Below are 72,089 nucleotides of genomic sequence, written 5' to 3' on the forward strand. Positions count from 1 at the left end.
GCATATTTACATATTAAAGATCTTCATCATAAAGTGGGGGTGAAGCTTCATTTTTAATAATGTTGTTCTTTTACATGTACGTATGTTTAACTTATATATTGGTTCATTTTAATAATAATAATAATAATAAATTTTTTATATATCAATGAATAGTTTTCTTTCCTATCGACATTTAGTATCCATTTGATTTATATCTTGCAATAGTATATACTAGCAATTCACCAAATATTGCAAAGGAAACGGTCGTAAGGCATAAATTCGAAAAACATTGTGACATATAAAGAATTATTGAAGATGAAAATTAGTAAACAAAATGTCTTTCAAAAGTAGAAGAGAAAGAGAAAGCACTTACATAATGCCAATTTGACAGATTTTCCGACATAGATTGCCTCTTAATCTTCAAAGATGGTCTTTCAAGTTCCAATAGAAAATATTTGATAGATTTTGAAAAAATACAGGTAGTAGATGACATCAGATAAGCTAAATAAAATAATATTAATTCATGAAGAACATGATGGCTATATTTCCAAATCTAAATTTGCATCACAACCTCACAAATTTCATACATCATCACACAATAAATGAAAATGAGCTAGACATCAGTGCCCAAATATTCATAAGTTTTGGTGTAGAATCAGCAACTTTGAAAATATTAGAATTCATCATTTTAATGAAGTGCTAACCTATCACACTTCATTGACCAGGAAGTCGTAATCAATCAAAATGTAAAACCCATCTACCCAAGGCTGAAAGAACCAAACGAGTATTGTAGAATAAATAGCAAGACATTTATCCTCAATGTTTATTTAATTAGGTGTTTCTCATGTATCTCAATAGCAATCAGATAAAATTGGATTCCAAGATGGACATTTCTTTTCTCATGGATAAGGAATAAAGAAGAATGGATAGACCAGAATGCACACTTTCACAGTGGAAGCACATATGGATCAGAACCTTTCAAAATTTCATTACTTACATGCACTTGGCAATCTTAAATAGAGCAACCACATTGGAATTTCTTTAGAGAATTAATGGATCAAGTCCAGGCAAATGTGTCTATGTGTAAAAGAGGTGAAAAGAACATATGCCACTTACTAATATTCTATCCTTACTAAAAGGAAATATGGACTTGAAATGGATTCTTTGACAAGGATAAAGGACTGTGGACAAGGAGTTTATGCTAAAGAGTGCTTTAAAAAGTGGTAGCAAAACTTTATCCAAGACCTCAAAGACCTTCCTCTAATAATATCATGGGGAATCTGTAAAGATAGAAATGTCAAAATATTTTTCAATGTTCCTTCCAAGGAAAATCATTCTTCTCAAACTTCAAATCTTTTTCATCAACCACTACACAAAAAAGTTGATTTGTGCTCCTATGGAAAAATCTGGAGCATGGGGATTACATTGATGGATCTAGTTAAAGTACCCCAAAAAACCGAGAGCCAAAGGTGTTCCCTATCTCAAATTATCAATAAATCTAATTGTATCATATTTAAAATAGATTTAGGTGAGGATCAAATATCTACACTGAGCTTATTTCCCTAAAAACACTCTTAAAACTAGCATCCCACATTGGCATTTAAAAAATATGAGTGTTTGGCAACATTGTTGTTAGATAGTACACGCTAGATCATATTATACTAGGTTGGAGCACACATGGAAAATTTGGGCACCTTTTATTACAATTGCACTACACAAATCCATGCAACGTTAAATTCCAAACAACATAATGATATGTAGGTGACAATGGAACAATAAATAAACAGTAAGGGCACATCACAAATTTTTGTATTCCAGCTGTAAGGGCACATGCCTGCATGTATGAAAAAGCTATAAATAGAATAGGATAAGTTCATCATTAGACTTCATGTTAAAAATAAAGTGCTAAAGCTATATGAGGCAGTTATGTTTTATTTTTCAGTCTTTCCAAATTCATTTTTTATCATTTAGATAAAGTGCAGATCGAGATACCTAAGAAATATATCTATTTTTATGAACCCTAGGTGTCACTTATAAGAGAGAGTGAGAGTATGGATCTATAATAGGGTTAGTTTCAGTTCTTATAGAAAGTCCCTTTTAGAAAAATTTCTAGCAGATTTTTATTTAGTAGTATTGGAATAGCAGTAACAAGGGCTTTTGACATTTATCTATGTGTTCCAATGTATGTGTTTCAACTGTGTTTATGGGTTATAGTGAGATTTAGATTGCAATTTTGATTAGCCTTCAAATATAGACAATGTTGGTTTCCATTAGAAGAAGAATGTGTTTACAATGCGTTAGCCAAATCATAATGGTATGAGAGAGGTTTGTTGAAACCTTCTAAAAATCATTGAATAGATAGTAGGACTCCTACCTATGAAATGGAGTTATCACGAGGCTCCAAGGGTCAACTTTTGTGATCCATGCTTGAGAAAAGCACATTGAGTTTGTGATCAGGTACTTGTGAGGTTCTTTGCTAGGCTATTTATCTGTTTTAAATTTTGTTTAGGCGATATTCCAATGCAGCAGTATGGGTACAGTCAATCTCAAATACAATGACACATTGGAAGGTCCCTCTTGAATTCATCCCAAGGAAGTCTCGGGTAACCAACCGAGATCCATATTAACTCCAGATCTACCAAGCACTTGGAGGGATCAAAAAGAGGTTTTCACTTTAAAAGAGGTTTTCACCTCAAGATATTCAATCCCTCTCGACACTTGATAGATCTGGAGTTAAGATGGATCGTGACCGTGGAGGCAGAAGAGCTTGGTATCCCAAAAATAGATATGTTGAAATAAAAAAGATCATGAAAAGAATATTTAGATTAGGAAGATTTTGGAGGTGCAAGGGGTGCCTCTTTACCTTGATGTTCAACTAGAAAGCCTAGATGGATAATCTAGACATTACTAGAGGGAACAGAGTAAGTTGGTGCTCCAAGTATTTTCTTTCAGGTAAGCCACCCTCCTAAAATGTTCCCTAGTTATGTTGCACTGATGTCTTCCATTATTGAAACAAAATATTCTAGTAGTAAAGACGCAGTAGGGAAGCAAGTACTTCAAAATGGCATGATGGAGGAATACATCTCCTCTTAAAGAATGATGGGTAGGAGATAGTGCTCGGAATAGTGGGGAAGTTAGTATATGACCCTATGTTGTTTTACAAGGATAACCATGCAACAGATAGCAGCATAGAAAAATTTGAAGCTCAGTTTGTGGCTAGAATGTTCTCCCATTAAAAAGGAGTTTTGAGGCGACTTTTTCTCTTGTTACTAAATATACCTCTATCATATTTACTATGTCTTTCACAACAACCTTCTATTGGATTTTATATCAAATTTATGTAAAGACAAAATTTCTTAATATGTTGGTTAAGGAGGTATATGAATAAGCCAACCAAGAAGCTTTTAGGTGAATAGACTTGAGACCCATATTTGCAAGCTAAAGAAGGCCTTTTGTGGGTTGAAACAAACACCATTTGCATGGCACTCGAAGATCAATGAGTAACTTTCATATTTGGGTTTCACTAAGATAGATGCAGATTTTAATTTTTACTATTTGGTTGATCATTGAAATCTTCTTGTTTTAGTCCTATATATAGACAATCTTAAACTCACAGGAAGTTCTAAGAGATTCAAAAAATGGTGAAGGGAAAAATTGGCAAGACAATTTGCCATGAAAGACATTGGCATGATGCATTACTTGGTGGCTCTAGGGTGTAGCAAAGTGCAGATGAAGTGTTCCTTGGACAGAATAAGTATGTAATTGAAATTCTTAGAATATTTCAAATGATGGACTACAAAAACCATCGCTACTCCCCTAGTATGCAATTGAAACTTTGAAGAGATATCAAATGATGTACTACAAAGCCACGTCTGCTCCTATTTGGTAGTAAATATGTTGTACTTTGTTGATTCTAATTTAGATTTGATGAACATCTGTGTATAGGGAATTGATAGGTTCCCTCTTGTACTTAGTTAACACAAGGCCTAAAATTTGTTTTGTATTCAACAATTTCAGTACATGGTGCAGCCTAGGTAAGTTCATCGGGTTGCTGCAAAATACAATATTTAATACTTGAAAGTGGTTAGCGCATTTTGCACTGAGATATGTTAGTGATCGAGAGATGGCATCACAAGGTTTTCAAATTTCAGATTCGGCATATAGTACTCGTGACACAAATAACACTTCAAGGTGCTCTTTTAGTTGAAGTTCAACTACAGTTTCCTCGTTCAGTAGTTAACAAAGTACAAAATTATGCATTAATCAATTGAGAATAAGCATAATATATGGTTGCGAGTTCTTCTAGTTGTGAAGCCAACTCGTTTTGCAAAGTTACTAAAATATCTGACAAATAAAACTTTGGATACTTTTGTAACAATCAAAATTGTATAAAACTCTCTAAAAATCCATCTTTTCATGATCAATCGAGACACACTGAGATCAGATAGTATTTTATCAGAGAAAAGAGTTCGTAAAGGAGTTGTGGTTCTACAACACATTCCAACATATCAGAAAGTACCTGGTATTTTGGCTAAACCTTTGGCCAAAGGGAAGTTAAAGATGACTTGGATTTGTGGAGAACACTTTTCTTGATAAGAGGGACTGTTAAATAGTCTTCCTCTAATCATCTTCTACTGGGTTGAAGCACAAATGGAAAATATGGGCACCTTTTGTTACAACAACATTACATAAAGCCATACAATGGTAAATTTCATACAACATAATGATCATATATGATCAATATACTAGGATGCAACATACAAATGCATTGTGGGCATATTACTAATCTTATTATTCTAGTGGTGAGTGTGCATGCATGAATCAACTATAGATATAATAGCATGACTTTATCCTTACTCTTCATTTTAGAGATAAGGTGCTAAATTTATATGAGGAAATTTTGCTATATTTTTAACAGTTTTTGTAAATTTGTTTTTTTATCCGGTATATAGAGTGCAGATCCTGCTTGCAGCACAATATTTTTCATGGAGATCCGAAGATCTAAGAAATATATGTATTTTTGTAAACCTGGACACACACTAATATCTATAAGAGAAAAGGTTAGGGTACAGATCTATATCAATATTAGAGAGGTTTACTTTTATTTATGCTACAAAAAATTCATGATATTAAATTTTCTATTAATTTTTTATTCAAGGATAATGGAGTAGCATTAATAGGGGTTCTCGATAGTGATCTACATGTTTTGTGTGCATGCATGAATCAGCTATAGATAGAATAGCATGACTTTATCCTTACTCTTCATTTTAGAGATAAGGTGCTAAATTTCTATGAGTAAATTTTGTTATATTTTTAACAGTCTTTGTAAATTCATTTTTGTATCCGGTAAATAGAGTGCAGATCCTGCTTACAGCACAATATATTTCATGGAGATCCCAAGATCTAAGAAATAGATGTATTTTTGTAAACCTAGACACACACTAATATCTATAAGAGAAAAGGTTAGGGTATTATGGGCACCTTCTGTTACAACCATTACATAAAGCCATACAATGGTAAATTTCATACAACATAATCATCATATATGATCAATATACTAGGATGCAACATAAAAATGAAAAAATACTAGGATGTTAAATTTTCTATTAGGTTTTTATTCAAGGATAATGGAATAGCATTAATAGGGGTTCTCGATAGTGATCTACATGTTTTGTGTATTTTTTCTAACTATGTCTATTTATAGGCTCAAATGAGATTCATATTACAGTTATGATTAGCCTTTAAATTCAGATTATGCTAGTTTCATGTGGGAGAAGAATCTGTTTACCAAGTGTTATTAAATTTCATCAATTGTTAGTAATTAATAGGATGAATGGAAGTAGCATAATTTGAATTCAAACTTTCTGTCCGTTCTTTATTTCAGAGTGATTTCCATGTCTACAAAGAATTAAATGGTGAATCAGACACCTTGAAGAAGGAAGGACTACAATTGTCTAAGGGTTCAAGGTTATGGAGGGAATTCAAGGATTTCCATCTCTTATAGGAACATATTTCTCCATCCTCAAATTGGTACTCTTATGAAAATCAGTTTTCTGAAGATGATTTGAGTGCCTCGAAAAAATATTTCTGAACTTTAGATAAGATACATGACCCTTCTATCCATATCAATGTTTTTTGCAAGCTTAGAAAAGAATGTATATTTGCGTTTTGATATTTCTGGAATCTTCAAGAATGTACAAAATGTATTCTCTATACTCAAATGACATAAAAAGTTACAAAAAATGAAGACAAATATATCAATATCAATCAATATGTAAGCCAATAAATGCACCAAAATAACATTGATTGAAAAGATATGGCAGAAGCAGAAGATGAAATCAAACATTCCATTTGTTTCCAACTCTTCCTATGTAGGGAAGAATATGAATCCTCGAGGGAAATGTAAGTCCGCTTCTTCATTTGTACTGCCCATGCTTCTCACAAGTCTTGATCCTTTGACCCGCTACTACCTTTTTTAATGTTTATCCCCTGTCGTGTGTTTGATAAAGATATTTCTCTTTGTCTTGTGGTGTAAGCCATTCTAACCAAAATAACTTACTATTAAGCTTCCTTTCTTCCTTGCAGGCCTATTTAGATTAGCAAGATGGTATCCGTGCATGAGACAATTGGCCTTTGAGCCTTTGGGTGCCTCCCCAACATGGAAGACTAGAGACTTCTTGATGCCTATTCTTTTCTTTCCTCTCCTTTAGCAGTGATGGGCTTATCAACAATATTATCTTTCTAGTATACATAACTAGCTGCCCAATTAGGCCTTCACCCATTTGGGGACTTTCTATCCTTAGGAGTGAAGAAGTACCATTCCTTCTCTCCAAAAAGGGCTTTCTCTATAAACAAATAAAAGAATATAATAGGCTCTTAAGTAACCCCTGAATTGTTTCTATTTACACATTCCAGGAATTGGGCTACAAAGATTACAGAGGAAAAATGAAAAATTACCTAGAAGCTACCATGGATCATATTTTTAGAGGTCCACATCAGCTATTACTTGAGCAGGGAGTTAATGCGAGGTTTCTTTCTTTCAAAAGTCATACACTACCAACTCCTCCTCTATAGGGCGAGTTTGAATCCGAAAGGCATTATGTAAGTCTTCTTCTGCATTTCTACTTCCCATGATTCTGAGGAGTCTTGATACTTTGACCTGCTACTACCTTTTTTAATTTTTATCCCCTTTCCTATGTCTGATAAATATATTTCACTCAGTTTTTTGGTGCAAGCCATTCTATATCTAGCTATAAGATTATAAAATATCATGAAATTTACAGTGAAAATAAATATAAGTGTAATTCAAACTCAATATCTTTATTGCCCATGGCCATATTACCAAACATGGAAGAAACGAGGAGAGTGAATATTAGTATGGAACAAAATCCGAACACATGTCTCCAAAAAAGGAGCCATGTATAACCATAATAAATCACTCTTAAGTTACCTTTCTTCCTTGTAGGACTATTAAGATTAGCAAGACGATATTCTTGCATGAGGAAATTGGTCTTTGAGCCTTTGGGAGCCTTCCCAGCATAGAAGACCAAATCCTTCTTGATGCCTACTCTTTTCTTTCCTCCTTTAGCAGTGATGGGCTTATCAACACCGGTAGCTTTCCAGTATCTAGAACCAGCTGCCCTATTGGGCCTTTACCCATTTGGGTACTTTCTATCCAGGGTAGAGAAGAAGTACCATTCATTCCCTCCAAATAGGGCTTTCTCTGCAACATAATAAACTGTTCAGTAAGCCTTAAATTCTTTCTATTTACACATTCCAGGAATTTGGCTACAAAGCTTATGGAGGAAAAATGAAAAATTACCTAGAAGTTGTCATTGATCATATTTGTAAAGCTCTACATCTGCTATTATTTGAAAAAGTACCTGGAAACTGTAATGGATCATATTTGTAGAGGTCCACATCCGCAATTATTTGAACAGGGAGTGACTGCGAGGTCGCTTTCTTGCACAAGTAATGCACCAACAACTCTTCCTCTCTAGTGAAGAATCCAAATCCCAGAGGCAACTGTAAGCCTTCTTTTGCATTTCTACTAGCCATGCTTCTTAGGAGTCTTGATCGCTTCACATGTTATTGCCTTTTTTAAAGTTTATCCCTTTTCTTGTGACTGCTAAAGATATTTCACTTTGTCTTATGGTGAAATCCATTACCAAGCTTGCGAGTTTCTGAAAGGATGGTTGAGGCCATTAGGTAACAAATTTCAACTAAAAAATAACAATTTTCAATCAATATGATGGCTGTAACTATTTCTATCGTCTGACATCAGAACAAATGACTCACAACTTTATAGGTGGCATAGGAGGGAGGTGTGGAGAAAAAAAAATAGCTTATTCACTTTGGTCAATTACTTTTTATGTAAATTAAATAATCAAATAAGTAGATTGCATATACAAATGTCAATTAAAATCATAATTTATCAATGTGGTTTTTTCATTGTTTTGTTGAAATCCAAGCATACATATTATTAGATAGATCCCCCTCTAGATTAAGGGTGACAAGAGTTGGGACCATGGATGTAGACAAGGTTGAACTTTTATATCAGGTCCTCTAGACTCAACATGGTTGTTATATAATTGATCATGCCACCCTAAACAATTGAAATCTAGCTACAATAATATCTCCTTGGTAGAATCTTCAATATACACATGGATAAGATTCATGTATTTCTTCTTTCGAAGATCATCATGACTACGGAGATCTTCCATTGTATATGGAACCATTAAGGAAGCTAACTTCAACAAATGGGGTCTACCCCACACATTGATTTTAGCTTATTTGACTCGAGATTTGATATCTAGTTTATTTGACCCTAGGTATCATGGAGGAAACTTGGATGAACAACTTAATGAAGATTAATTATTCATATGCAAGTATTTCACAGGTTAAATCATGAGTAGTATCTCCATCACTAACTCTAGGGCTGCATAATATAAGGTATGGGACAGACAAGACTAGGGAACCACTAAAATTATGGGAAATGTATCAAGCGCAAGATAAAATAATTTAGTATACCACTTTGATACATTATAAAGCTTAATGAGATGATGGAATTTGAAGATTCTTAATTACTTGGTAGATTTTTGAGTAGACAAATAGGAAGAGGCTCCCTACAATCTATTTGGGTGTGATGAGAACTGAATAATAGATAATATAATCTAAAAAAAATGACATAAGATAAATAATACTCTAATATAATGGGTTGTGTCAAAAGGCATCCTTACAATAATTGAGCATAGTTGAAACCTTAACTGATTGTTTGCCAGTCAAACCCTCAATTGATTGTCTTATTTTTTGTTACATGATCAACTTGTTGACATTTAATGGAATGCATACTAGGATACTCCTCTAGTCGACCAATTGACTAACTGTGGTTAATAAATGCTTTGGATCATTGTCTCCAGAGGATCCATAGGTATTATTAACCAACATAAACTTAGGTTCCGACCCCCCATGTGTCCTTCCCCACCCCCCACCCCAAATTATCACAAAATTATGGAGATTCAGGAGGTGAAATTGTGTCTAGAGGACACGCCCCCCCATTATTACATCTTCTTCAACCCCAAGAATACCATGTAGCTTAAGAAACATAGCTTTGGCCAGTGGCTCCATAAATATATCAATTATTTGATCATCAATTATATAATAGAGAATATTGATAATGTTATGTTAAACCAATTGTAGTAAGTAGTGGGTATGAAGTTCAAAATGCATCATATTACTATGTGAAATAGGATTGTATACCATTTGAATTACATTGTTATTATCACAATTGATGATATTCAAGGACTGAATAGGAAACTTGAGCTCTCCCAAGAGTTGGAAAATCAAATATTCATCCATCCCTACATTAGTAACCCCATGATAATCTTCTTTTGTAGTCGATAGAGAGACTACATATTTATTCTTGCATGACCAAATCAAGGGTCTAGTACCAAATGGAAACACATAGAAAGATGTTGATTTTCTATCATCATTTTCATTTTTCCAATCAGAGTCGGTGTAGAAAGCTAATGATTTATATATTTTTAACTTATATATTGACTCTTTTAATAATAATAATAATAAAACTTTTAATCTTAATGAGATTTTCTTTCGAGTTAATCACATAATTAAGATTTAGTCGACGGTTTGAACCATCTAATTTGGTCCATCGTCATGACAAAGGTGAAAAAGTCGATCTATCCAAATGATTAAATAGTAGAGATACACTTGGTTCTAGAATTAATCGTTGGGGATTTTCTATTATCAATTAGTTGTTAGCAATTGGCCATTAAGAATTAGATGTTGAAACAATAAAATTTATTATCATTTTAATATTAAATAAGTTAATATTTAATTATAGAATAAAATTGTTCTCCTTCCCAAAACAGATATTCTTCAGCAACCTCAGTTGCATCTTTGTCCTCAATTTTGAGAATGCTATCTGAAAATTACAAAACTGAAAATTCCATGCAAAAAATTGCTTATTGTAGATCAATACCATAGGGTATATATAGTAATATTTTGAGTGTGAAGGGTCACAAATATTGAGTGGACTAACACGAGGCCTTGAATTCGACCTTCAATAATTTGGTGGGAGACTTTATAATTTAAAGTCAAATAATCACTTATTTTTTAAATTATTCTTCTTTGACCATAGGGCTTGCAATTTAGGGCTTATGGGTTCTGTGGGGAATTTGTCACGTAGTTGCCCAATTTTCAACAAAATAATAGAGCTAAATAGAGTATGGATAGACATCATTCTAACGATGAAAGAAGGAAATAATGCAGAGAAAGATTCAAATATTATTATAATAAAAAATCCAACTCAACAGAGAGACAAAGAGAACAAGCTCAAAGTCAACCTGAAGAAAAAAAGAATTGTTTGGTAAAACATGGCCAAGAAGGAAAATTTAGCAAGATAGATAATCAATAGAAAGGATTTGACCATGTGTCAGAAGGCTAGCAAAAAAGAAGTTACAAATAAATTTCATTCACGTGAGTTTTGTAACACAACTTATAAAAGTCAAAAATTAAAGTTTAAAAATCAAAATACTCAAATGCATCAATATACTCATGACACACAACATTCTCCTTAAGTCCCATAACCATCAGATGTATGTCAACCTTCAACTCAAATAATCACAAATTCATTTCACATTCTACAAAGGAGATGACAATCAGGTGGCATGCATGTGCTATGTGACATTGTAAATCAAAAGAAAATTTGATGAGACAATTCATGGAAGAGGAAGAAAGCAGAAATGATGGCACATTTAATTTGAATTCCATAAAAGTGGATGAGGTGTTGGGTGTGCCTAACATTTTTCCATAAATATTGTTAACTCTCAATTGCGACCTTGACAATATACCAGACCTTCCAAGCCTTGTAATTTTTTATTTTGAATTGTTAAATTGTTTGATAAATTCCAAATTTCAGGGTTATTTTGCAATGGTGAAGACGAAATTCCATTTTGAGGATGATGGAATTGCAGTCGAGCCAAGAACCAAGGTGAGATTTTATCTTTTAGGAAAAGGAGTGCTCGATATCCAAATGCTTCATATCAAATAAGTGAAGATAGATGAGTCATCATGGGAAAATAATTATGAGTCATTCCTTCGATGGCCATATCCAAATAATGAATGGACTTCAGATTCAAAGTTACTTGAGGAAGTAGGAACTCGCAACATTCTCGTTGCCCCATTGGTTGCAGACATGTAGGGAAATAAAGAGGAAGTTGTGAAGTATCTGATAATTCGATATCATGATGGGAAGCTATGGCTTTCCTATCCCCAATCAATTTCTGGGATTACCATCCATTTGATTACCATATATCCATATAAATGAGATAAGGTACCCAACATGGCCGACTATAACCAATGGGTTACAAAATTCACTAGCAGGTTGTGAGGAAAGAACTCAAGAGGTTTAGTGATTAGTTAGGTTCAAGATCCTCTAGTTAGATCGACTAGTATGATTGTATCCCTTTGACATACACTTGTTGGTTAAGCCTTATATGTTAAATTAAACAAGCTAGAATGAAATGGTGAGATAACAAGCTCTAGAATATGTTGTGCAACTCATGAAGATAAATTTCCAAGAGTGCCAAAATGCGGGTAAGTATATTAACTTTCCTTCATTTATTATTTGGATAGTTATGAAGCTTAGTCTATTATTTGGAGAGACATACTTCACTAGGAAGGTTATGTCATTGATGAATAATTTTAAAATTTTCTCACATGGTTGGTCGGGCAAACCTTGTCTATGGGCCCCCATGAGTTATTTAGAAATTGGTTGTTACACATTATCTCATCCTCCAACGAATAGAGATTTATGCAACATGTACGTTAAGAATTGTCATATACACTCCATATTGATTTTTTTTTAGATTTTACAATAGTTTGGTAAAATAATACCGTAGAGGTAGACATTCAATAGCTACCCTACCCAACTTTTGTTGAGAAAATTTTTGATGGGCGACATTGATAGTCGAATGCAATGTTACATATTCCCCCTAAAGTCTCAGAGAAATCTGAAGATATCATTACCCTACTCTCTAATGCAGAGTTGGAGAAGGAAAAATAAGTTGCATTTTACTTACAATATTTCAAGGTTGACCTATCAGTTCCTCTAGCTGAATTGTCACAAAATTCTAGTATAAAGGAGTCACAAACTCCCAAGACCACGCCAACTTCCTATGAAGGAATTCAGTGAGAAGAGGTATTATCAGAAATTCATTTACAAAACCCATAGTAGCAACAACAAATTGATGGAGTTGTCCAAGAAGTCTTAGAATCTATTAAAGCAAAGGATAAAGTGGTCAAAAAGCATAAAAAGACAAAAACTCAATAATCAAGAGTTTAAGCCAACATCTTGCAAGAAGTTGGAAATTCTAAGGAAGTATTTATGAAAAATATCAAACAAAAGATGCAAGAAATTTATCAAGCTTCAGTGGGACATAGTTTTTTGCAAAATGGTACTTCTACTCAGGCTAAAACCAACACTTCTAAACAAGAACGAAATGATATTTCTTCCTATGAGCAAAGCTAGATGGATCAGGCTACAGGTACATAGAAAAATACTTAAATTACTGAGATTTATCTAACTAAGGATACACCTCCTAGTTATCCAACACGTATTATACTTGAGCAGCCTCAACCAGGTCAAATTCTATGAGATCAGGATAGTTCATATGAAAATTCATTAGAGTGTACTATGTCAGATGACATAGTTAGAACACATAATGAGAAGACGCAAGATATGTCGGTTGTGCCAACATATCAAAAAAATATATGATGATTGATCTTCCATCAACTGATCCACTAGTCACTATGCCTACCTCGACTTGTACATGATCATCTGACCCTTATTCAACAAGCATATGAGGAACCCAAGTGAAAAGGGAACTTATTAACATTCACAGTAAGTAATTAGACCTAAACTTTGCTAGTGATTCGAATATCTTTGAATTTCTAGAATGGTCTGTAAAAGGAGAAAAATTGTGACTAAAAAGGAGGAAAACAGACACCAATAAACTTTAAAAAAGACAATAATGAGAAAGGGGGATTTGGTTGGATTTTCAACACCGAGAAGTAGAAAAATCTAACGTTTATGTCAAAACCAAAGTTAATGATCATGACATTACCATTCAACAATTGGTGCATCGGTTGATTAATAGGAATGAGAAACTAAGTGCAGAAGCAACTGAGTTATAGTTAAATACCATAGTAGCAAGAAGCAAAGAGTTCACAAAAATAATTTAAAAGACTCATCATGAATTCCTAATAACCATGAAAAAATTAGAGCACACACTCGACATAGGAGCTACCTTAACTACCATGTTAAACAAATGGCCCACCTATCTAGCATGAACATATGGTCGCATGAAAACATAAGAAATTCTTATTCGTGACTTTTCCATGACAGATGTTGCGGAACCAAGTGAAAAGCAAGCATTGGAAAATAACCTAGAGCAGGAAAGTGAAATTTGTGCCCACTTGATGGAGAGTGAGAACGAGTGGCTTAGAGAATGGAAAAAAAACACAGATGGAATCAAATAATGCTTCAAAGTTTTACAAGGAATACTTAATCACTTGTAGCAGCTCATACAGGAAAATCATTTTAACCAAATATTACTAGAAGATAATCCATTAGAAGAAAGTGTTCAGCTTCTAGTATATCTTAAAGAATCAAGTTCTGAAGCAAGGCTAGCAATCTAGGAGTGGTTAATCATTAATGAACATCTCTTAATATTAGCACTAGTTATTTGTCAAATTTCCTTCCTGAACATGTCACCACCATTAATAGTTCATTCCTTGCCTTCACAACCATCACCTGCTACCCATCAGTTCTTTGAACCCAATTTTTGAACATGTTTTGCAGCTTTAGAACAACAATCTCATTAAGTTGAAGTGGATCAAGAGTGCATCGATTAACAAGACCATTTCATGAAGCTTGGATAGAGACCCTAGAAGTATATGTCGAAGAAGAACCAAACGTTTTTCATTATTTCATGTTTTACTTTCTATCTTACATCATAATGTATTTTGTATCAAAATTTTGTAAATTAATTAGCTCTCAAAGAGCCAACAAATGAATATAGAATTCTATGTCATAATAATTTTGGTGTAACAAATTCTATACATTTTTTATCACTCCAATCTCCCATTCTTCAAGCCAAATAATGGTTTGAGGGTCATGGAGATGTTGGAGGGGCTAGTTAGCTTAGTCGAATAACCCAATCAAGTCAGAATAAGCACAATGTGAGTCAGTCAAAAAGCTTGTTAATTTGATGAGTAAGATGGATTAAGCTAAGTACAATCAACAATTAAACTATTTAACTCTCTCAACATGGTATTGAAACACGTGAATGCATCAATTTTATCAATTTTGATAGGACTTTAAGAGATATAAGAAAAGGTGTGCTTCCGCTATTTCTCCACTACTTGTTTCTCTTCTTCCTCTCTTTAATTATGTGCTTTGCTATGTGAATTCCTAATGTCTTTACTACTGGTAAGCATGTATACTTTTCCCTAAAATACAAAACTCTTCCATACCCATTTTATTTTATCTTATCATTACCCATGTTAACATAATACCTTTGACATCTTCTTCATGACTCTCGGTATTTTGGGCATCTGCCATAATTTTGGTCCTCATGTTAACTCTGCTCCTGTGGGCCACTAAAAAAATTATTTATATTTCTTGACAACTATTTTATTCCAAATCCAAAGTATGGGTTAACTAATGTATTCTAATCCTTGATATATTTCTATTAACTACTTGTTTTACCAAATTTTTGGCCAATTTTACTCAAATTTTCATATTTTTCTACAAGACATTTTTGCTAATTTCCTAGAATTTTATAGAAACAAATTTCAAATATGACTCCATCAGCATGTTATTATGTGTAACATCTTTCTACTTACTACTCCTTTGTCTTACTTATAATATATTTTTACAAATTTGCATGTCCTAGAAGTAAATTAATACCTAATTTTACCCTTGTATTGTTTCAATCATAAATCCATCACAATAACTTCATTTTTTGATACTAATATGTTAGTGGAAACCTCTCTCGAAGGTATTTCATTCATGTTGTGAAAACTCTACCTATCAATAATACACATAGTCATCATGTGTTTTTTCTACTTAGAAATATTACTAGGTCCTAAGAAATGCCCTATAGGTTAATAACCCAAAATATTAGCAAAATATTAGAAAAATTATAGACTTTTCCATTGACTTACAAATCTAATTAGCTCAAAATGACATGTAAATTTATTTTTTAACTGTCATTAGTTATACCAAATTCCACCATGTCCTCTCTCCTTTTGGTGAATATCGATATGCATATATATACTCCTCACTCCTTATAGGACATGAACTGCGTTCCATATATTTACTCACACACTTGGAACACATGCAAATAATACCACTACCTCTCAATCCCCACATAATCCCCACTTCATCTTCCATCTCATTGATGATGTCACCTTCTATGTCACCTAGCCATGTCATTGGCATACCATGATCCTATTAGTTATCACACTACCTGATGTAGCCATGTGTCTACTCTATCATCATTCTTACTAATATCCAATTCATATATCAGATCACCCTATTAGTTTAACACCATAGTTCTTCCTAAAATCACCATATGCATTGAAAACTATGTTTTATGGGGTTTCCCTAATTCTTTTAGAATAGTGGAGAGGGGGGTTGGCGTGGTTCTAATATGCAGGCCATATACTTCTAATTTCTTAACCTCCTCCCCTCCTCCCCACCCCCATATTATCCAACGAATAATTGGATGGAGGGAATGGAGGTCCAAACATTATGTATATGATTTTTGGGCCAATCCATGGTATGATTAGGAAGAAACCAAAAGGTTGCTACTACCTTGAAAATTCGAACCTATGAACTATGTTAATGAGAATGTGGCTTTGAAACCTCATTATGACTAACCCACAAGATAAAATCACATTTATGAACTTGGTTAAAAAATTGATGTGAAAAATCTAAATTACCAATTTTCTTTGAGAATTTTCTATCAAGAAATACACAAAACTACTAATAATTTCCCTATTGGACTCTTTCTTTGGCCCCTACAAGTCTAGAATTCAAACCTAAATCCCTTTCCTATTTTGGGTATATCCTACAATTGTATTGTTCTAGTAACCATATCTCTTTTTGGATATTTGTTCAAATAGTTTACAATTTGTTCAATCATTTCACCCGTATGCTCTATCTTTGCCCTTTATAAGTCCCAATGTAGCAACCTGTGCATTGATATCACTTTGTCCTATATTTTTCTAACTTGGTGTCTACTAGAATGGAAGGGTATTTGGAAACCCCTAAGTTTCCTCTAACTCACCAAAAATACATTGCAATTATGTTCATCCTGTAATATCACATTGATTCTACTAGGAATTTTCATTCAAATATTTTATGCACAGGATAGACATAATGCCAAAATCAATAATATTATATATATACATAATCTACATTGTTTTTGTATAATGCCTCTTTTCAAATATGTAATTTTAATATGCATTTAAATGGTCTCTATCGTGACCATTTGCTTACACATATAAGAAAATGGTCACAACAAAGACCATTTAAATACATATTAAAATTACATATTTGAAAAGAGGCATAAAATAAATATATAACTCATTCATTCCACCTAATCATACACCATGTTTCTTATATTCTCTCAGTAGAATGACAAGCCTAAGTCATGGCTTTAAATCCACAAGTTCAATGGCTTACCTAAATCTAAGTCCATAACTAGTATTAGATATAACCAAGCCAAAGTACCAATACAAAAAATCCCTACCAATAGTCTCGCATCCCTCATTAGCCATGCAACCTTAGTATGCACCCCCTTATTTTCACTCATTGTCCATCTAGTTGTGCAATTACAATTCTAGGGTATCCAACTCACCTCGACATGGATATTTCAAAACCCCATGGTTTTACTAGGAACTCCAAGTACCCTATAGGTTTCTAGGTAACTATATAGCCTCATACTAGGGAAATTTATCCCATTCCCCCAAATCCAACAATAATTTTTCCTAAGGTATCACATGCCATAGGATCTCTCTTCTCCCCTTCATTGGATTTTCATCCTTCCCATAGGTAGAATGATGTAATATGATTTTTATCAATGATATTAACACCCTTTTCTTTTATATGTATGTCCCTCTTTTGACACATGACATATTCTAAAGTCACTTTATATGGAGTTAGGATAAACAATGTGCTCATTTGACTTAGGCTTATTTTAATAATGGCTTAGCTAACTAGGATTAACCCCATTAACAACTAACAATTGGCTCCCTTTTCACAATCAACGAGTCTTATCACCCATACTCTCTTGTCTAACTTGGTCTATAGTAATGATGTATTTTATTAATATGCATCTAATTTCATATTTACAAAACTAGGGTCTTTGGCCTCTAAACATATAAAATCAATCACACAAGCCTAAAGAGGATATGTACTTTAGCACATTGGCCCAAAAGTATTCCTTGGCTCTCCAACTTATATTCGATATGTGCATCACACATAAGGGTCATCCTAGGGGTTTTAGTTTAAGTAGGAAACACGAAATACTAGACATAAACATGAAGATGGGGGCAACTCCAATTTTAAAGCATAGTTCCAATAAGTTACAATGCCTTATAGTGGGATAACACTCTGGTGCTAATTTATTATCCTTTTTTTTGTTTGAGGGACATATATTTATATGGTTGCAATCTCATAAATTCCCAATCGCCGACATAAAATTCCATTTCATTGCAATGTTTACCCACTATTTGTTTCATCCTATTCTGTGCTAGAAGCATGTTTTTCTTTAATAGTTTGAGAACCTATTGTTAGTGCCCTATGTGGTCCTCCAATATAGAAGCCTTTATGGTCCCTTTTGAAGCTGATGTGATGTATGGAAGATGATTTCTATAAATTGCCATAATTGAGGACATTTTTAATGATGTATGGAAGGATACGTTGTCCTACCATTCTTCCAAGGCCAACCTATTGGCCCATTATGTCTATTTATTAGATGCAAATAAACATATCTATTGTTATTCCCCTAGTGTAGTCTCCTTATTGTTATTATTAGTGTAGCCTTCTATTGTTATTGATGTAACCATGTAGTCCCAATATTTTTATTGTTATGCCCCATAGAAGCCCCCTATTGTTATTTTTATGCCCTTGCATTATTATTGTTATGTAAGCTCTGATTGTATTATGACCACTTAAACTCCTATATACACCAATGAGGTCTTTTCATTTGTATAATCCAAGAATTACTAATTTATGTGATGTAAAGGAGGTTTCCCTCTCGAAGAGTCTAATTTTAAAGTTGTTGATCTATCATTTCTTTAGTTTTGTGATCTGGTTGCATAACATTTGGTAGCAAAGCTTTGGATCCTAGGGCTTCACTATTTCAAACATGCCATCATAGAAGTTTCACTATAACTTTGTTTTTATGAAGGCTCAAAAGCTGAAATTTTTACCACATGGACAAGAACGCTTGGTGATATTCTTGTAAAAAAATAAGATCTTTGTTTGCTTTAGTTTCTGAGATACGGTGTGAAGAAGTTAGAGTTTTTAAATACTCCGAAATTCAATCTCAAATAACTGACCTTGGGAAAATTGTCATAAATTTTTCTATGGGCATCAGATTTGAATTTTGTAAAACTTGAACGAAATCAAACATCATTTGGTTTTTTGTGTATCATTTTTATGGCCAAAGGTTCGAACAATGACATGCGACATTCCTTACAAGGTCACTCTACTCACTTGTCTATAATGAGGCCGTCATGGGAGATTGGACATAACTTTAACTTGAAGTATCAATTTTTGGTCTGAATTTTGGAATTGGAAAGAAGACTTGCATGGATACCATAAGGAAAAATTTCATATCTTGGAGAGCCTAAATTGTATAGATATAATAATTTCAATATCTATCTCGAAAAAACAAGCAAAACAGTGTGTATATTTTTTTTCATTTGCAACTCTTTGTTTGAAAAATAAGTTTGAAGTGATTAAAATGAATAGAGAAGCATAGATATCATTATTTCATTCCAATATGTCTGAAAACAAAAAAATGGACATACCCAGTAAGCAACCAGAAATCTCTAATATGAGGCATGAAGAAGAGGAATAAATGCAACATGATATATCAAAATTACAAAACCAAGTGCAACTAATTTCTCTCTCACAAAGAGTAAGCAAAAATGAATTGGAAGTGATGATGAACGTTAAGATGGATGGTTTAGAATAAAAAATAAGATAAATGGAAGGTTTGAAGGATGATTTAAAAGCAAAAATCGAAGGTTTGAATGATGGTTTGAAAAAGTTTCTACAACAAATGCTTCCTAGTTGTGACAAGGTACTCTATGAAAACCATGATTAAAACAAAGGGAATGTTAAGTGTGATTTTAAAGACTATAACTTTCGATTGAAGACTAACCACATTCCAAAGATCGATATGAGGAATTTTGAAGTCAAGGATCTGATAACATGGATACCACATATCGATAAATTCTTTGATCTATATGATGTATTGAACACACTAAAGGTACGCATTGTAGCTTTATATTTTAAACAAAATCTGTTTGTGTGGCATTGATGGATTTGTTCTCGTAAATAAATTGTCACTTGGAATTTTTTTAGAATAATTGGTAGCACATTATGAGGATACAAAGAGAAATACCTTATTTATCCAATTAATAAATCTCAAACAAAAGGGTTCAATGGCGGAGAACATTGAGGACATCAAATGATTGAGTATTAAGGTAAATGATATTCCCGAAGAGTATAGGATTGATATTTTCATAACGACATTAGATGATAAATTCCAACATGAGGTTCACCTTTGGGAACTTGATTCACAGAGAAGGCTTTCAAGGTGGCAATAAAATTTGAAGGAAAAATTATGGCAACAAGTAAGTCTACCACTCGCAACTATAATATGAAAGTGTTGTTGCTACTAGCCTTCCACAACCTACACGATTGACACCACAATAGTTGGAGGAAAAAAGAGAAAAAGGGATTTGTTACAGTTGTGATAGAAAATACACTAGAGGTCATAAATGTGTTGAGAAGAAACTATTTTACATAGATTGTGAAGAGGAGGAAGAAAAGGAACAAGAAGAATAAAAAAAGAGAGGATATACACCATGAACCAACCCCAGAAAAGGAGGAAATGAATTCGATGATATCTTGTAATGAATTGGTGGGAATTACCACTCCTAATACCCTAAATATAGAATAATATATCAAGAAGAAAAAGGTAATAATGCTTATTGAATTGGGTATTACCCATAATTTTATTCATTGTAAGATAGTCAAGGAATTGAAATGATTTCCATATACAACACTAGACTGTCAAGTGAAGGTTGGAAATGGAGGAACTATAAATTTCTCTAGAAAGAGCCATAATATCAAGGTAACCATGGCATAATATGTATTGAATATTCTGATACTTTCCATTCGAATGGGTGGTGTTGATTGTTTACTAGGAGTCCAATGGTTACAATCTTTGGGGACAATAACTTTCAATTTTCAAGAACTTTTCTTGAATTTTTTTTGGGAAGGAAAGGAGTTTGAATTAAGGGGTATGATAGTCAAACCAAGGAAGATAATGTTGGGTCCCTATAATACTAGTGATTACGCCATTAATATTGTAGTTATACCCCTTATTAATATTGTTGTGCCCCGATTTCCCCCATATTGTTATTACTGTGCCCCATAGAATCCCTCTATTGTTATTTTTGTGGCTTTATATTATTATTGTTAGGTCGGCTGGGTTATATTGTGACTACTTAGAATCCTATATATAGAAAGAAGGTTTTTTCATTTGAATCATCAAAGAATTGTTCATTTATGTAATGTAAAGGAGGTTTCCCCCTCAAAGAGGCTGAATTCTAAGGCATTGATCTATCTTTTCTATCTTTTCTTGAGCTGGTTTCATAACATTTGGTATCGGAGCTTTGGATTCTAGGGTTTCGCTGCTACAAACAGGTCATCGTGGCATGTCGCTATAACTTTTTTTTGCGACGTTTCAGAAGTTGAAAAAAAACCAATTTGAGAAGAAATCACGCTAAACCATGGGTCCAAATTTCAGAGCTTTTCGCGCTATATTTGCAAAGATATGATCTGAGGAAGTTGGTCTTTTTGCAGACTCCTGAATTACATTCCAAACATGTGACCTGGGGAAAATCGTCATAACTTTCTCTCTGGGGATCGGATTGAAATTTTGTAAGAAGGTACAGAAAGAGGACGGACTATAATTTCTTGTATGAATTTTTCAGATCCAAAGGTCGAAACAGTGACTCGTGGCACGTCGTACAAGTTCGCTCTACTGAACTAGTCTATAATCAAGTCACTGTGGGAGATTTCACATAACTCTTCCTTGGAGAGTCCAATTTGGGTCAGACTTGTGGCATTAGAAAGAGGACACAGAGAGCTACTACAGGTCATAAATTCAGAATTATATGAACGGAAAATACAGAGATACATCAGAGACAATATCGAGCTCCTACAAAGTGAAAAAAGGTGTGTAGATTTTCTTAAATTTTTTGCTTAAGCTTGGTTTGAAAATTTATTTTGAAGGAATTCAAAGGGCATAATAGAGCATTATTATCGGTAACTGATGCCCCGAGGAAAGAAAATGCAAACACCTAGTAAGGAACCTGAAAACTCTAGCATGACTCATGAAGAAGAAGAAGAAACGCTATATGATATATCAAAATTACAAGAACAAGTGCAACAAGTGTCCCTTGCACAAAAAGCAACAGAATCTAAGATGGATTGTTTAAGGAAAGATGTAGAAGCTAAGATGGATGTTTTAAAGAAAGGTGTAGAAGCTAAGATGGATTGTTTAAAGAAAGTCGTAGAAGCTAAGATGGATGGCATGGAAGCTAAGGTGAATGGCATGGACGCTAAAATTGATGGCATGGATGATAAGATGGAAGAATTGAAGATAAATATGAATAAGTTGCTACAAGAAATGGTCACTAAGGGTGAAAGGGTATTAAAGGAAACTCATGATGAGAACAAAATAAATGTTAATCATGATTCCATAGACTCTAATGTTGGATCGAAGACTCACCATATTCCAAAAATCGATATGAGGAAGTTTGATGGCAATGATCCCGCCACATGGATATTACAGATGGAGCAATTCTTCGATCTCAATAATGTGCAAAACACACAAAAGGTACATATGGAAACTTTATATTTGGAACCAAATCATTTTGTATGGTATCAATGGCTTTGCTCTCGTAAACAATTTATCACTTGGACAATTTTTACGGAAGAATTGATAACACATTATGAGGATACAAAAATCAACACTTTTTTTAGCCAATTGATAAGTATCAAACAAAAGGGTTCAATAATGGAGCACATTGAGGAGTTCCAAAAATTAAACATAAGGGTAAAAGATATTCCAAAGGAGCATAGGATTGATGTGTTCATAGGGTCTTTAAAGGATAATATCCAACATGATGTTCGCCTTTGGGAACCTGATTCATTAGAGAAGGCATTCAGGTTAGCAAAAAAAATGGAAAGCAAAATTATGGCAACTAGGAAGCATACCACTCACAACAATGAAGACGGAAGTGTTGTTGCCCCTAGTCTTCCACAACCTATAAGGTTGACACCACAAAAATTGGAAGAAAAAAGAGAAAAAGGGCTTTGTTACAGTTGTGATAGCAAATACACTAAAGGTCATAAGTGTGCTGAGAAGAAATTATTCTACATAGATTGTGAAGAGGAAGAAGAAAAGGAGCAAGAAATGTCAAAAGAAGAGGATATACTCCAGGAACAAAGCCTAGATGAAGAAAAAATAAATCTGACCATATCTTGTAATGCATTGGTGGGAATTACCACTTCTCAAACCATCAAGATAGAAGCACAAATCAAAAAGAAAAAGGTAATAGTGTTGATTGATTCAGGAAGCACCCACAATTTTATTCATTGTAAGGTAGCAAAAGAATTGAATTGCTTCCTATATCCAGCACCACAATGTCGAGTGATGATTGCAAATGGAGGAATAATAAATTGCTCTGGAAAGTACCATAATATCAAGCTATCCATGGGAGAATATGTATTGACTAGCCCAATGCTTTCCATTCCAATGGGAGGTGTTGACGTTGTACTAGGAGTCCAATGGCTACAATCCTTGGGTACAATAGCTTTTAATTTTCAAGAACTTTTCATCAAATTTTGTATGGAAGGAAAAGAAGTTGAATTAAGGGGTATTGCAGGGAAACCATGAAAGATAATAAGCTCTAATTGAAATAGTTTTACTATCAATGTTGTTGAAAGATCCTACAACCTAAACTGTTTAAGATGGTAAATTATATCACAGATATCTAGTCATACAGTCGGTGAAGTAAAGACTGTTGCTGACATGCATGAAAGGAAGGCTGAAATGGCTCATCAAGATGATGCTTTTATTGCTCTTCTAGGTGATTTGATACTTCACATTTTTAAGAAACTTTTTGGGGTATGATAAATAGGATGGTTTGCTGTTAATTGCAATTAAGTTTTAATTGCATCTTGAGAAGCGAGGTGCACTGCATAGCCAAAGTGTTGTTCTGCATTGAAATTGTGATCCAGTTAAAACTTCATGTGGATACGGGAAAGGGCAAACTAAAATTGATAACTAAAGTGCATGTTCCTAGGGGTTATTAAGAGGCAAGGGATTGAGTTCCAAGAGCAAAGTAAAAGGTAAAGGCAACACATGTAGTTGACCTCGTTAATTGAGTACTAGATTCCAGTCGAGAAAATCCAATTCTAGGCAAAAATATAGTGTCTTAATCACGAGCATCCTCAAGAATTCCAACTTTGTAGTTGGCTGGCATCCCTATTTCATTTCTCTATTCCTGCCCCGCACAAATTGAAACCGAGTTGGAGTTGAAACACACCCAGTTGAATAAGCTTCTTAATAACCACCATAAGTTACTATCTAACCACCACCACCGAATGAAGAACAAAAGCACGAGTTTACACCGTGGGAATGATTGTTTCTATAGCCATAGTCTTTGGTTCTAAATATTTGGTTCTTGGAAAGTAGACGGCTTTTCCTTCTATGTTTTTTCCTAGGAAAAGCGAACAGCTAAATAAATTTACAGTTTTCGATTTCCACTCATGGCCCCAACATTTTCTGGAAAAGAAAAAATAAATTTACAGTTGTTAGTTGTCGATTGCCACTCATGGCCCCAACATTTTCTTTTTCCTTCCATGTTTTTTTCTGGGAAAATCCAACAACGAAATAAATTTATAGTTGTCGATTTCCACTCATGGCCCCAACATTTTCTGGAAAAGACAAAAAAAATTTACAATTGTCGATTGCCACTCATGGCCCCAAAATTTTCTGGAAAAGAAAAAACAAGTTTGTCTCGCTCTAGCTGCAATAGTTTGGGTGCTGAGAGAAGTGGATAACACGCTCAAACCCCTGAATATGAATCGAACTTTAGTGGATTGGATACTTTACCTAGTCATCTCAAGATCTGAACACAATTCCTTAGTAGCAATGAATATATATTTTGTTGGGAAAGCAGAGATACCGAAAGAGCATCTCACAAGTTCAGTTAGTTACCATCATGTCAGGACACATCCATTTCTTGATATATATTGTCAATGATAATAATTGATTTACTTCTTATGTACTTCTGGTTCAAATTTTCTTTCAATGTACCTCAACTGTTTGGTTGTAATTGTATAGCTAGGTTTTTAGTATGTTTGGATTAAGGACCTTTGAAGACACAATAGGAGCTATATCAATAGGAGCCTGGTGAGAGACAAATCCTTTGATATTCCATTCCCTGATTTCTTCAAGATTTGGCTGATTGAAGGTGGTTATGGGACAATGTAAGAGTTGCTAGGGATGATCACATGGTCACAGCTAGGCATTCATGATAAGTCGGTACATATCCATTGTTTAATGTTGAACTGTTTTAGAGTTCATTCAGTGCCCTTACCATTGATTGTCACGAGTATTGATCAGTCATAACTTACTGAAAGTGCAGGTGGGTTTACCTAATGTTGATGGTTATTACAATTGCTTGCTTGCCTTATTTGATAAGGGTGTTGAAGAGCGATTTATAAAGCCTTCTGCACGGCATATTGTTGTGTCTGCTCCAACAGGAAAATAACTTATAGCCAGGATGGAGGTAGGGAGAATGTTATGGAAGTGATTATAGATTGATGTTTGCAGTGTCTAGAAAAGAACGTTATAGTGACTCTTCTCTTTTGTTATAGGATAACGTTATTTATTTACATGGTTTTCACAAGAAATGCAATTCAAGCTAAATGAAAATGATGGAGGCTTAAAGGAACTGTCACTCTAAAATTAAGGGAATCATCCTTTTTCTCTATTTAATTAACTTAAAAAAATTCAACCAAGTGATTGTGTTTATCTACAAGTAACTTTTATTTCATGTTAAATGACATTGAACCATTGGTGTCTATATTTGCTGCGCCAAATAGTTTGGGAAATTAGTGGTTACTGGCCTTTTCATATTACTAATCTTTAGTCCATCTTTGAAATGAAAATGGGATAGTTACCTCAAACTTCTCTAAATACAGGCCAACCAGAACAGTATCAGACTAATCAGAAGGTACACAGAATAGAACAGAGGATATAAGAGAGGGAGATAAAATAAAGAACAACGACCTATTGAACCTAATGTTTTGTTGTATAACATTAGTCAAACATGCTAAGCGGAAAAATGTATTGCAGTGAAATTACTGGTATAAGGTTTCTAGTTTTCTTTTCCAAGGACTGATTGCTCTGAAATTGGATGATTAGGATTTTGCATATTGCAACTGATTGATGTGCTTTTGATGCTATGGGCATGACTATTTTGGCTTTTTATGTAATTGAAATAGTTTTACTATCGATGTTGTTGAAAGATCCTACAACCTAAAATGTTTAAGATGGTAAATTATATCACAGATATCTAGTCATACAGTCGGTGAAGTAAAGACTATTGCTGACATGCATGGAAGGAAGGCCAAAATGGCTCATCAAGATGATGATTTTATGTCTCTTCTAGGTGATTTGATACCTCACATTTTTAAGAAACTTTTTGGGGTATGATAAATAGGATGGTTTGTTGTTAATTGCAATTAAGTTTTAATTGCATCTTGAGAAGCCAGGTGCACTGCATAGCCAAAGCGTTTTTCTGCGCTGAAATTGTGATCCAGTTAAAACTTCATGTGGATACGGGAAAGGGCAGACTGAAATCGATAACTAAAGCGCTTGTTCCTAGGGGTTATTAAGAGGCAGGGGATTGAGTTCCAGGAGCAAAGTAAAAGGTAAAGGCAACACATGTAGTTGACCTCGTTAATTGAGTACTAGAGCCCAGTCGAGCAAATCCAATTCCAGGCGAAAATATAGTGTCTTAATCACGAGCATCCTCACGACTTCCAACTTCGTAGCTGGCTGGCGTCCCTATTTCATTTCTCTATCCCTACCCCGCACAGATTGAAATCGAGTTTGAGTTAAAACAGACCCAGTTGAATAAGCTTCTTAATAGCCAACATAAGTTACTATCTAACCACCACCATCAAATGAATAACAAAGGCACGAGTTTACGCCATGGCAATGACTGTTTTTATAGCCATAGTCTTTGGTTCTTGGCAGGCAGAGGGCTTTTCCTTCTATGTTTTTTCCTCGGAAAACCGAATAGCTAAATAAATTTACAGTTTTCGATTTCCACTCGTGGCCCCAATATTTTCTTTTTCCTTCCATGTTTTTTTCTGGGAAAAGCCAACAACGAAATAAATTTACAGTTGTCGATTTCCACTCATGGCCCCAACATTTTCTGGAAAAGAAAAAATAAATTTACAATTGTCGATTGCCACTCATGGGCCGAACATTTCCTGGAAAAGAAAAAACAAGTTTGTCTCGCTCTAGCTGCAATAGTTTGGGTGCAGAGGGAAGTGGATAACACGCTCAAACCCATCAATATGAATCAAACTTTAGTGGATTGGATACTTTACCTAGTCATCTCAAGATCCGAACACAATTCCTTAGTAGCAATGAATATCTATTTCGCTGGGAAAGCAGACATACTGAAGGAGCATCTCACAAGTTCAGTTAGTTACCATCATGTTAGGACACATCCATTTCTTGATATATACTGTCAATGATAATAATTGATTTACTTCTTATTTACTTCTGGTTCAAATTTTCTTTCAATGTACCTCAACTGTTTGGTTGGAATTGTATAGCTAGGTTTTTAGTATGTTTGGATTAAGGACCTTTGAAGACACAATAGGAGCTATACCAATAGGAGCCTAGTGAGAGACAAATCCTTTGATATTCCATTCCCTGATTTCTTCAAGATTTGGCTGATTGAAGGTGGTTATGGGACAATGTAAGAGCTGCTAGAGATGATCACATGGTCACAGCTAGGCATTCATGATAAGCCGGTACATATCCACTATTTAATGTTGAATTGTTTTAGAGTTCATTCAGTGCCCTTACCATTGATCTTCACGAGTATTAATCAGTCATAACTTACTGAAAGTGCAGGTGGGTTTACTTAATGTTGATGGTTATTACAATTGCTTGCTTGCCTTATTTGATAAGGCTGTTGAAGAGGGATTTATAAAGCCTTGTGCATGGCATATTGTTGTGTCTGCTCCAAGAGGAAAAAAACTTATAGCCAGGATGGAGGTAGGGATAATGTTATGGAAGTGATTGTAGATTGATGTTTGCAGTGTCTAGAAAAGAACGTTATAGTGACTCTTCTCTTTTGTTATAGGATAACGTTATTTATTTACATGGTTTTCACAAGAAATGCAATTCAAGCTAAATGAAAATGATGGAGGCTTAAAGGAACTGTCACTCTAAAATTAAGGGATTCATCCTTTTTCTCTGTTTAATTAACTTAAAAAATTTCAACCAAGTGATTATGTTTATCTACAAGTAACTTTTATTTCATGTTAAATGACATTGAACCATTGGTGTCTATATCTGTTGCGCCAAACAGTTTGGGAAATTAGTGGTTACTGGCCTTTTCATATTACTAATCTTTAGTCCATCTTTGAAATGAAAATGGGACAGTTATCTCAAACTTCTCTAAATCCAGGCCAACCAGAACAGTATCAGACTAATCAGAAGGTACACAGAATAGAACAGAGGATATAAGAGAGGGAGATAAAATAAAGAACAATGACCTATTGAACCTGATGTTTTGTTGTATAACATCAGTCAAACATGCTAAGAGGAACAATGTATTGCAGTGAAATTACTGGTATAAGGTTTCTAGTTTCCTTTTCCAAGGACTGATTGCTCTGAAATTGGATGATTAGGATTTTGCATATTGCAACTGATTGATGTGCTTTTGATGCTATGGGCATGACTATTTTGGCTTTTTATCTAATTGAAATAGTTTTACTATCGATGTTGTTGAAAGATCCTACAACCTAAACTGTTTAAGATGGTAAATTATATCACAGATATCTAGTCATACAGTCGGTGAAGTAAAGACTGTTGCTAACATGCATGAAAGGAAGGCCAAAATGGCTCATCAAGATGATGCTTTTATTTCTCTTCTAGGTGATTTGATACCTCACATTTTTAAGAAACTTTTTGGGGTATGATAAATAGGATGGTTTGTTGTTAATTGCGATTAAGTTTAATTGCATCTTGAGAAGCCAGGTGCACTGCATAGCCAAAGCGTTGTTCTGTGCTGAAATTATCATCCAATTAAAAGTTCATGTGGATACGGGAAAGGGCAGACTGAAATCGATAACTAAAGCGCTTGTTCCTAGGGGTTATTAAGATGCAGGGGATTGAGTTCCAGGAGCAACGTAAAAGGTAAAGGAAACACATGTAGTTGACCTCGTTAATTGAGTACTAGAGCCCAGTCGAGGAAATCCAATTCCAGGCGAAAATATAGTGTCTTAATCATGAGCTTCCTCACGACTTCCAACTTCGTAGCTGGCTGGCGTCCCTATTTCATTTCTCTATCCCTGTCCCACACAGATTGAAACCGAGCTGGAGTTGAAACAAACCCAGTTGAATAAGGTTCTTAATAACCAGCATAAGTTACTATCTAACCACCACCATCAAATGAAGAACAAAAGCACGAGTTTACGCCATGGCAATGACTGTTTTTATAGCCATAGTCTTTGGTTCTAAATATTTGGTTCTTGGCAGGCAGAGGGCTTTTCCTTCTATGTTTTTTCCTGGGAAAAGCGAACAGCTAAATAAATTTACAGTTTTCGATTTCCACTCATGGCCCCAACATTTTCTTTTTCCTTCCATGTTTTTTTCTGGGAAAAGCCAACAACGAAATAAATTTACAGTTGTCGATTTCCACTCATGGCCCCAACATTTTCTGGAAAAGAAAAAATAAATTTACAATTTTCGATTGCCACTCATGGCCCCAACATTTTCTGGAAAAGAAAAAACAAGTTTGTCTCGCTCTAGCTGCAATAGTTCGGGTGCAGAGAGAAGTGGATAACACGCTCAAACCCCTGAATATGAATCGAAATTTAGTGGATTGGATACTTTACCTAGTCATCTCAAGATCTGAACACAATTCCTTAGTAGCAATGAATATCTATTTCGCTGGGAAAGCAGAGATACTGAAAGAGCATCTCACAAGTTCAATTAGTTACCATCATGTCAGGACACATCCATTTCTTGATATATACTATCAATGATAATAATTGATTTACTTCTTATGTACTTCTGGTTCAAATTTTCTTTCAATGTACCTCAACTGTTTGGTTGTAATTGTATAGCTAGGTTTTTAGTATGTTTGGAAGGACCTTTGAAGACACAATAGGAGCTATATCAATAGGAGCCTGGTGAGAGACAAATCCTTTTATATTCCATTCCCTGATTTCTTCAAGATTTGGCTGATTGAAGGTGGTTATGGGACAATGTAAGAGCTGCTAGAGATGATCACATGGTCACAGCTAGGCATTCATGATAAGCCGGTACATATCCACTGTTTAATGTTGAATTGTTTTAGAGTTCATTCAGTGCCCTTACCATTGATCTTCACGAGTATTGATCAGTCATAACTTACTGAAAGTGCAGGTGGGTTTACTTAATGTTGATGGTTATTACAATTGCTTGCTTGCCTTATTTGATAAGGGTGTTGAAGAGGGATTTATAAAGCCTTCTGCATGGCATATTGTTGTGTCTGCTCCAACAGGAAAATAACTTATAGCCAGGATGGAGGTAGGGAGAATGTTATGGAAGTGATTGTAGATTGATGTTTGCAGTGTCTAGAAAAGAACATGGTCAGGGATTGGTATCCAAAATAAAATGTTATCATTAATGGATTAGAACTTTTGACTGCTTGTAGTGTCTAGAAAAGAACATGGTCAGGATTGGTATCCAAAATAAAATGTTATCATTAATGGATTAGAACTTTTGACTGCTCATCATTTAGTTATATATTCATATATTCTGGTGACAGGGATTAAAAACATTTGTAATTTGGATATTCTGTGCAGGAATATGTACCTATACACTACAGGGTTGCTCCTCGAAGAAACTGGGAAATTGAATGACTAGGATACCCTGCAGCCTCTGATTTGCATTCGTAATAAATTTGACCTAGCTTGGTCCCCAATTGTGGGCAGTTGTTTGTTTTGAATGATGATTCATTGTTGCAACATTTGTAAATTATGTGGAATGAACTATTCCATGGAATCTAATTGCAGGCATTAACATGATTGCAATACATGACATTGATATTTATTTGATCTTTTAATATGTCCTAAATGTGTTTTGGGTGTTTTTGTTTTCTCTATACCCAAGAGCACAGTGAATGCCGAAAAAGTTGGGCAGAAGCTCCTCAAAATAATAGAAAAGAAAACTTTAATTTCTTACTATGTTTGTTTGTCTATAGTTGAGTATGTGGTGAGAGTATGTGCATCTTTATAGATTTTGGTAGTCAAATCGCTGCATGGAAGTGGGTCCTTTATCCTACAAACAAGAGGTCCTAAATAGATTGTATATTCAATCCCTCTGTGAACCGTGCTTTTGTGGAGTGTTGTGTATCCAATCCCTCTGTGGACCGTGCTTTTGTGGAGTGTTGGCAATTTGCAGCCACATAGTGTTGACAATTTGCAGCCAACTCAGATGAATTTGCAGCCACATTTTGCATGAGATCTACTCAAATTCAGCTGTTTGCCCAGATAGGAAAAAGACATGAGACAACGTTATAGTTCTTTCCATGATTAATATGTTTGCATAAACTAGAGAGTTGTAGGATTAAAATCTTAGTGCGATTGCTTTACCCGATGAATGGATGTAACAAATGTGATAGTTTATATTACTTGGCTAATAAAGCAACAATATATGAATGGTAATGGAATTGTCCATGGTATTGTAGTTTCATTTCATTCATACAATGTTGGTTAAACAGCCATATTACAAGTAGATGAATTATGATGATCGAATTTGTCAATGGCCAGTATGTCTGTTAAAGTGAACACAGATTCTAGAAGATGACCTAGAAGCATCAAGCGCTGAATCACTTCTTGAGGGAGAGAATGCGAGGTCTAAAATATTAGAAACGAAAACAAGTCATGATTATGGAGATGCAAGTAGTGTGGCATGTGAAAATAGGGAGGAGGATGATTTAGATGATGTGCCTCAACAACTATTGTCAAAGCAGCAAGAAGGCAACTCGGGCAGATGTCAATGCAGAAGAAAAAGATGTTGATGAAGAGGAAAGGATTAGGCGTGTCGGAAAGGCCAACTTAGACAAATGGCTCCAGAATTCGTTGCAGAACAGAGGCATGAGAATAACATTGTTACAACATCATTGTTGCATTATATGGTCGGATTCTTCTCCAATTTATGCCTTACGGTGTTCCTTTTGCAACATTTGGTGCAATTGCTAGTTATATGCAAAACCCTCCAAATGTTTCTTTGGAGTACATGAGTTGGAATATTTGGGTCATATTGTATCTCATGATGGTTTTAAGATAGATCCTAAAAAACCAAAACCATTAAGGAATGGAAAATAACAACAACCCTAAAGCATCTTCATGGATTTATCGGGTTTACCTGGTATTATCGCATGTTTGTTAAGAATTATGGGAGAATAACAACGCCTCTAACAACATTACTAAATAAAGATGCATTTTATTGGACTCCAAAAGAAACTAAGGCCTTAGAACATCTTAAAGAGAGGTTGTGCCAAGAACCAATCTTAGCTACACCAGACTTCACAAAAACCTTTACCATGGAATGTGAAGCCTCAGGAAATGGGATTTGTGTTGACTTAATGCAAGAAGGAAGACCTATTTCTTTTGAAAGTTGTCTAATGAGGGAAAGTAAATACACAAACCTATTTATGAGAATGAAATGTTGGCAATAATGCATGCACTAAAGTAATGGTGACCTTACCTAATGGGAAGAAACTTTAAGGTAAAAAAATATCACGGTAGTCTTAAATCCTTTTTGGAACAATTATTATCTTCAAAACAGTAGCAAAAATTGGTGACCAAGATTTTGGTTTATGAATTTTAAATCATTTGAAAAGAAAGGAAGAAAAATTTTGCTGCAAATGCGCTCTCAAGAAAGGATGAGGATATGGAAGAATTTCTATGTTCCATTTCTATTATCCAACCTAATTAGATAAATGACTCAAGGGATGAATGAAATAATGGTCAAGAGGTGTGGACACTCATTCAAAAGTCGCAACAAGATCATAATGCATCAAATACATTTATGTGGAAAAATGATTCATTATGGTGCAAAGATTTTTTATATCTCTATAGGAATTCCAAACTCAAACAAAATATTCTTTTTGAGTTGCACACCTTCCCCTTACGAGGGAACTCTAGATATTAAAAAACTTACCACAGGGTCAAGAAGGACTTTTTTGGGATGGTTTTAAATCTGATATTCAATTTTTTTCGCATAATGTTTGGTTTTCCAACAAAATAAAGTAGAGACAATTAGGATCCCTAGTTTTTTATAACCTTTATCCATTCCATGTCAGCAGTGGGGGGAGGTCTCAATAAATCTTATCACAGGTTTACCCAAGTTTGAAGGAAATAGTTTCATCATGGTGATAGTTGATAGACTTACCAAGTATGCACACTTTTCTGCATTATCTTATCCGTTTATAGCCAATAAAGTTGCTACTGAATCTATGGAAAGAATTCAAAGGCTACATGGAAACCCAAATATTATTGTAAGTGATAGAGATCTCATTCTCACGGGAAATTTTTGGATGAAATTAGTTTCTTCTATTGGTACCCAATTAGCTCATAGATCATCTGATCATCCTCAATCTGATGAGAAAACTGAGATAGTGAACAAATTTTTGGAAGGATATCTGTGTTTACTTTAATCTAATAAAAAAAAACACTCGGTCAAGTGGTTACGTATTATTGAATGGTGATATAAAAATCCCTTCCATACTGTAGAAAAAATGATGCCATTTATGGAACTTTATGGATATCATCCACCATCCATCACATCGTATTTAAGAGAAAATTCTAAGGTTTAAATAGTGGAAGATCACATCAAGCATCAACAACAAGTTCTCGAACTCTTAAAGGATAACCCCAGTCTGGCGCAAAATCGAATGAAATAATAGGTAGATCAACATCCAAGTGAAAGAAGTTTTGATGTAGGCTATAGGGTATTTTTACGACTACAACCATACAAATTTATGTCCCTCAAGAAAACTATTAAGCATAATAAATTATCACCCAATTACTATGGTCCTTACAAGGTGTTGTAAAAGATTGGTACTATGGCATACAAATTGGAGTTGTCTGTTGGCATTATGATTCAGGTGTTGTCCTTGATGGCAAACTCATTCAGGTGATAAATCAAGAAGGACGCAGAAAATATGTTCAGCAAGTGCGTCCCCGCAGGTAGACCATGCAGAACCCGCGTCCAGGGACGCAGGCCAGCCGTTCAGGAGGTGCGTCCGCCCAGTGCACACATTTCAAGGCAGAGAAAAGCACGTGGGGGTTTCTTGTGTGGTATCTAGCCGACGGTTTTGTGTTTCTATGGTGTCGGCTCGTGGTATTGTTCCACGCTTTGGGGAGAAGCTTGCCTATATAAAGCAAAGGAGTTCATTTGGATTGTGCATCATCTTGGTTGAATATCTCTTGGTGAGATCTAGTCCAAATCTATAAGGGCGAATCTTCTAATGGACTACGATCTATATGGCGCATGATCAGATCTGTGGATCTGAGTGTTTGGGTTGGTTCTGAAGTCCTCTTATCTTCTATATCTGAAGGGACGCAGATTCAGTGAAGGGAAAGTGCGCCGGGACGCAGTACAGTAAAGGCTCAGGTGCGTCTCTGAGGCAAAGGGCGCGGCGCGACTGTGGTATTGGGTGCGTCTCTGAAGCGAAAGACGCGGCGCGATAGTGTTTCTGTGGGCGTCGGTCGCAGAAAAGCAAAGAGGAACAGTGCGTCTGCACGCAGAACAGCATAAGGTACACTGCGTCCAGTCGCAGGCCACAGAAAGAAAATATGCGTCCCTGTCTTAAGATGATCTGTTGACTGTATATTTCTGTCCATAAGGTGTTCTGGGTTGTTTCTGTAATTACTGATCTGATATCTGTAGTAGACTGTATCTGTTGTATACTTGTTGATCATTTGATTCTTCATGAAAAGAAGTAGGGGGTTGTAGCTCCCTTCCAGGAGAGACTGGAAAACGAGAGAGAGTTGTAGCTCTCTGCAGGTTGCAGCCTGCGTGCTGGTAAAGGACTGCACCAGTACAAAATCATTGTAAAAAGATTTTCTTGAAAGAAGATAGAGACATATTGCAGCAGGTGGTTTTTCTCCCGCATTGGGTTTCCACCTTACATCTTGTGTTCTTTGGTGTGACTGTCTATTTTCTTTATTCATGCTCATTGTTTTATGGTACTGATATGCAAGAATATTTCAAAAGATCAAATAAGGAAGATTTGGTAAATTGCTAGATAATACTGATTCACCCCCCCTCTCAGTATTATTTCCAACAATTGGTATCAGAGCAGGTCCTTCAGAAAAGCTTGATCGCTTGAAGGTAGATCGTTCATCATGAGCAACTACGAGAGAGAAGCATCAATCAGGCCACCCGTCTTCGATGGGACAAACTTCAATTATTGGAAGGTAAGAGTTACTGCATATCTTCAATCTCTTGGTACAGAAGTTTGGAACATTGTAGAATCAGGCTATGCCTTTCCTTCAGCTACTCCTACAGATCCAGCTGAGAAAAAGCAGTATGAAACAAATGCAAAAGCAGTCAGTACTCTATTAGGAAGTATATCTCAAACAGAGTTCATGAAGGTCATGCACTTCAAATCAGCAAAAGAGATATGGGACAAAATGATCACTAGCTATGAAGGAGATGAACAGGTAAAAGAAGCTAAACTTCAAACTCTCAGGATTCAATATGAGACTCTCAAGATGTATAATGATGAAAGTGTGGCTAATTATTTTCTTCGGGTAGATGAGATTGTTAATTGTATGAAAAATTTGGGTGAAGAAATAAAAGAGACTATAGTAGTTCAAAAGATTCTAAGATCTTTATCCCCCAAGTTTGAATCTAAAGTATCTGCAGTAGAAGAAAAGGAAAATCTCCGTGTTCTCACTATGTCTCAGCTGCATGGAATTCTAACTGCTTATGAAATGAGAAAGGGAGGTCCATCAGACAGAAGGGAAGCTGCTTTTAAAGCATCAGGCAAAGAAGATCACTATGAAGCAAGTCATGTTCCAGAAGAAGAGGAAGAAGAATCAAATTTTGTCAGAAATCTTCAAAGGGGTTCTGGAAGGTTCAGAGGTAAGCTACCTTTCAAATGTTTTGCTTGTGGAAGAGTAGGTCATTATGCTGCAAAATGCTCTTATAAGGATAAAGGAAAGGAACCAGTTAGATGGAACAAGAAACAGAGTGCAAATAAGAAAAGCTACTACACCCATAAAGATAGTGATGGCTTATCAAACAGTGATGAAGATGAACAAGGTAACAAATATAGATTGTTAATGGCATTTGAAGATGATGATTATGAGGATGCTGTAGATGTGGATAACCTTTATGATGAAATTACTAGACTCAAGAGATGTATAGAAGAAAAGAACATGATTATTGATACTCTACAATTTCAAATTGATGAAAAGGAAAAACATCTTGAAAAATTAGAAGGTGAAATTGTTGGTCTTAGAAAAGAAATTGAGAAAACAAAAACTATTAATCTCAAGTTTGTCAAAGGATCTGAAACTTTGAATGAGATTATCAGTGTGCAGCGGTCTCCACTAAATAAGACAGGTCTGGGCTATAATGGAGAAACTTCTCAAGCATCCACTTCAAAAAGTTATCTTGATGCAGCAAGAAGAAATGAGCAAGAGCACAAGGAAGATCATCAGGTAAAGCAGGGACAAACGTCAAACAGAAACTATCAGGGGCAATCCAGCTTAAGGGTGAACAAAAGCCACAACCAGCCACAGGTAAAATCTTCCCAATTTGGTTCAAGAATAGATGAAAATAGAAATTACAATCAGTTGGCTGGTAGATTCAATAATCGCAGAAACTTCTTCAATGGACAATGCTTTTCTTGCCATAACTTTGGTCACAAAGCAGCTCAATGTGTTGCGTATAAAACAATCATGACTAGGGAAGCTCAAAAACAAAGAAGTATGACAGGGATTACAAAAAGGACCTATAACAACTTTTCAGCTCTTGAAAATGAGGTTGAATGCTCTATTTGCAATAATTTTGGACATGAAGACTTTGAATGCAGAAGCAGGTTTCTGGAAAGAAAGGTACAAGAACAAAAAAAGGAACAAGCCTCAGGCACCAAAACATGGAAAATAAAGGAACCTCAAACAGAAAGATGTGGGATAGCATTCTATGCAGAAGGACAAGAAAATCTATGGTACATTGACAGTGGATGTTCAAAGCATATGACAGGTGATAAAGAAAAACTTGAATCTTATTCTAATTTAGAAAAGGGAAAGAAAGTCTCTTTTGGAAATGATACTCCTGCAACTATAAAAGGAAAAGGTATTGCTCCTTTAAAAGAAGATGTTAAGGCTGGAAATGTTTTGTTTGTTGATGGACTAAAGCATAATCTTCTAAGTGTAAGCCAGATGTGTGATCAAAGAACCGAGGTTATATTCAGATCAAATGGATGTCTTGTTCGTGATCTTGATACAGGTAAAACAGTTCTCAAAGGAAAAAGAACTCCAAATAATCTATACATATTTGATGAAGGACAACAACAATGCTATCTAAGCAAGGAGGAAGAGCACTGGTTATGGCATCGAAGGTTGGGACATCTAAGCTTCTCACAAATAAGGAAAGTTTGCAAATATCAGGCAGTTCGCGATCTTCCAGATATCAAAATTCCTGACAACACCATATGCAGATCATGTCAGTTTGGAAAACAGACCAGAACTAACTTTCCAGAGAAAGAAGGATCAGCCAGCATGCCTCTTGAGCTAGTACATACAGATGTATGTGGACCATTCAGAAAAAGAACACCTAGAGGAGAGGAATACTTGATATTATTTATTGACGATTTCTCCAGGTTTGTTTGGTTAGGACTTATGAAGCACAAAGATGAAGCTTTCGAAAAATTCAAATCCTTCAAAGCTTTGGTTGAAAATGAATCAGGTCACAAAATTAAGTGCCTCAGATCCGACAGAGGTGGAGAATTTACTTCAAATGAATTTTTCGATTTCTGTGATGAACATGGGATAAGGAGAGAATTTTCTACAGCTAGAACTCCTCAGCAAAATGGAGTAGTGGAAAGAATGAACAGAACAATCCAGCAAATGGCTCGTGCTATGCTTGATGAATCAGGAACTCCTGCAACCTTCTGGGGTGAAGCTGCACATGCGGCAGTTATTATTCTCAACAAGACAAATGTCCGAGTGAACAGCACTCAAACTCCTCATGAGCTCTGGAGTGGTAAAACTCCTTCGATAAAGCACTTCAAAATCTTTGGGAGCAAATGCTATATCAAGAATACTGAGGAGCAGCTTGGCAAACTTGATCCTAGAGCAGATGAAGGAATTCTTCTTGGCTACTCTCCACATAGCAAAGCATACAAATGCTACAATAAAAGACTTGGCAGAATTGTTGACAGCATTGATGTAGTGGTTGATGAGAAGGGATACATTCCTAGGCAAATACATCGTGAAGACATTGAAGAAGATGAAAGCTACCCTCAAAGACAGAATGATGAAGAAGAAGAACCGCAAGAACAATCTCAAGAAGGACCTCACGAAGAAGCAGAAGAAAGAACAAGAATAGAAGAAAAGACTCCATCCAGATATGTTCAAAAGAACCATCCAGAATCTCAGATCATGGGACAAAAAGAAGCAGGTATACAAACTAGAAGAACAGTTGTAGAAGCTTCAAGTTATTTGGCATTACTCTCCTCTACTGAACCACAAAATGTGAAAGAGGCATGCAAAGATGAATGTTGGGTGAAAGCAATGGATGAAGAACTTGAGCAAATCGAAAAGAACAACACTTGGGAGCTGGTTCCTAGACCAAAGGATAAGAATGTTATCGGAACAAAATGGGTTTTCAAAAATAAATTGAATGAAAATGGAGAAGTAATTAGAAACAAAGCCAGACTTGTTTGTAAAGGGTATGCACAGCAAGAAGGAATAGACTTTGAAGAAACTTTTGCTCCTGTTGCAAGACTTGAGGCCATCCGAATGTTTCTTGCTCTCTCAAGTTGTCAGAACTTCAAAGTACTTCAAATGGATGTGAAATCAGCCTTTCTAAATGGAGACTTGGATGAAGAAGTGTACATTGAACAGCCAGATGGTTTCATTCTTGGAAACGATCCAAATCTTGTATGCCGATTAAAAAAGGCTCTCTATGGTCTCAAACAAGCTCCAAGGGCTTGGTACTACCGGTTGGACAAATATCTTCATCAACAAGGTTTTTCAAAAGGTTCAGCAGATAGCAATCTTTATATAAAAGTTGAAAATGACAAATTACTAATACTTGTTGTGTATGTAGATGACATTATTTTTGGCAGTAATGAAGAAGCTATGAGTCAAAGCTTTGCCTCGGTCATGCAGAAAGAATTTGAGATGTCCTTGCTAGGAGAACTGACATACTTCCTTGGTTTGCAAATCCAACAAAAGAAAGGAGGAATCTTTTTATCTCAAACCAAGTATCTCAAGCAGATTTTGAAGAAATATGGCATGGAAGATGCAAAACCAGTATGTACACCCATGGTCACAGGATGTAGTCTCAGTGCAAATGATGAATCTGCAGCAGTACATCAACCAACCTACAGATCTATGATTGGAAGTTTACTATATTTGACAGGTACCCGACCAGACATCATGCATGCAGTTGGAATAGTTGGAAGGTTTCAGGCAAATCCAAAGGAGACTCATCTTCAAGCAGTGAAGAGAATCTTCAAATATCTTCAAGGGACTCAAAATTATGGCCTATGGTATCCTAGAGATACAGATCTCACTCTTCATGCTTATACAGATGCAGATTGGGCCGGAAGCGTGGATGACAGGAAAAGCACAAGTGGTGGTGCATTCTTTATGGGTCCCAGACTGGTATCTTGGTTCAGCAAGAAACAGAGTTCAATTGCCTTGTCTACAGCTGAAGCGGAATATGTTGCTGCTGCATCTTGTTGCACCCAACTTCTTTGGATGATGCAGACTTTGCAGGATTATCAAATCACTTGTACACCTCCTATTCCTATCCTATGTGACAACACAAGTGCAATCAGCATCTCAAAGAATCCGGTTATGCATTCAAAAACCAAGCACATACCAATCAAGTACCATTTTCTCCGGGAACAAGTACTTGAACAGAAGGTCAAGTTGGAGTATGTTCCTTCTAAGGAACAAGTTGCTGATATTTTCACCAAACCGTTGCCCAGGGACACTTTTGAATACCTCAGGCAAAAGCTGGGGGTTGTTGATGCATCATCTCACTATTGATCCTCTTCCTATTGATGGTATAGGCTCAGGGGGAGCACATAATGCATTGTTGGCATTATGGAGAAGGAGATCTTGGAAATAGCTGCAATATGTCTCTGTCTCCTTCATGATGGATTTCTGGTTACAGATCTGGAGAAGCATGAGCATAGGGGGAGCATACCCTTTGCCCTTGATGTCAAAGGGGGAGAATGATGAAGCTGAAGATTATGTGGTTGCCATCAAGTCCAAAGGGGGAGTTTGTTGGCATTATGATTCAGGTGTTGTCCTTGATGGCAAACTCATTCAGGTGATAAATCAAGAAGGACGCAGAAAATATGTTCAGCAAGTGCGTCCCCACAGGTAGACCATGCAGAACCCGCGTCCAGGGACGCAGGCCAGCCGTTCAGGAGGTGCGTCCGCCCAGTGCACACATTTCAAGGCAGAGAAAAGCACGTGGGGGTTTCTTGTGTGGTATCTAGCCGACGGTTTTGTGTTTCTATGGTGTCGGCTCGTGGTATTGTTCCACGCTTTGGGGAGAAGCTTGCCTATATAAAGCAAAGGAGTTCATTTGGATTGTGCATCATCTTGGTTGAATATCTCTTGGTGAGATCTAGTCCAAATCTATAAGGGCGAATCTTCTAATGGACTACGATCTATATGGCGCATGATCAGATCTGTGGATCTGAGTGTTTGGGTTGGTTCTGAAGTCCTCTTATCTTCTATATCTGAAGGGACGCAGATTCAGTGAAGGGAAAGTGCGCCGGGACGCAGTACAGTAAAGGCTCAGGTGCGTCTCTGAGGCAAAGGGCGCGGCGCGACTGTGGTATTGGGTGCGTCTCTGAAGCGAAAGACGCGGCGCGATAGTGTTTCTGTGTGCGTCGGTCGCAGAAAAGCAAAGAGGAACAGTGCGTCTGCACGCAGAACAGCATAAGGTACACTGCGTCCAGTCGCAGGCCACAGAAAGAAAATATGCGTCCCTGTCTTAAGATGATCTGTTGACTGTATATTTCTGTCCATAAGGTGTTCTGGGTTGTTTCTGTAATTACTGATCTGATATCTGTAGTAGACTGTATCTGTTGTATACTTGTTGATCATTTGATTCTTCATGAAAAGAAGTAGGGGGTTGTAGCTCCCTTCCAGGAGAGACTGGAAAACGAGAGAGAGTTGTAGCTCTCTGCAGGTTGCAGCCTGCGTGCTGGTAAAGGACTGCACCAGTACAAAATCATTGTAAAAAGATTTTCTTGAAAGAAGATAGAGACATATTGCAGCAGGTGGTTTTTCTCCCGCATTGGGTTTCCACCTTACATCTTGTGTTCTTTGGTGTGACTGTCTATTTTCTTTATTCATGCTCATTGTTTTATGGTACTGATATGCAAGAATATTTCAAAAGATCAAATAAGGAAGATTTGGTAAATTGCTAGATAATACTGATTCACCCCCCCTCTCAGTATTATTTCCAACATTGTCTACATCTTCGCAAGTACACCTAGGTTATTGGTGACAAGATCCTAGTTCAAAAAGTGTTGTGAGAACTTGATGAAGAAGGAAAAATCATATTGGATCCCGAATCAAGCATGGAAACAAGAACCTAACAGCTACAAAATTGATCAATTTCAGAGTATCTTATTAAGTGGAAGAACTTACTCGTTGAAGATTCTACATAGGAGGACAAGAATTTTATATAGAAGCACCCATAACTACTCAATTGTTGAGGATTTTTTTTTTTGAAGGATAGGGGCATGTTAGGCACCTAGAATACTAGTGTAGTCCCCTATTGTTATTGTTAGTATAGCCTCCTATTTTTATTTTTTTGCCCATGTATTCCCATATTATTATTGTTGTGCACCATAGAATCCCACTATTGTTATTCTTGTGCACTTACATTATTATTTTTATGTAGGCTCTGATTATATTGTGACCCCTTAGACTTCTATATATACCAACGAGGTCTTTTCAATTGTATCATCCAAGAATTGTTCATTTGTGTGATGTAAAGGAGGTTACCCCGTCCAAGAGGCTAATTTTCAAGTCGTTGATATTTTGTTTCTTCAATTTTGTGATTTGGTCATGTAATATATATTCTTGTAAACATTTATTCGTCATATTAGTTTGTAGATAAGATTGAGGATGGTAAGATGAGTTATGAGCCAATTAAGTACCCAAATAAGAAAACAAATTCCATTGAGAACTATATATTTGTCACTTACAATAATCTTTGGTTGTTTTCATGAATTCTTTTTCCATTGGAATTTCTTGATAAGGATGAGAAACAGAGGAAAATTCCAATACTTTTCATTCAATCTACCACTACGATAATGGAATTCGTTCTTTCATATTTGGGTAAACCTATAATAAAAACAATTGAAACTTCTTCCTAAAGCTAGATTGGTACAACTAATGTTTGTAGGATACATATGCTCTTGATTCTATATCCCTTATTCTTCTATCGCACCACACATTAAACATATAATTTTTCACATATTATTCTTCTATCGCACCACACATTCAACATAAAAATTTTCACATATTCTTTAAGACCTCCTACCCCATAAAAATATATTGATCCCGCGATATGTTTTCAAGAACCCTAAATGTTCTTTCATAGGAGAAGTGTGTAATTCCAAAAGAATATTCTATTTGAGTTGAGTATTATTACTTAAGTGATCTTTGATACTTCATTAGTTCATTATTGCACATAATTTTTTCCACTGCATCCAAGTCCTCCTATAACTTTGAAATGATCTTGTATACTTTCTCTTCTTGCTTCCACCAACAAGTCATATTTTGGATTGGATGTAGAACATAGTAATCCTTTGTTTCTTCATCTTACCTCGAGAGTGCATCTACCACAATATTTTTTCCCTCTTTGTATATAATTTCAATGTCATAACCTAATATATTTACAACACTTTTTTGTTGCACTTATGAAGATATTATTTGTTACAAGATGTAACTCAAACTATTTTGATATATTTTTACTTTGAAGTGTCTTCATATGATGCATGGACACTATCTCTTAACTTCATGTAATATGGATAACATTTATTTTTCATAGATGCATCTAAGTTCTTTAATCCCCCGGGCATATCTCACTTGGAAATACATGTAAACATGTTATGTAAAATTTTATATGTCCTTGGTTCAATCCCCCGATTAATCTTTTTCCATGTTAGAGGTATAGGTGGTGCACCTAGTGGTTATAGTGGTCACAGATGGAATCAACCTCATGTCACACAAGAATAAGATGGTTGCAGTTGAAAATTCTATCAGTCACATTCCTTTCCTTTAAGTTTTCCACTTTGAAAGGAAATGGGTATTCCTTCTTGCATTGAAACTGCATAAATGACATGGCCTGAGGCATCACATTCCACAACCAAGGTCTTTGTGAACTCAAGTGCATCCATGATCGGAGCTGTGCACATATCCTCTTTAATTTTTCAAATGCTTTGGTTACTTCTTTAGTGCAAGAAAATGTTCCCTTCTTCGGTAATATTGTTAAAGGTGCTGCTAGTTTACCATAACTCTTGACAAACTTGTGATAATTTATTGTCAATCCTACGAATCCTCTGACTTTCTTCAAGGTATTTTGGATCAACCATTTCCTCATAGGCTTAATTTTTTTAGGGTCCACGTTTACACCTTCATGGGATACAATATGATCATGATATTTTTCTTCTCCAACCCCAACAAAACATTTGAAATTATTTCCATATGGTTGGTTCTCTTCTAATTGTGTTAAAACCCTATAAACATGTTGTATATTCTCTTCCCAATATTCTTTTATGGATTAGTATGCCATTAAAAAAATTAATGCAAATTTTCTAACAAAGGGTTTGAAAATAGAGTTCAATAAGCTTTGAAATATTGATTATGCATTACTAAGTACAATGGAATAACTAAAATCTCATAGTGACCTTGATGTGTTCCAAAGCTATTTTTGGAATGTCTTCTTACCTCATTTTGATTTGATGATATCCAAAATGGAGATCCAACTTAGTAAAGAAAATTACTCCATGAAATTCATCTAATATTTTATTAACTAAAGGAATAGTGAACTTGTCTTTGTTTGTTATTTTATTGAGTTGTTTATAATCTGGACACATATGCCATGAACCTTCAATTTTTATATTCGTCACCATTGGTGAAAAAAAAACACTCTCACTAGGTTTAAAGGTGTGATCCTCTAACACTTCTTGAACCATACAATCAATATCACTCTTCTATAAATATAAATACTTATGAGACCTAATGTTAGGTGGAATTCTTGCATTTTTCAAATGAATAGCATGGTTGTGATATTGAGTAGGTGGAAGAATATTAGGAATAGCTCCAAATACTTTGGTATCATTATTGATAACTTTTAGGAGATCCATTAGGGAAGGGTATATAGATGTTGCAAATATGGAATGCACACAATTGTGTAATTAGACCATAATATGATGTTGTTAGTAATTTTTCCATGCTATTAAAGCTTATCACTTTAGAGGGTTTCCCTTGGATACCTCTAAGCACAATTTACTTTCCTTTTGAAAAAAATCTCATGAAAATATCTTAAAAGTTAAGGGCCCTTGTTCCCAATGATTGACACTATTATCACTCAGACTTTCACGAGGCTATGATGGTGGAAAACCCCGACGTAGCCTATAACCACTTTGGGATTGAAATCTAGCCCTTCATTCTAGAGAGGGATGTCTCATCAACTCTACTAATTTAGGTCACAACAACAGTAGGTCTTTAATATGCTTAATGGCCAACTTTAATGTGTAAGAATGATAGATTCAGTTGGGGATCAAGGAAATGACCATTCGACATGGATTCCTATTAGAAATTGACTAAAAACCTTTAGAGCTTGGTGAAAAAGAGTAATTTCTTTCAAAGGCCTAAAATCAACAATTGTTAGGCATCAATTCATTCAAAGCATGGAAAGATGAAGAGGAGTGAATTTAGAGTTTAAAACATAGAAACAATATGAGGAATTATATATAAACTCATTAGTGGCAAAGTGAATATATGAATATGAGATATAGGGCACTGTCACATGAATTTTACAAATGCTTTTCAATTTAGATAAGAAGATACACATATAATGATAAACAAAGAAGGAAATACATCACTGAGATACATACCACAATTGATAAAGAGGAATCCCCACAAAAGAAAAAACAAAAAAACAAAAAAACAACAAAACAAAAAAAAAAACAACAAAACAAAAAAACAAAAAAACAAAAAAAAAACAAAACAAAACAAAAACAAAAACAAAAACAAAAACAAAAACAAAAACAAAACAAAACAAAACAAAAAACCTTTGCACTTTTAGTCAAAGAGATATTTCATTAATTTCCAATGAACATCATTACAATAGATTTTTTCTATCACATTCCAACCTTGACCTATTAGAATTCCTCTAATTTATAAAATATTACATAAGTTTTGAGCTCCATAATTTCTGGAAAGTATTAGTACAAAACACTAAAAATATATACATATCCTACCAAGATACAAAATAAATAGATCTAAAAAACTCCTCATCCATATTTAGTTTTTTGTCAAGTCTAATTGATGGGGTGTCTCTCCAACTAAAAGATAATTGGATGCTTTTCCAAAAATAGAAAGAAAATAAATTTGGCGAATTTCTGAAAAATAGGCTTCGTTTTAAAAACTAAATTCTCCTTCATATTTTAAAAATACATTATAATATTCTCGAAAACTTCACCCAAAGTTAATGACTAAAACAAGAAATCATTTAATATTTAAAAGTGAAAAAATCGGTTAAAAAGATTCATCTAAATCTTCCAAACCATGACACTTGTATAAACAATGAGAGAGCCTTTGTTAACAAGTTTGTTCCCAATAAAAGCCTCTCTTTTTTTAAATAATTGTTTCCATATGTTTGAAAACCGTGCCCAAATTTGATGGCTAAAATAAGAAAAAACTCAATAAAATAGAATGCTGCCATTTTATTTGTTAGCACCACCCAGCACTGACAAATTATCTGCCAACAAGTTTCACTGGAATATTTTAAACAACTTCTCCAAGCCATTACCCCTAAAGTCTTTATCCTGAAACTAAACTGTGATAATAGAAAACATTAGACCCCTAATATGACATTAGCACCACCCATTTGGATTACAATCATGGGATACATAGTAAATACTCCCCCATGTTTAGCTTAATACCATGGCACTTCCCTAAAAAAATTATGATACCTTCATTTAAATTCATTACATGAAATTCAAGTGTTGGATATACAAAGTATTTAAGAAGTTTTTCCAATTTGAAATTTATGAATTCATTGATGCTACCTAGATCAATCAACGTACTTACCCATTTATTTTTTATATATCCTTCCATATTGAGGTTTCGTGGAGTACTGGTGTCAACCAATGCATAACAAGATATTATTGGAGTAGCTTCTTCTAGTTCTATACATAATGGCTCCAATTCTTGATCTTCTTCATCCTCGTGTTCTATGTAGAATAATTTCTTATCACCACATTTATTCCCCTTATTATAGTTGTTTTCATAGAATAAACATAACCCCCTTGCTCTTCTTACATCCATTTGCTAAGGTGTCAACATTGTCAATTTAGGAAATGGAGTATTATATTCTCCATAGTTATTAGTGTCCAAATGTTTAGTTGCTATATTTTTACTTTCAACCTTCCTTGCTAAAATTTAAGCATGCTCTCTGGATTTAGGTTCAAAGATTCACAACTCATATTCGATGTGATCTTTTAATGTTTCTATAAAGAGGTCTAACAAATTATCCTTTAAGATGTTCCACATTTTAACAATTAATTTTTAGAATTGTTGAATGTGTTATGTACATGGACCTCTCTACTAAAGATTCACTAATTGACTAAAAAATGTTTTTCTCTTAATATCTTAAAATGTGCCATCAATTTTTACATAAAAATAAGATACAATAGAATTCTTTTTCCTCTAACAAAGCCATTGATATCATACAAATTGATCTTTTTCTCAATACATTGCTCCCATATTTAACTTTTGTGAGGTCATCAATTGGTGTATATCAAAGTATTTCTCCATATGGAATAACCATGTTATAGGACTTTTACCATCAAACTTCGTCATATCGATATTCGAAATATAGTAGTTCATTGGTATTGGCCTGAGTGCTACTGATGTGGATCTTGGATTTGAAAGTCATTATTAAGGTTCTATTATTCAACATTTGTGGTCTCGAAATCCATGTGGTCGAATTTCTATTTCATATTTTTCATTATGTTCATGATTTCCTTGGATATCCATATCCCTTTTATGTAATAGCATGGTTTGTAATCTTTTAGTTTATTTCTCTTTTTCATTCATGGATTTTGGTATTTGATCCTTGGCATTCTACATTTATTTTCCTTTTCTTTTTCAACTATGAATTTTTTAACTTAATTTACATTTATTCCTTATTTTCCTTCATCCTTTATCCCATATGTGACAATTAATCTTCCAACTTGGATACCTTGTACTAGACATATTCTATTTCTTCATGAGACATGTATGAGATATTTGAGGTTTAAGTGGTGAATAAATTTTGAAGAAGTCTTGGTAGCCATGTGAGTAAATAAAAATTCTTTTACTTTCCCCTTTATCCCAAATTTTGAATTACTAAAAATAGATACTCTAATCAATATATCCAAATGTAATTTATGTACCATTCAAAATGCTAATTTGTAGACTCTTTGGCATTGACCCTTTTGTTGATATATCTCGGAAATTTGAGCCCTTATAAATTTAAAATTTTGACATAAAATACTATGATATATGTCTCTACAATTCAACATGTTTCGCTAAAATTTGATGTGCCAAGTGAAATTTATGTTGGCTTTCCCAAATCTTGTTCATTTTTTAAGTCTTCCTAAGAGAAAACTTGTATAGGATGTCACTTGTCCAATTATTCAAATTTATTCAAATTTCATTATGAAATTTTCACCAGAGGTACTTCGGCATATCACCTTAGATCTATGAAAATTGTATAGGTTGAAGTGTCCTAAAAAAAAAATATAGTGAATATTTCATAATTTCTCATTTTCAGGACCATTCATAAACCCTATCTTTCACAAGTATATCTAGAATGTTATAGTAAAGCATAACAAAATTTGTTTTATAAGATGTTGCTTGAGATGTTTCTTCAATATGACCAACATTTTAATGTCTTAAAATTATTAGAAAAAGAAGTTTTGAAAATTTTCCAAGGTTACTAGTTTGAAATTGATTTCAGGACTATTCACAAACTCTTGGTTCCACATGGTATATCTATGAAAATATAGCAATCCAAAATTTTAAAAAATTGAATTGTATTTTCAATCTAATCAAAATTTCATAGTAAAAAGTAAAAAAGATTATAATGAAAATAACGATATGACTTGTTTGAAGCATCAAAGCCCTATGATCATAGCTCTTATACCAAATGTTACAAAGCTTTAGCCCTAAAAATAATAAGATACCAATAATTACAATTCACTTTGAGTATGAAACCTCCTTTGACAATGAATATAATGTATAAGAAAAGATTTGATGATTCTAAGGCTAAGTCTCGTTACTATATATTTAGAAGACACATTGCATAATTATAATTAAATGGTATAATAAAATTTTCTTACTAAATAGTATAATGAAAGTTTGTTACTGACATGACAATATAATAATATAAATGTAATAATTCAATATCTATGGTTTAATAAAGGGTTTTAAGGTTAACATGGAGCTTATAGGACTTAAGATTTGCCAATAATAAAATAATAAATTATTAGATGTAAAAATAATAATGAAATTTCTTAATGAGATTAAGATAATGGTAATCTTAAAAGAAACCAATTTGAGTTGAGTGAAAGAAGCATCTTTAAAGTGGCTTAAGAGGTCACATTCCCTCAAATATTTTTATTGTGACCAAGTGTTTATGTATTGGAAATTAACAAAATAGATAAACACAATTAAATAAATTTAAAACAATAAAAAAAATAAAAAACAATTTAAAAAAATTAAAATTGAATTAAATATTAATCTCGTCCTTCCAAAAAAAATATTTGATATTTATTAAATCCTATTAGCTATCTACACCATTTTAGAAACAAATACATCTATGAACATAAACCTAATATACTATATAATTTAACCTAATTTAATAACATCATTTACCATATAATTTTACGTAATTTAATAGCTTAATTCCTCAATAACCTTTTAACTTTGTAAGCTTCATAATAAGCGTAAAGGTGGAGGCCAATCATGTCAATGTTAAACTAAAATTGTATTGTGTAGAATTTTAAATGTGCTACTCTTATCTGTCAATCTTTGTATATCTTTGTATGTGGAACGTCTACCCAATACAAACATTTTGTCATTTTGTCCTATATCCATGCATCACCTGCCTACCTTTTTTTCTAATGTTTTAGACCGTCCAATTCAGGATATTAAAAATAAAACAAGTTTGCATACTATTCGATTAACTTTAATATTAAAAAATATTGAAATCTCTCTCTATATATGCAAAGTGATATATATATAGTTTGAGATTATCATAAGGTGATCTCATACATACATAACGATGCATGACTAGGTATGGAGTAAACCAGTAGAATCATATTTCAAACTCGAATGCCTCCTTCCAAATTGGTGGTCCGTGCAAACATATTGTCATCTTTTCATGCGTTGAATGCGTCATCTGTGTGATGTCATCTTCCCATGTGTTGAATGTGTCATCTGTGTGCTGTTTTTAAATGATGGTATTAATAAATACAATTTTGAAAATGGCAGGGAAACAGAAGTTGGTCGCCATGATGCGAGGACAAGAAAGAGTTTTGTTTTTCGGTTGGTGTAGCACAACCACAAAATATGATGGCACTTGCTCTCTTGCTGGGTTGGTGGATCGAATACTCCTTGGTAGGTTTTAGTTTAGGATACGGAAAGAGCTATCCAGTTATATATTGGGTATTTAATACTGAAATAGGAGCACCCCGATAACACAGAGCGGGCAAATATTATTTAATGCAGAAATTGTCCGCTCCCATGTTATCGCGTTAACTTACGTGCTCCTATTTCGACATTAAATACCCAATTTATAACTGGTTAACTCTTTTCTTTAGGATACTATGCTGATTGTACTCTTGAAATGCATACTGCTTCATTTATATATCGCCTTTGACAACCACAACAAACATTTAAAAGATTAATGTAACCCAACTGCAATGCCTCATTCTTTGGCATCCATATTACAAAATACTTTTCCCATGGTTTAATCTTAAAAAAAACACGTTTTAGGACCTTGATTTCGGTAAACTACAACCGGGTTTCGCTGCAATAGAATCATCTAGGTTTTATATAAAAGAGTAGATTTTTGTCACTTTCCGTCTGTTGAATGCCTCATCCCTGTGCTGTTATTTTCACTCCAAGTCAACCTACTAAATGTAACTTCGAATGTGTCATGAGAAAATGAACAATCCTACCCCCTTGGAGAAAGAGATGTTGAAGTTGGTGGCCCTGGTTGGAGATGCAGGGGACAACACTGAATTTTGGGGCTGAGAGCGACTGCTTGCAAGTTGCGACCCTTCGAACGCGTATCGCTGCTTCACTGTGCCCAAGTCTCTCATCTAAATTGATTAAAACTATTTCTTTTGCAAACCTGACAAACATAATTTTTGAAAATATGCGGACTCCAATAAACATAATTATTTTAAAAAAATGGCAACTCCAATAAACATAATTAAAAAAAAAATTGCCAACTCCAATACATAATTAAAAAAGGCTAATGTAAGCCACCTGCAATGCCTCGGGCTTTTGACATATGCACGCATTCACACGACGGTGATTTTGTCCTCCTAAAAACTGGTTCCATGCATCCACGTGATTTTAATATTAAACCAATAAAAACCTACTTCAAAACGAAATTCGTTATTTTCATTTCATACAAATATGTCAATGATTCTAATAAATACTATAATTTATTAACATATAATATTAACGTATAATGTTGGGAATATATATAGATTACAAAAATGTGTCATATGGTTATATCACTCAGCATGTGGAGAGAATGGTGGAAAATAACAATTATTTTTTCCAACCACTCAAAATAATTTAATTAACAACTATTAATATTGATATATTGTTATTTATGAAAATCAATCTAGTTAGATGGGAAAACAACAACCATTTTTCTCAACGAATCAACATAATTCTAATTAATAGTAATTGATATTAATACATGTATTATTCATAAAAATCATATTTCTAACATATATATTTTGATTCAGACATCATAGTTGTAAAATACATATTTGTACTTCTACAAAAAGTTTTTAACTAATTGGTAAATTATTTCTTTACCTTTAAATAAAATAATTGTATTGTTAATTTCAATTTAATTGATTAAATTATTTTTTAATATTAAAAAAAATTAAAAAAAAATATTATAATATTAAAACAAACATAAATATATATAAATTTTATAATAAAATTAACTAATCAATTTTAAAAAATAACATTTAAATTAAAATATAATAATTTATAAAATTAAATTACCAAATAACATACTATAATGATGATGATTAATGTCCAAGACTACCAATATGGTCTATCAGATCTTAAGAAGGTAAGAGATTAGTTGAGATTCTTTAAAATTTTATTTCTATCATCAAAAAGAAGGGAGAGAAGTCTTTCGATATCAATATAGTTTTGTTGGCTTACCAAGTCAAGAAGGCTAGTCATGTAGCAAATGTGTGAGTAAGAAAATGTTTTTCATCTTCAACCCTCTCAATATCCCAAAGGTGAGAGACTCTTTCATCCCAATGTGTCGAAGGTGTTTTGGGATAGACCAGCATTCCATCTTCACTTAGAGGCTTGTGAGAGTGAGTTATAAATATTTGTAATGGTCATTTTCTTTCTAACAGTAGTTGAGATACAAAGATAATTCTCGTTAGCAAGAATGCGGTTGATGACCTACATATAACACCTGAATTAGTTATGAATATTTGCAATGTTCATTTTCTTTTTAACACTAGTCCAGATACAAAGATCATTTTGGTTAGCATGAATGTGGTTGATGACCTCCATATAATACCTTCGGTTCATTTTTCACTCTAGCTCTTTATCATCCCACAACTCATCCTTAAAGTTGGAAGTAATAGTATTTTCAATATTATACTTATTTTCCAAGTTGATCTCCTCCTTAATCCCCAATGGCCTAGAGACTAGGCATCCTTATGCCAACCTAATTTGAGCTAGATGTGGGGGTGTTGGCTAGAGTTAGAAGCAATTTTGGGGAACCTGTTGGCTTCCATGTTGTAAAGCTTCTTCTTATGCATTAGATATCCAAATATAGTCATGCTTTGAATGGGGATAGACTAGCTTCAATCACAAGGATAAGGTAGGGAGTATTTCGTTTAATATTTAAATTGTAGGTTATAAATTGTTTTTGGATCAACTAGATCTTTCTCCACAGTTATCTAGATATACTTCAACCCAAAACCTCACATCCATATATAATAACAAGGTTTTCATATATTGAATGCCTCATCTTTATGTTGTCATCCTTCTTGTGTTGAATTCATCATTTGTGTGATGTCATCTTTCAGTGCGTTGAATGCATCATTTGGTGTCATCTTTTCGTGTGTTGAATGTGTCATCTATGGGTTGTTTTTTCTTTTAAATGTTCTCAAGTCTAAGTGAAACTATTAAATATAGCTTTAGAGTCGAAGTATTGATTTTTTACTTCGACAAAAAATGGAAATCAAACAATCTTTTTGGAGAAGGAAAAAGTTATAAAAATGGCCAATCCGGTCAGGGAAACCCAAGTTGGTGGCCAGGGTTGGACATGCGGGGAGAATATAATAGCAGTTTCTCCTTTTGTTATCCTCCACGATGTCCCAGGCTGAGAGGAATTGACGAAGGTAGTCCACAGAACAAGCGTTCAACTTGGTATCTAGCCCTAGTAAAGCAAAGAGGGCTCTCTCTATGAAATGACACGCAAGAGATGACTGAATTGTAAAGGATTTTAGGCTAGATAGCTAGGCTCACATGGGTTGTTCGAAAATTTAAGCTTTTGTTGCTGGATAAGGGAGAAAAAGAAGGTATCTAGGTCAGAGGGTTAAAGGATTACAATATAAAATATATGAAGGAGAAAGGTAGAAGTACTTTTGTGATGGATTTTAGGTTTTGTCGATGTAATATGGTGTTCGGAAGAAACATAAAGGTCCTTTTTTCCCATGGAAAAATCATAATTTTATTAATTAAAACAAAATTACATTTTGTAGATGCTATGGCGCATTGCATCAGCAGTGTGGCTGCTGATCAAATATCATGAAAAGAAACAAGTAATAAAGTACAGATGGGGGGGAAGTCAAGCTTTTCGCCCTTTTTTCTTCTCAACCTTTCTCCAGTCCCCTAAGACTTTAATGGACATGTAAGTGGTAGCGCTATATTAGCTACAGGTTGGGGGTTTTCTTTATCAGAATCTCATGTGTCTGATATGTGTTGTGATTTGGATCTGCTCATATCCATTGTTTCCGGTATCCTTTCCGACTGTGAATCTATAGTTTCTTCTGAATTTATGTCTTCTACTTCTAGTTCTTTGTTCATCTAACTAGTCTCGTTGGGGGTGACATGTTCCACCTCTTCTTCCTCCTCTTCATCCAAGAGTGGTGGAAGAAATTTCCATCCATTGGCTTGTTTCCCCGTTTTCTTCTTCCTACGAGTGTCTTTTTTGGCTCTTGGACACGTTCTTTGTAGGTGTCCTGTTTGTCTGCAGGTTCTGCATCTGAATGTTGTATTTTTATAATCTAAAACCTATGTCCAGCACCTCTGTCTATGCTTTAGTTGAATTTTATCTGGAAAGCCTTTTCTGAGGTCTACTTCCACACATATTCGTGAAAAAGTGTATATTCTTTCCTCCAGTCTTTGGGTGTCCATTTTGATGTAACACCCAATAATATTACCAATTCCTGCAAGTACTTGTCAACTCCAGAGGTGTATTGGGAGATTGTGCAGTCAAACCCAAACTGGCATCTTAGAGACAACCATTGTATTTACATAAAATTTTGGAAACCATGATGTGATGAAGAGTCCTGTGGACTCCTAGAACCAAGGTCCTTCCTGTATTACAAAGTCTCTAGCCTCCGTTGTAGGAAAGTTCACTATGAAGAACCCCTTGGAATATAGATGTATTTCACATTGTGTGGTCCAATTTGTGAAGATCCAATTAAATAGATCAACCGGTTTGGGCCAATAACATTTGAATCTACATATTATTGCTTATATTTCATATATAGTGCAGTGCTCATCTATTTCTGGTATATCTATGTTATATTCTGGTGTATGATTTAGTTGTTCCACGGCATATGGCCTTGCGTCCATAACTATTTTATTTGGTGCTACATTGGTTGTATTTTTCCCTTGAAGAATTTTTTTGAAGGATATACCTCCTGTTTTTTTCCCCTGATGTGTTCCTATAGTTTTTGTTGTACCAGTCCCACTTCCCTCAGCGCTATAAGGATTTTTGCTATTGTCTGCCACGCCCCCTCTTATTCTCAGATTGAGAACTATTATTGACAAAGATGCGATTTCGTAGTCCTTGAGGTACTTGGTGTCCTGGAGTACTCTGCCCCCATGTATCAGATTTTGTGATCTGGTGGGATATCCAACTTGTTGCAGTATAAGATTCTTCAGTTTATTTACAGAGTCGGTCTCTTTTACCCAAAGTAATTGTCTTTTTCCGGAAGGGGTTTTGACAAAAACTTGGAAGCTGTGGGTACTTACCGGGGATCCAGATTTTGTTGCAAGCTGAGAATGGCATGACCATGGATCTACAGATTCTCCTCGCCGAAGAGTGTGCTCTACATTCCCTATGCTGTGGCTGCTACTTCCCTTGGAGTGATCGTCCTTGCTGGGCTTGGATCCATCCTCTACGGTCTTGTATTCCCCTTTTCTTTTCTTGTTCCTGGTAGAAACCCTCATCTAGTACATCGCTTTCATCCAAAACCGAATCAGGTTTGTTGTTGAGGGCAATGGATCGGATCTCTCCTTGTTGGGTTTCTCATCATCATAGATCTTGTTCCTCGAGTGATTGCCTCCATAAATAGTCCCTGATGCCAGAGATGGGATCTTGTTTTCACTGCTTCGGCTCTGATGTCCTGCTATAACAGCCTTCAGCTCTCGTGCCTGTGTCATTTCATGTAGAAAAAAAAACATGCATTGTTTTGACCTTGGCATAGATGGTTGGGCTCACCATGAGATCTGTCAGGAGTAGCCCTGTGATAACTTCACCTGGACTGTTGACCCATCACCCATCTTGTGCTACCCAGCCCTTCCAAATGGCATCCTCTAATCCATTGTTGGTTGATTGATCTGATCAAATTAGGTGCCTGAATATCTTCAAAATGCTTGTTCCTATGATCCCTTGTCCCTCTCTGGATAAATCGTATCAGATCTAGAGGGGCGAGTTCAGCCATGATCTGAATAGTGGACGATCTGCCTCAGGGGAAGCGTATTTCGGTTTGTGGAGGAACCTAACAGCTGTTGTGCTATGTGGACCTCGGACTCCCTTCCTGATTACTCCTATGCTCCCCCTACCTTTGGTTTGGTGTGCGGTGGCCTTGCAGAGGGTAAATTCAGAAATCCTAGCCATCGCTCAAGCTTCTTAGTCCAAGAAACTTATAGGATTATCGAATGAGAAACGTAAATGTCTTAATGGGCATGAAAAATGAATTCTTTAAGCACGAGTGGAAATAACATATAATAATTTTCCATCGAAAGAGAGCTTAGTGAAAAGAATTTTGTTTTTAAACTACAAGAAAAACTATTGAAGAGATGATGAATGGAAAGAGAAGATAAATATCATTCATATAAAGTTATAACAAAGGAAAAATAACATCACGAACTTACTGTGCATGAATTCCTAAACAATAGCCATAAAATGTGTCCTTTGATTTCCAGAAATGTCAAATACAGGCTATAATAGTTTTCTCCTTAGATCTCCAACCTATGGAAAATGATTCTTCCCCATCTCATACAGGAAAATACAACATATGGCATCACATCAGGTCGAAAAATCTATTCAAGGCTAATCATAATGGCTTTGATGAGTCCTCACCTAAAAACTAGGATAGTTGAGATAGTTTCCACAATTTAGGCTAAAGTTTAGGAGAGCATATCCCTCATTAATTACAAATTTCCTCATAAAGTGAGGCAGAAACCAACTAAGAAACCTAAAGTAAAATTAATAGATCACAATATCTCAAAGTTTCCACGTTTCAGTGCTAAAAAATGTACTAGACCACATGGGTCACTCTAGGACAAGAAGGGTTGCGCCAGCCAGTAAAAAGGTAGCACTAGCATGCACCAAAACATGAATTTTTTCAGAAGGGTCGCACTTGTTGAGAGCTAATTTTGGAAGACTGTTTGGAGTCAATATGCATTCTTAAAGTTAGGTCAAGTAGCCCCACGTGTCTACTTTCTAATGAGATATCAAGCTCCAAAAAATACCCATGGGATGGCCTCCAAAACTTTATTTTTCCAACCTTACTTAGATGTGTTGCACCAATCGAGATTTAATGGTAGAGGCATGAAAGAGGTGAGGTTCTTTGAGTTTCTGACCAAAAGAGTAAACTTTCGTGCAAAACTAAACTGATATTTTGCATGTACTCATCATTATGCACCCATCCATGTCAAAAAGATTTCATTTGGATGTCATGGGCAAAAGGGTCACGCCTCTGTGTGCTGCTTCTGTGTGTCATTTCCTACAAAATTTCAGCAAAATTTCAAATTGCTCCAAAATTTTCAAAATTTTATCATTCGCTTCTATGAATGACAGGATAAACATAAAAGGATTTTTTAGCCACCAACTTCACTCTTTTACCTCCGTTTCTTGACTCCCTTTTTTTTGTCTTGGACTCCTTTCAGTCTTCTTTTCAAATTCTCAATTTTGATTTGTGTAATCTGATTTCTTGTTTGATAGTGGTGGGCCATGCGTCTCAACATCTGATTTTCCCTCTTAGCCTTGTCAAGAATATTGTTATATGGCCATTGACCTTTCCTAGCCAATATTCCATGACTTCATTGATTTCCATAACAATTATGTCTTCAATACTCAAATCCTCATTTAGTAGGTTTTGGTCTCTTTCCTTTTGCAACGCCCTTTTGAGACTAATTTTCCTAGGCCTCGTCCTTCCAACCTACTTTTCTTATTCATCATAATCATGATGTTGTAACACTACTTTACCTTTCACCTCTTGCATACTATCTTTAAGAAAGTCCTTCTCTAAAAATAGATGTTTTTCCTTCAACTGCTCATTTTCTTGCTTAAGGAAGGAAATGATGAATTTGGCATGTTAGGTTCCTATACCAATGGAAGTCATAATTTTGAATGTCTAAGGTTAAGCCTTGTAATATTGTACATACCTTTTCTTTCTGCAAATCTTTTCCATATTATAAAAAATTAAAAAATGTAAAGAGTGTCTGTCCTAAAAGATAAATCAAAGGACAAAAAGGATAAGAGAAGGTCAAAAAAATGAAAGTATATGAACCCCCAAAAACAAAAAGACCATGAAAGTGTGCAAGTAGAAAATGCCACTACTATTTACTTTATGCATAATAATTATTGTGTGCAACTTGTTATTCATTCCGCAATCCATGGTAATCAAATTGTTTAATCTTGGTTATTCCATGCTTTGACATTTATGTTTATAGATTAGAAAATAAAATCTGACCAAACAGTTTAATCTTGGCAGATCATAGTTAGTTAGAGAAAATAAAAGGAGCTCATAAGCTTAATCTGAGCCCTTGGATGATATACGGTTAAAATTAGATAGAATACTTTTCAAAATAAAAATAGATGAATAAGTGTTTGCTAGCTAAAATGCACCCAAAGAAATGAAAAAAATATGTTAGAGGTAAGAAATGGGTAAGTAGAACAAAGGTTCCTGAACTAAAAAGTTACTTAGGTCATAACATATGCATCATGCTTTGATACACATCTTTCAACATGTATGGTCAACTATGAAGGCAAAGATAGAGGTTTACAAGTGCATATTATTAACTCCCCCTCATTCACTTTTCCCCTTTACTTACTAATTTCCTATCTACAAATATGTTCTAAATACTTTTAATCCTACAAGTCAAAGAGGCTCGGAGCATTTCTCTGACTTTTGGTGGGACCGGACCCTCGGCTTAAATGACTTATGGACACAAGTACTATAACCCCCTTCATAAAATCATTTTCCCTTCATAAAATCCATTTCCCCTCATTAACCTAAGAAAACCCCTTTCCTTAAGGTTTAAACACCATTTACCTAAGAAAAGTGAAACCCCCCCAAGTAAATCCATTTTCTCTCAAAGACCCACTAAAAGCCTTTTTATCGAAAGTATAAATCTAAATGCGCAAACGCATACCCTTTGCCTCTTTACTTAGGAAAAACTCACTCCTCCCTCTCATTTCATATTAATTACTAATTTTATTAAATAAATCCCATTATAACCATTTTCTCGTAAATAAATTAAACCCCTATGTAAGTATCCCAACCCTTATTTTTAAATAAAAATTACAAAATTCACCCATATCTCGATATAACATTACTTAGTTTACATAATCCTAGTAAACCTAAGTTAACCCCATTATTAACCTCACCCGATTCCCTAATCGCGTAATTAAGCCCCGCTAGATCGCTTAACCCCAGATTTACTCATAAACTAATCCCAAACCATTGTGATTACAACCCTTGGCCCCCCCCCAATTCTCGTTCCTTTCCACTGCATAGCTCTTCCGCCCGACTATCGTGAGACTGCAATCACCCAGATCTAATGGATCACAACCATATTTTTCGTGCCTGATAGCTTAAATTTACCCACCTGATAAGGTGGTTTTCCCCAAACCCCCCAAGGTTACGTGTCAAGCTCCAACGCACATTGGGTGACCCCTTCCAAAAATCACCCATGCCACTAAAGTGGTGCCACAATCCTCAATACCACTTCCCCATCGTTTTGATAAACCGCTCATCCTTCATAAATATGAATCTTGCACCATATTTGAAAAGCCACCCGTTAGACTTTAAACCGTTGAAATCCCAGGTTTGCGTACCTTTCACCCGTTTAATTTTATAAACCCATGAAACCCTTTAGCACCACCATGAACCTCTGCAACGTAATTTCTCTTTCGCTCACATCCAAAACGATGTTACAAACCCTTTCCCAAGCATCCATGTGCTAGAGACCCATCATGCGCCCTTCCATGCAGAGCGGTTCTTTCCTAATTATTGTTGAATTTTTCAGGCTATCAGCCGAAGCCAGAACTTGGACATATAGTTCTGATACTAGTCACAGAACCGATTTACTCCAAGAGTTGACCAAGGAACCTATTAAAAGATTAAATTCAGAAGAAGAAGACCAATACACAGGAACAGAATATGAAGACAGTCAAACACAGAGTCGACAAGAAGACAACCTATACAGAGTATTGACATTCAAAACCAAGGAGCCAAACCAGATATGTAGTTAGAAGAAAAAAGATAAAACATTCAAAGACTTGATCAAAAACCAATTCTAGAGGTTGATACACTAAAAAAACATAATAATTTACTATTGAAACACACAATAAAAGCTAAATTGTAACCGTAAAAGGAAAGACAGGATAAAGATAGGTCATGAGAGTGAAAGAGTATCAGTGAAAGAAAGTATCAAATGAAAGCCAGAATTAACTAAAGACTCCAACATAATGATTCAAATAGAAAAGAACATAAATAGCTAAAAAAAAAAAAAAAACCATACCAACTAGCAATACCATAATAAAAGGGATAGCAATACCATAATAAAAGAGACAGCATGAAAGCAGTTCATTAGCTGCCTCTATCTTCCTGCGAGAAGATATTTGTATTGCCTCTAATCATGTTGTAAAGTTGACGAAACAGTCCGAGATTTGGATTGCCTCCCCAATAAGTTTCCAGAGTTTCAAAACACTTCACAGAGTGAAGTTGGCCCGCATAAGAGCCAGAGCCTGTTAAAAGCGAAAGCAAAATTTATGCTATGAAGATAATATTCGTTTCGTAGACGAGAGTTCGAATCTGATGCAACACAACACTCACGTTTTGATTTTAGCAGCATCACAGCATATCTCCTCCTGCACAAGGCAATGTAATTCAATAAATACAAAATACCCAGTCTCTGTTCAATACAGTTAGCAGGAGTTTTCCCTTTCTGAATTTGAATTCTAATTCAAATCCTTCCGAGTCTCCTGCATTTGCATTTTTACTTCAAATCGTCATGGCCTCTCTCGCATTCAACGCATTATCATTATCCCCAAAACCTGTTGCGCTGCTTCCCACCCGTTACCAGCCACAGAATTATGCTTTTGCCGTTTAGAGGCTCCCTCCATCATCCAGTGCCCGTTTCCAGTTGAATGCGGTGCCTCGAGCACATGAGATATTAAGCCCGAGAGGTCGCGGGTTCAAAACTCTTTGGTGTACATCGGCTTCAAAGAATGGTGATCCTGAAATCGAATCCTTTGCAGTAAAACCACGCATAGAGGTGGCCTCTGCCATGCCTGTGGTGATGGAATTCTATGCGGCAATCAACAAGAGAGATCCGAAAGCCTTGTCTGAGATCATGTCAGACAAGTGCCTATTCCACGACTCGGCTTTCCCCAAGGGTTTTGAGGGAAAAGAGGTAAGTAGATTTCAGGGTTTTATTCTATCTTACACTAAGCAATTTCTTTTAAAGATATAGATTACAGTCCTGAGTCCTCCATTTAGATTATAAAAGCCATCTCCCAACACAAGCAAAGATTTAATGAAAACCTTGAAATAAATAATCCCTCTCTTTTTATATACTGTTAATATTTGTTAACATAATAACATATGTGAAATGTGAGATGACTACAGGTCGTTTTACAATACATCAAAGATTTGATGGAAGCCCTGGGAAAGGACATGCAATTTAAAATAGATGGAATAAGTGAAGGAGATGATCTTACAGTGGCAGTGTTGTGGCATTTAGGTTAGTAATTTTCAGTGACATCAAGTATTAGATAATATTTTGTGTCTGTGTGTTGATATCATTGGTTTTTAATGCTAAAATGGTTAAACTTTTGCAGAATGGCAAGGACGAAAATTTCCTTTCTCCAAAGGCTGTGGCATATTTTACTGTGAAAAAGAAGGAGACAAATTATTAATAAGGTCAGATCTCTTAAACACCACTGTTGCAGCTGGGAGGAAGTTTATTAATAAGGTCTGGCACCATTAAGAAAACTTTATCTTCAAGTGTTCAGTACCATATATGTGAATTATGCAAATTCTTTTTACTGTCTGTAACAGGATGGTGCATGAGTTCATGGAAACACCTCTCAAACCGGGTGAATTGACTCTGGTAAGCAGTAGCTTTGATGGACATAAATATGGTTTAATTAGCCATATTTTATACGATTTCTATTAATCTTTTTAACAATTTATTTGAGATTAATGCACTCCTGCTCATTGTTTTATTTCATTTGTTTTGTGGCAGAGATTGCTGAAGACCATTACATCATTGTTTGAACAATTTCCACTTGTTGCACAAAGTATAATATAATCATACCTTAATATTTCTTTGATTTACAAGGTTTGCATGTAAACTCTTTACTTTATAAAACAATACATGTTCAGAATTTGAGAAATGAAAAGTCGATACAGAATTTTTACCCCATTAGAACCTCTTTACAAGACAATAATTCACTAACATTTTTCTTTTCTTTTTTGCCAGACTTTCTGGCAAATCCATATTATGCTTTTGCAGGGATGATCATGTTTTACAATAAGTATTTGAAACCGATAATTCGTCCATTCATAATATACTATCGTGGGCTATTGACTACTTTCTTGTACTGGGCAAATTGCCTTTTTCGAATTGTCTTCGAAATTCTACAGATTCTATCTGCTGGCAAATGATAGAAATACAATTATGTAAATTATCTTTATTCATTTTAAATTTTGAAAAAAGGTATTTTGAATTTGTTAGAGGAGATACAACTACCTCAGCTGTTATGTTTGAGATTCCAGATGAATAAATGGCAACGTCAAACACATGTAATCATTGAAATTATTTTTATTCATTATAAATTTTGGAAAGTTGTATTTAATATTATAAGAGAGTTTTTTTTGCGTAAATCACAAGAAATTTAATTTGTAAAGGCAAACCAACAAGTGTGGTTTATCGTCAAGACAAGTTGAATGATTAAATAGATAGAGCAGAAACTCCAACGGTTGGGTTGTTGGAGTCTCTACAGCTACTTTGATTCTTATGTTTGACATTGCGGTATAACCCATTTCCAAAGTTATACGAATATAATTTTGTGTTTGAATTCCGTGATGCCAAAGTTATACGAATATAATTTTGTGTTTGAATTCCGTGATGATCCACTGGTAAGTATATAAATTAATTTTGTTGATTAAAAAATTAAAACAGTGTATATTTTAAATGTTTTTTTTTTCTGCGTAAAGACTATTCTATTTAAATTAAAAAGAGAAAAAATATGTACAAAGAGGTTTGAACCTCTGAGGGCGCCAAAGCCATCCCTCTGTCAAAAAAACGTTGCAGATATTGTTGTTCTCTCTCTTTACAAAAATATTGATCATAACCTTGAAACCTCAACAGACCTATATAGACGCAAAGCTAAACAGGACATTACTGATTACTCTCCGTTAACAGCATTACAAAAAGGAGGCCTAGAATAAAAACACGGAGTAATTTTATTAAATTTACAAAAATAATTTAATAATTTAATTTATAAATGTCTTAATTTAATTCATATTAAATATGTATATTTTACTTCATATATGGAAAGTGGATTGTTTTTGTGACATGTGTAGGTGCCAAGGAAGTTTCCAAGACACCTTTATGTGGCCTTGAATGATCAAATTCGAATTTGAAGAGATAAACCTCATGGAGAAGATCAAGGACAAAAGGGGATTATGTGTCTAGATGGTTGAGAGATTTATGGAACTAAAGAGAGATTAGTGGATGATCATTATGAGTTTGTTACTCATCCCATTGTATAAATAGGAGTACAATCTCCTCCATTTGTAATCTTAGAATTTTGGAGTATGTAATCTTAGAAGCTTAGAGTTGTAATCTTAGAGTTGGTTTGTAATGGAGATTTTGAAATAAAGGATCATACTTCAATTTTGCTTCTACATTTGAGTCTCCATTGAAGTGGTGTGCTTGTGGAGTTATGGAGGGCCCCCATGGCCTCACTTGCATGCTTATTTCTCTATTTTAGGTATAATTCATTTTATGTTTTTGTTTGATTTCAGTTTTCAAGTTTTTGTTAAATGTTCTAATATTGGAAGAGTCTTATTTGAAAGTGTTCTTGTAAGAGAACTGTAAGATTTTAAAAAATTATTAGATCTAGGCTTTTAAGTTCTTATTGGATGTTCTAATGTTGGAAGAGATCTTGTAGAATATGTTCTTGTAAGAGAACCATAGATCTCAAACAATTGTTAGATCTAGGTTTGATTAGTTATTGAAATAGATCTTAATGAATATGTTCTTGTAAGGGGACTTTAAGATCTTGGACAAATTAGGAATCCTTATAAATCTATATATTTTAGATAAGCGCTTCTAAGTTTACCTTCCCTGGTTGACATTAAATTAAACTCTAATTGACATCATCAATTGGAACAAAACACCATGTGTACATGCAACTATGTTTAAGGAAACTAGCGTATATCCAACAAAATTATGATTTATTTAATTCATCACACGTTGATTTTTAATTAGTGCATCAGTACTTCGTTAACCATATAAACCAGTTGCAGCAAAAATAGAATAGACCATCATACATAAGAAACACACATGAACACCAAGATTTAAGGTGTAAACCCAATGTGGGACAAAAACCACCTGCTGTTGTCTTTTTTTAATATAAGAAAAACATGTTTACAATCTTGTACTGGTGCAGACGCATACCAGTATGCAAGAACCCACCTGCAGAAGGCTACAACCTTCTCTCGTTCTCTAGCTTCTACTAGAATGGAGCTAGAACCCGCTAGCTCTTGTACTAATCGATATGTTTACTAGTACATAGGCACTGACCTATTGAAGGCTCCAACCTTCACTCCTTATCCAGCCACTACTAGAAGGGAGCTCCAACCCCTTGGCTCTTTTATTGTCCGATATGCTTACCAATACATAGGTTCTGGCCTAAAAAAGGCTACGACCTTCTCTCTTCCTCCAGGGACCATGTTTCATAAATTTTCAAACTGGATACTCCTAGAATACAACATCATAACCTGAAGGCTATGTTTCATCAAATTTTCATACTGGACCCATCAAAAACATTGAAGCTCAAAATCAATCACCACTGCAATCCAACCATCAACTACATCTGCATCATCAATCTCTGATTCACCCAACAACTGAATCACTAAAACCCTGTCATCAGAACACAGTCGCCAGAACACAGAGCAGAACCTAGAACTCTACAACACCCACTAAAACCAAAAACAACCTCAAATATCAAATCTCATAATATATACACTACTCTGATGAACTGAACCAGCGTGTATACACACTTTTACCAAAGTGAAATCACGTATAGATCTACAAATACTAACTTAAAAACTTCACAACTATTTCAAAATTCATTCATACCTAGATCATAGCATTTACAGAATAACCCATGCGCCAGTATTTAGATCTGGATCATACATAATCAAACCAGATAATGATAATTCATTTCAAGCCTTAAGATCTTGATCCATCATTAGATCTTATCCCCCATCAACTGCTAAGATTTATCCTTGATTCAGATCAAGCAATGCAGCATAAGCCGATAACCTGGATACTGGATCTCACACTTCATCAGATATTCAATTCTTGCACCCCTTGACCTAATTATATTCTCCTCCTTTTATATTTTGTAGGCCTTTCTCAATACCATGGACCAAAACCACTTAGGATCAATAGCTTGGACCAAATACCTACGGTTAATACCTCAGACCAGATACGTTGGACCAATACCATGGATCAAAATACCATGGACCAAATACCTTGGACCAAAAACTTAGCTTTCTAACATGTACACACTATCCCTCTTGTGAAAGTGCATGTGTATGTTATATGCTCCTTTTGTTCTGTTAATCCACGTGTATATGCTCCTTTGTCAGGGTGAACCTGCATATACCTCTCTTTCTTCATTCTTTGTAGTCTAATCATTAATTCTTTGCTATTGACCTGCTGCATTGTGATCTGCCATCTGAGTAAATTGCCATCAAGGACAACACCTAATTCATAATGCCAACAAATGGAGTTGTGAAACTAACAACTTACACAAAGAACAAGAATTGTTCAACGCAGAAAGAAACAAATAGTAATATTACAACAATATTTCAATGCAGAAAGGAACAATTGATAATAATACAAGGAAGACAACATTTGTTCCTGTGACTAGACGCAAGGTCCCAAAAGTAACTACCTTAGAAAAACTCAATATAACATATTAAAATGGAATCCTCTGAGTTTTAATTAATGTCAAATAAGTTACAGAAAAGTTTGTTGAACCTTGAAGTAGTTTTTTTGTTCACCTTTTCCAATGAATGAAAACTAATAAGTATTTTCCCATCTTTTTATTGAAGTTATATATGTATTACAATGTAATTATTATGGTGGATCTATCTTAAGAATCAAAAGATTCGTTGGATTGTTCATTAAACCATAAAATCTTTCAAAATAGTGAATGATACATTTTCTTTGACTATTTTGCATGAGTAGGTATAGATCTTCAATGAACATGCCAAAATTAGGCCAACAACTTATCCACACTTGAGTTTTGTTTAGCAACCCAAGGGAACAACAATCATTCAAGAGATCTTTTTTCACATAAATTAACTCAGAATATAGCTTTATCATATCTTAAATATCCAAATTAACTAAGATACTATTAACTTCTCTTATAGAACCTCTGCCTCTTGAATTATCATAAAGTAAAAGTAAAAAGTTTTAAAAAGTGGATTATTAACTAAGGAAATAAAGGGAGGAGACATACCATTTCTATCACCCAACATCACCGCCAACTTATCTTTTTGCATGTACTCATGCAAAGTGATGACTAACATGTAGAAGAGTTAAGGAATAATATGGGTAAGATTCTTCAGCATAATACTGAAACCCATTTCTCTTTTGGATTTCCTTGAAGGTTGTAGTTTTATCTTTGTTTAGAGAGATCATACTCAAGCTGGAAAACATCTAGAGTGTACTAGATCATAGTGCATATACACATGTAACCAATCCATTTAGGTCCTTCAGACGTGACTAAGTGAGCATATTCTTGCACTCTACTCGTGTTGTGATATTCAACAACACCATTTTTATATTTTATAATTTTCCTATGAAATTTATTTTATTAAAATGGTGAGCCTTAATAAATTTTAAAACATAAAAATTAAAAAATAGTTTCTTTGTCTTGAATAAAACAATTTTTTAATAGCCCCCGTGACCAAAACTATGCTTAGGCCCTAAAAAAAACCTTAAGCATTGAACAATAGGGGTTATTTACAAAAAATATGAGTAATCAGAGTCTTATTCCTTATTGCTTCCCCGCATCACAAAATTTCCATAAGGCAAAGACCCCTCCACAACTCCACATCAATTGCAATATCATCCCAAACTTGATCAAGGATTTAAATCAATTGAATAAAAATATCACATCTGGAATAATCACAATCTTTAAAGGCTTAAGTCAATACTCCTACACACAACCGATTGTGATATAAGCTAGACTCGACGGAATTATACATTCTAGTCAATAAATCCCTGCATTCATGTAATTGCAAGTTGCAAGGGTCATCCCTCCTGCCTCGTGCCGACATCTGATAGCAATTTGCGATGTAACCCGGACCCAACAAGATTAATAACTCTATTACATAATCCATCTTGCATTCATCGCATCGCAAGTTCCATATAATCTGCCATACCATAACCCTTTGCTAAAAGTGATTTGCAATCTGCGATAAGGGCCACCTCTGCCACGTACATTATCTGCAACATAATCACCACTTCATCTGCTATGTCACATTCCACTTCACCCACCATGTCACGCCATGATGTCATTCGTGACGTTACCCCACATATCGCAATCGCAAAAAACCATAAGGCTCATTTCATAGCACTACATATAAAATGCGATTTACGATTGCAATTTCCCACATTACATTATCATCACGTCACCACTCAGCATTTGCAATTGCGATTTGATTGTGATTGTGATTATTATGCTTCTATATGTTGCTGCAATTATGATTTAGTTAAACATCCACAGGCCTTACGCCGCTTTCCACTTCACGCCCATTCCTTTGTCTCGGCTTTAATAGCCAATTGTGACATAACTCCACCATATCCCTCTTCCATCTACTCTACCACAATTACGATATTTCAAATAAAATTAAAGACTTATTCCTATTTCTCCTCCTCGGTGTTTACAATTGCGATTGTTATGGTCCAAGTTTTAAGCCTTATTTTCTACAAATGTCATTTATTTCAAATGAAACTCGCTTATCAATATCATTTATTTTTAGCTTATCAATTCCTATTTTCCATGTTCAGATTCATGAAAGAGGAGGACATCTATGTTTATAAGTAGCAGTCCAATTTAGATAAACCAAAAAACACCTAGAGAATTCAATCAATCAATAAGTTTGATTTTATAGGACAACAAGATCAAGGTATTGTGATGAAAATTTTATTTTTCGGGTACGTGATTGAAAGGTTCAACTCACTTAATGCTTGAGGGAAAATAATTTGTTTTCAGTAGAAGCTATTTAAATAGGTCGTTGGCATTGAACTAGAGGTCCAGAATTTGAAATAGAAATCCTTGGAGGCTTGCACTATTGTACCTCTTAGTCTTTCTAATAGAATGATAGGTCTTGAATCAAGGGAGAAAATCTTGTGATACTATAATTGTGGATTATATGTATTGGTTGAGAAGCTCTTTTTTATCATTCACCACTGCTGAAAGGAGGAGACATTTTCTGCAAGCAGAGATCAATTACAAACTCCAAAGGATTGTGCACTAGTGTCGTTCCTATGATAATGAGGAATCAGATCTTGTGAGTTGTCTCCTTGATCTAATTCCTCCATCTCAATTCTATCTTTAAAGCTTATTTTCCCTTTAAGTTATGTTGGCTCTCAATTGAGAGAAGGGTTACCCTTTCCTTCAATCGAGATAGGTTAGATTAATTACATTGTATACTTAGTCTTGCATGTGTTATCATAGATCTTACATTTTAGAATTAGTTTACATTTAGATTAATTATACATTCATAGAAGTCCTCTTTTGAGGAAAAACTTTAGATTGGTTTCGTTGTTCCACAAAAAACAACTTAACGATCATTCTTCTTACCTGATCAACTTCAAGAATTGATCTGATAGTCCTATCTATTATCAATTAAAGACGTATTTAAAAGTTGATATCAATTATGAGAAGGTAACTAGACCTAATTGAACCAGTTGGATGCACTATCCCAAATGGAAAATGAGTTGTTTTAAGGTCCGGACTGGGTGGTTATCCCCAATGTTGTGGCAATGATTTTCTAGGTCTCAACATTTTTGGTGCTAGGAGGGTCTTGAATTAGTTATTCATGTAAAATTTGTTATATTATTTTTTAACTAATCATGGTTCCAATATGTATTCCTACACTTGGTCATGCCTTCAATTCACTCGAGCCTACATGAGGCATGCCCAAGAAGCAGATGGAGCCATTTTTATAGTTAAAGTTCGATGGTGAGGTTAATATTTCCGCGTTAAATAATATTTCTAATTTTGTTAATAGATGTAAGTCTTTTAATATAATCTTTGATAATGAGATTTGCAGGTTCTTTACTCTTATTTTCAGAGGACGAATCCACAAATGGTTCTTGGTGCTTCCAGCAAAGTCAGTTCATTCATGGAAACATTTTTGCGAGGTAATTCTCAACGCACATCAAAATTACAGTTATAGTAGTTTGTGTTTAGAATTATATAATCTTTCCATGTATGATAATGAATCTTTAGATGATTTTTATAATAGATTCTGGTTATTTTGTTATAGATTTAATTTATATGCTTTTCCTTCAACTGAATGTTTAATTGAGCATTTCACTTCTCTTGTTTCTTCCCATTTTGAAGATAAAGAATCAATTAGTGAAGAACAAGACACATTTAACTCTTTAACTAGTCTTGAATCACCAAATGATTTTATGGAACTCGAACCTGAAATTGTAATTAAACCACAACATTCTTCTTTTGAAAATTTCAATTCTCATTTTCTGATTTATAAAACAAATATTTCAATATAAATACATAATCTTAAAATGTTATTGCAACTTTTTATATGATGCATGTGATCAATCAGTAGTTCCAATAAAATCCAATCTACAACAACACTTGGATAATGAGCATATTAACTTATCTTATTTCAAGGAAAATTTAGAAAATTGAGAACATGTTTCTCTAATTGAATGAACTTCGTTAAACCTAGATTATAATATGGAAAGTTATATAAATGATTCATTTCAGTCATCATTATATTCTGGAATGCATTATTTTCTTTATCGTGAGGTGTTTCTAAATCAGAATATAGTCGATAATGATCACCTAACTATTTCAAGTGATAATATTCCTAATTTTTGTTCTAAAAATTCTTCATCCATGACTCATTTAGATGATAATTATTTAATTGCAAAACCCTCTTCTTTTGTATTTTCTGATTGTGTTAGTTCAAATCAGCGATTTAATTTTCATAAGAAGAAGGTAATTTATGGCGATTATCATGACAATGAGGATAAAGAATCACTTCTTATAAAAAGTGTACCAATTTCGAAAATTGATCTATCTTGTAAATATTCACACACTTTAATTTTGTCTCCTCATATTGAACACAAATGTAGTTTTGAGAATTATGATGAGTTAATGTTGTGAGTTTATTACGTATTTCATTATGATTTTCTTTTAGAAACATGCAATTATAAGTTTTTCAAGGAATGTCCTTTTAGTGTCAATTCATTGACTGAAACCCAGGATGAGTTCCAAAATTTCCTTGTAAAATTATTTTATAATTCTATTTTTCATAATGGTTTATTTGTTTTTACATTTTTTGCTTTTCTTTTTCTTCCTTTTGCAAACATGTTCAGTGTTTCCATATTGAATGTACTCATGATTTATTAAATAAGTATGACGAAATGGTTACTCATTATCCTGAATATAAAAAATCTTTTTTGTTTCCAATTTAATTTGATATTCAGAAATTCATTCCAATCATTTCACCATCAGTCTAATCTAAACCTTGAGATCATTCCTTCATAACATGTCTTTCCATCATCTCCTTTGGAAAATTTTCACTCTGTAACAAATATTCATCCTTTCTTTGATGATCCCATACATATTTATATAGAGAATGCCTTTCAAAAAAGATGGTTTACTATGAATTTATCTTAAATAAATTTATTTTTGTACATAATTTTACATTAGATGTAAATAATAAATTTTGTTTCATTTTGATTGTCTTCGTTATCTTGTTACGAATGTTTGAATTATACATACAAGTAGATAATAAAACAAGAGAATGGTTACATTGGAATTATGATTATACATAGTCATGTTTCCTTCATTAAGTTAGAATTAGGAGTAGATTAGTTTAGATTATAAACAATAAATAATTTTTGAGTTAATTTCCTTGCATTGGAGAAAGTCATATCTTTTCAGTAATATTAAATGCAATTCTTCAATGGTAAGTCTTGTATACTCACTTTCATTCACTTCTTTAATTTTTAGATTTAGTTTTGTTTTCTTGATTTTTGTTGATATGTAATTCTCTTTTGCAGCTCTTCACAAACATTTTGACACCCTCACCAGATCAGAATTATGAGCTTAAAGAAGAAGTAACAATTTTTCATTGAATCAGCCAAAATTGGGAATTTCTAAACCTTAATCTTTTTCTTTAAAAACCATTACTTTAATTTGAAAATGATTAAAATATTTTTTCATGTTTTTCTTTTGAAAAAGACAAATAAATAGAAATTTTTTTCATTCAAACTAAATACTTACTAAATGATTTTGATGAGCACCAGTATTGCAACAAGGATGCTGCAACTCCTAGGGCTACCAACTTTACTTTATAAACCCACAATTCATAAAAACTTGGAGGAGATAGTGTTGTATACACATGTAGATGCGATGGGTCCACTCTTTCTCACTGTTAAGCTAGCGATAGACCACTATGGTTTCTTTAACTAGCCTTCTGTTGATTTAGAAGCAGTTTGATTAGTAATAAAGAAAAAAGAATTTTGAACTAATTGGGAGAATTGAAATATTGTTTACTGCATTAAGGAAACACTGAAATCAATGCTTTAAACACACCACTCATCGAACTAATTGGTAATATATCTTTCTTCAGAATAATTCTAATCTAACATGCATGTAATCATAACTGTCCTAGGATTTTTGCAGAGGAGAATCCCTGGAGGGAGAGCGGATGGCGAACGGAGCAGTCAGGGCATCTTTAGGGTTTTGACAGAACCTGCAGGCGGCAGGCCTGTCGAACCAGGTTTTTGTGGTACCACAGGAACGGCAGCGTGTAGGTGGACGGCTTATACGAACCAAAGCTATGGTTCCCCCCCAGGGGGAGGGCCATGAGCCTCCCCCTTCACCGGATGCGAGAACACGTCACGCAGAGGACTGGGA

The 72,089-nt window shown here is 34.6% G+C and overlaps 1 protein-coding gene and 1 pseudogene across 1 annotated transcript; both read left to right on the forward strand.

The window, feature by feature from the left end:
* The first annotated feature begins 27,547 nt into the window (after positions 1–27,547).
* On the forward strand, positions 27,548–31,073 carry LOC149243087 (putative cytokinin riboside 5'-monophosphate phosphoribohydrolase LOG9; annotated as a pseudogene).
* Positions 31,074–60,673: 29,600 nt separating this feature from the next.
* Positions 60,674–62,322, forward strand: LOC149243088 (uncharacterized). Its single transcript, XM_089371114.1, has 6 exons — positions 60,674–61,066; positions 61,282–61,396; positions 61,494–61,575; positions 61,714–61,765; positions 61,901–61,955; positions 62,138–62,322. Exons 1-6 carry the CDS (start codon positions 60,941–60,943, stop codon positions 62,320–62,322), a joined length of 615 nt encoding a protein of 204 aa, XP_089227240.1. The 5' UTR covers positions 60,674–60,940.
* The last annotated feature ends 9,767 nt before the right edge of the window (positions 62,323–72,089 follow it).

This window comes from Pinus tabuliformis, chromosome 8 (genome assembly GCF_031772625.1).
Source record: "Pinus tabuliformis cultivar Carrire ecotype Pingquan chromosome 8, CPIR1, whole genome shotgun sequence".
NCBI lineage: Eukaryota > Viridiplantae > Streptophyta > Pinopsida > Pinales > Pinaceae > Pinus > Pinus tabuliformis.

Excerpts from the sequence above, each read along its gene's own strand:
- LOC149243088 (XM_089371114.1), top strand. The coding sequence starts at position 60,941 with ATGCCTGTGGTGATGGAATTCTATGCGGCAATCAACAAGAGAGATCCG. Across the intron at positions 61,067-61,281 it reads AGGGTTTTGAGGGAAAAGAG|GTCGTTTTACAATACATCAA; the intron begins GTAAGTAGATTT and ends AGATGACTACAG. Across the intron at positions 61,766-61,900 it reads AACCGGGTGAATTGACTCTG|AGATTGCTGAAGACCATTAC; the intron begins GTAAGCAGTAGC and ends GTTTTGTGGCAG.